This window comes from Lepidothrix coronata, unplaced genomic scaffold (assembly GCF_001604755.1).
Source record: "Lepidothrix coronata isolate B3197 unplaced genomic scaffold, Lepidothrix_coronata-1.0 Scaffold16, whole genome shotgun sequence".
NCBI classification, from domain to species: domain Eukaryota; kingdom Metazoa; phylum Chordata; class Aves; order Passeriformes; family Pipridae; genus Lepidothrix; species Lepidothrix coronata.
Window position 1 is genome coordinate 6,825,481 of NW_016690196.1, and position 71,425 is coordinate 6,896,905.

The window sequence follows — 71,425 nt, forward strand, 5'->3', positions numbered from 1 at the left end:
TTGTCATGCATTCTGATACCTGAAACACAGCTCTCTTCCTCTGGCTTAAAGGGATTTTGTTTTCTTCCTCCCTAACTGCTATTCAGTACCTTTGTCATCACTGCAAGTGGAAAGAATTTTATCTTTTAGCAGTATCTTTGCACTGAGAGGTTTTCACCTGTAACACACCAAAAAAGAGTAGTTCTACAGTCCTTTCAAAACTAGTGTGTTCCATCATGACAACTTCTAAAAAAACCCCCCAAAACCTAAAGCAGCTACAAGTCCCCAGACACTTTGCAAGAATTTTCTCTGGCAGCTAAAATCAGTCTCTTTTCATTCTGTGACCAAGAGATCCCTGACAGGCTCAACCTTTTTACCATCTCTCTTTTTGTAAGGTAGACCCTACTACTTCAGCTCCCCTTGTCTACCATATCTCAAACAACAACCACCAAAAAAGCATTTCAACTCCCTGCTAGGCTCACCGAAGGGAAGCTTGGACAGTCAGCACACTCTCCTCTGGACTCCCTTTGGTGGTTATATTTGGGCTAGAGTGTCTAGAAATGTCTGTGTCTCTAATGAAAGCCTAACCAATGAAACAGACAAGAAAACTACTATAAACTGAACTCCCAATCATATGACATAGTAGGATGAGAGGGAATCTCAACAGCATTCTCAAAGGTGGGTGCCAAGAGGATGGTGCCAGACTCCTTTCAGTGGTGCCTAGCGACAGGAGGACGAGCAATGGCCATAAACTGAAGCCCAAGAAGTTCTCTTTACACTGAGGGTGGCAGAAAACTGGACCAGGCTGCCCAGGGAAGTTTGGTTCTCCCTCTCTGGAGACATTCAAAACCCACCTGGCCATGTTCCTGTATAACCTGCTGTAAGTAACCCTGCCTTGGCAGGGGGATTGGACTAGATGATCTCCAGAGGTCCCTTCCAACCCTAACGATTCTGTGACATTCACCTTTAGGTTAATGGCTGATGACATAAACACTACAAGCCCCAAATCCTTTACCTGGCCTTTCTACTCTGGTTATTTTGGTCTGCTATGCATAATCTCACCCGAAAGGCTTCAGGACAGAAAGGTGACCAGTGAAGTTCAATGGTTCATCGATTCTGCCCCATCTCAGCCATTTGGGATGAGCTTTCATGCCTTTGCTGTCCCCAAAGTATCCACAACCCCCAGATTTGAACTACAGGCTCTCCAATGCCTCCTCGGAGTCACTGTTCAGCGCAGGAGCCAGAACAACATATGCTTCGGAGAGACCTTAACTAACACGACTCAGACTGTTAACACAAATGTAAACCTTCAACAAAGCTTACCAGCAGCCCTCCTGCCACTCAGCAGATTACAGAATCATGGAATCACAGAATGGGTCAGAGTGGAAGGGACCACCGTGTGTCATCTGGTCCAACCTAAGGTCATCCTAGAGCACATAGCACAGGACTGCATCCAGACAGTTCTTGAGTATCTCCGGTGAGGGAGACAAAACACCCAAGTGCAACAATAAAAAGGCATTTTTACAAGGGAGGCGTGTTATTGAAAAACAGCCTTTCCCCCTCCTCCTCGCTGTGATTTACAGGCCCCTCACATGCTGGTTCACCACCGGGCTCCTCACAAGAAGCAGGAGCTGCCCGCGTCCCGCACACGGCTGACTCCCACCGCCGCAAGGCCCACACGGCGCTGGGGTCGCAGCAGCGGGCACAGCCCCACCGCCGCTCACGGCACTGGCTCCAGGGCTCGGCGGGAGCAGGGACACCAAGCGCCATCGCTCACGGCCCGGCGGTGAGGACGAGGACGGTGCTCGGTGCTCCCGCTCCCGACCCGGCCGGGCCCCCGCCCCCCCCTCACCTCCCGGGCCACGCTCGGCCCCGCGCGCCGCCTGCCCATGGTCCGGCCCGGCCCGGCCGCGCATGCGCAGGCCTCGGTGATGGGCCGCGCTGGGCGGGGAGGGGAGCGAGCGCCATCTTGGTGAGGGCGCTGCTGCCCGGGCCCTCCATCGTAGCCGCTGGGCCTGGCCCTGGGATCCCTCTTGGCGTGGTCTGGACACAATCGGGAGCGAGTGGCAACCGGAGCGGTGCCTCCTGCGTTGTGTCGGTGCTGCCCGGAGGCTGCTGTGCCCGTTCCAGTGGTGATGGATGAGGGATGGTTGGAGGAGGACGAGCAGGCCGGAAAGCTGAGGTGGGACCTATTGGTCCTACCTCGTCCTGCCTCTCCACCCCTCAGAAACCCCTGCTCCCTCGGGCGGGGGGTCTGTAGGGTGCTATCTGTCCTGTCTGTCCCAGAGGGCAGATCCGAACTGATCATCTGGTTTTCCCCCAAAGGGAGTCAGTGCAATCCTGCTCCTGGCCTGCACTGGGCAGGACACTCCAGCCCAGCTCTTCTATTGCTGGGGGTCAGGGCTCACCTAGAAAGAAGGCAATTTTGGGAACACCAGGCAAACCCAGCACAGCTGCTTTGCTGCATGTTAGGATCACTGAGAATTTTTTTCTGGACATCAGGAGGAATTTTTTCATGGAACGGGTTGCTAAACACGGGAACGGGCTGCCCAGGGAGATGATGGAGTCACTCTCTCTGGAGGTATTTAAGGAAAGACTGAATGTGGCATTTAGTGCCAAGTTCTAGTTGACGTGGTGGTGATCAGTCACGGGTTGGACTCAATAATCTCAGAGGTCTTTTCCAACCTAAATAATTCTGTAATTCTGTGATTAAGGCTGTCCTTGGGACTTCCTACTCAAACATCAGCTTTATGTTAAAGCATCTGAGGAAAAGTGGGCTTTGTGATCTACCAGCAGACAGCACTTTGTGCATGCTAGCCAGTTCATTGCAAGATGCTTATCACAATGTTACATATGCATGGAAGCTCTTGTTCTGTCCCAAGAAAGCTTTTTATGAAACACTGCTATCTGGTATTTAAAAAAGAAACAACCAACCAACCAGAAAAAAACAACCAGCCAAGAACTACTGAAATGCATTTGTCTTCAGGGTAGGAAATGATTGCTACATGACAAAGAACAGCAGATCTATTTGCTGACCAAAAAATAGAAGGCTGGGCAGCAGCAGCATTTATTAGACACACAGACTGAATTTTCATTTTGACTAAATAGCCTCTGCTGACTGAAATTTTGCTAGGATGGCAGGAGTGCAGATGCCTGTCATAGAAAGAGTGATATTTCTGATACCTAATTAGTCTGTTTCATTTTTCTTTCAAACAACAGCCCCCTGCATTTTTACTACATGAGGTAGTATGTGTTGGTAACAGCATCAATCTCATTTTATGTCTGGAGAAAATGAGGGACAGCTGTACTGTTTTCTGCTTCCCAGTCTGGTACTTGACTCCATGATACAGAGCCTATACTGCTGAACCTAAAGGAGCCAGAACTCCCACCTCCAAGGTGAGACACAGATAACTGCTTTCCAAGCAGAAGCAGCTCAGTCAGAAGGCAGTAAAGAAGCTGAGGAGGAACCACCCAGCAGCTCCGGAAAAGCACAGCGTCAGGGGGAGGGAGAAAATGAAAAAGAATGAGAATGTTATTTTTTCCCCTCTTAGAAGACTTGCTTAGGGAGTGTAAATACAATCTAAAAATGCATACAGGTTTGAAGAAAGCCATCTGTTATGGTTTGCAATGGGCTGAAATAGCCATCAGTTCAGCAGAAAGCATTTTCTCCTTTACAAAGGTGAATATTGATTCAGGGCAGGACTGTCAATTCTCACATATACACTTCTCCTCAGAGACAAACATACACCATTTTCAGGGCAGATGACTGTGACCTTTGTTGTTACATCTTTTGGGAAGACAGAAAAGGGGAACTGGTTCCTCTCTCACCAAGAAGCCACCATTCCCACTGTTGCAAGCAGCAATTTTCAATTCTCATGTTACTCCTCCTGGCACTCCTAAATCCATCAAGCTGGTAAGTTCATTATGCCTGTTATGTGGTCTTGGGTCTCCTGGTTCTGCCCTCAGCTGACAGCTTCTCTTCATTCTTCCCTGTGTTGTATCTTAATTTCCTTTGTAATGTCATTCAGGTCATCTGCATGCTAATGCAAGAAAGAACAACTGTTCTTTTTCCTCAGCAAATTTGTAATATTTTCCTTCTTGAAACCTGAGGAAAAGAGATGGAACTTTTTCACATGCAATGTCATCAGCTTCTGTATTTTAGAATAACCACAGACATGAGTATGAATTTGAAGTACTCCATATCAAGCTGACTTGATGGCTGCTGACTGGCCAAGCACATATCTAAGCTGGAAATCAGAAGTTTCTAGCTGTGAGAGCAATCATATTATGGAACACATCTCCTGCCAGAGGGGTAAGAGGAAAAGAGTGGAATAGTTTTTAGTAATCTCTTGAATGGGATAGTCTAACAGAAAGCCTGTAAGAGGAAGGTGTAGGATGTGATGACATACAGGTGAACACCAAATAACATATCCAGTACTGAGATTGGATTAAAGTCCTGGTAAGATTGCTCAGGGTCTCTGATTAGGCTGTCCCTGCACTGGGGGTCACATCCCTGCAGCCAAAATGGGTGATGAAGTGATGTTAGAAACTAAAAATACACAAGTGTCAGTCTGAAAGGAAAATTCAGAAGACACTCCACCTACATGCCCAGAGGCAGGATGGGGTACCCTGCTGCCACCCAAGCAGATGTTTGCTTTATTTTGTGCTTAAGGAGTGCCAGGGATGCTGCCACCTCCTACCTGCTACACTGCTCATTGACTGATGGTTAGGAAGGTTTCCCTCCTCTTTGTAACCAAACTGAGCTTGTTGCATCTTGACCTATTCTCAGCATACATGGGGAGGAATTGATCTGCATCTTCTAACAACCTTAGGTATTTGAGGTTCATCATCATATTCCCTCTTCTCTTTTCTTCCTACTCGACTAAATCCTCTCAACCCTATGTGTTTTGCACCTATTATATACCATTTGTTACCTTTCTGCAGTCCAAACCTAGACTAATCCTCTTTAACTTGGGGGTATGAAGAAAGAAAAAATTACCCCCTGTGCAAGACCGATATGTTGTTGTCTTAAACACTGTCAAAATCATAGAAAGACTTTTTGTCAAACTGCAAGGAAAAAACTGCTTGTCTGTGACCACCGAAACACCCTCCCCTCCCAACACCCCCCCCCATATGCTTCCTGACTGTAATTTAGACTGTGATGGGAACTTGAGATAAGATTATTGTCTAATTATTTCAGGTCTAAGAAGAAGTAAACAAGGCTGAGTGGAGGAGGAGAAGGGTTTTGGGCGTGTGATAACGAAATCTCTCCACACAAAACACTACTAACTCCCCCCTCCAGGAAGGCCGCATACACTCAGGACATTCACGTGAGAGGCAGCTGAGAAGGGGTCATAAAACATCAAAGACCCTCAAAGTGCCATCCAGACTCATTCCTGAGGCCTTCTACCACCAAAGGACTGCACTGTGATCCAAGTGATGCAACTAATCCAGAGTCTGTCTCAAGAGACTGTAAAGCTTGCCCAGGGGAGGTGCCTGGGCATCTCCTGAACGTGTATTAATCCACTGGACTCTATGTTTTGCGGGACCCTCACCACCAAGAAGACCAGAAGAACCAGACCGGCAAGATGCCACTGGGTTCCACAGAGTGGTGATACGTTTTCTATTTAATGTCCATCACTCTCTTTCTTCCCTCCCCCCACCCCTTTTTTCCTATTTCTTTCTGTCTCTCTCTCTGCCTCACATGTACTGTTGAATAAAATCCATACTATTGACTTCGGCATATAGTCTTGTTTGCACCTTAATTTGGGCAGAGGCATTTCTAATAATTTTAATATCTGGATCATGACACCCCCTTTGTCTTATAGGCAGTGTGCCCTAGTAATACAGCCAAGAAGGAAATTTGCCTTTTAATGCAATACCTTCTCAATGGCAATTCATAATCAGTTCATGGTCCTGTAACTCCTCAATGCATTTCCTCAGTGCTGAGGTCTAGGCACTTTTTTTCTTTACTGGTGCATTTAATTTCTTCCCCTTCTCAGTTCAGTATTTTCACCAGTTTTATGAAATTTTAGATTGCTGATTGTGAGCTATTTCTCCAATTTGTCAAGATAATTTTTTTTTTTCCTGTCGTGCCTTCAGTCTTGCCTGCTCTTCTAGACTTGGGGCCAACTATGCATTTTATAAACACACTTTATTTCATCATCTGAGTCATTGGGGAAGCTAGTTGATAGATCTGGCCAGGCAGCCCTGGGACTGATCTCTGTAAGTCCTCTTGGTCTGATAGCAAACTACTGATAAGTAGTTGCAGAGCGCATATCCATGACAAATATCATACAGGATTGTTTCAGAAAGCCTTACTACACATCAGGATAGCCTTCACTGCTGGGCTTACTCTCTCCGCTATTCCAGTTACTGTGGCAAAGAAAGTTAGACAGTTTTACATGATTTGTTCTTGGCTTTCTTTCTGCTGGCTTTTTCTTATCGCCTGATTATCTTTAAGTGATAACAAATTGATTATTTAATAATTTGTTCCACATTCACTGAGGAGATGGAAAGATAATCACTGAGGACTAAAGAATCAAAGTTTTCAGGAAGATTTAGGGACACTTGCTGATTTTTATCAGGGCAGTACTGACTTTGAGGGTAATTTAATAGAACAGACATTAAGTCTTCACTAGTAATTAAGTCTTTACTAGTAAATTAAAAAACATCAGGAAACGTTCCTAGAATACAAACTCAATCGTCAGAAGTAAGTGTCAGCACACCCCTGGCATGGTTTGACTTGGTCCCACTAGGACTGTCCCAGAAAATTTCCAGGCATGATTTGGGAGCTGTAAGCACAGGACCATTCCCAATAGGCTTTTTCGTAAGGTCACTGTTTCAGAGGTGAAGAAAGTTTAGTAATAGCGGTGTGAGGCGTTTGGTGCTAGTTTACAAGGTGTGTCTTGGAGAATGTTCCTGGGCACTCCTGATTTACTACCTTCCTACCTCTTTTTGCCTTCTCCATCTGTAAGATTCACTGTGCTTTGTAAGCACAAATGAATCAGTCCACTGACAAGTCTGAGAGGAAGCTGAGGCCAGACATCTCACTTTATAGATGTTAGGCAGTATCTGACCCTGTCCGGGCTAGCACTGAATCAGGGACCTGACCTCTTATCCTTGGCTATACCATGGGAAGCAGCCCTTCATCTCCCAAGCATGTCGTCCTCCAGCTTGTCAGACAATGTGTCATGGACCATAAGCCAGGAGGGACCTTCCAGGGACCTTCTGAGAACAGGTTTCCCCAGCATAGAGGATGTCCACCTGTATCCCAATGCCATGTCTCCTCTCTTCTCCCGGCTCTGCTGTACCACATGCAGCTGGTCATAGGGATCACAGAAGGAAGGAAGTCACTGCATCATGTCAATGTCTGCAGGGGAAAGCGGAGGTGAAAGACTGTATACTTGCACCTGTGAAGAGATGGAGGGAAGCATCTTACTGCTGAGGGCAGCCAAAGATGAGCATTTCCTGGGACAGGACAACTCCCAGCATAAAGGAATAAGCAGAAAATGCTACCACTGTAGAGGCTGTGTGTTGACCTCCTGGAGAAAAAAAACCCCTGAGTGCAAGGGAGGCAGACAACAAGCTGAGAGGTGCCCTGAGCTAGAACTGTGGAATGGAGCGTTATTATCCCACCACTTTTCTCCTGGAGGACCAGGAGGGATATAAATTCCCTCTTTTCTCCCCAGGCACTATAAGCAGGGATGAAATTGCGTCTTGCGATGATGACCAGGGGACACAATTCCAGTGCAGACATGTCTGCCCCTAGGGGGGACAACTGCAGAATTAAATGCCACCAGGGAGCAGAAAAGCAGCAGAAAGCATTGTCAGATTTCAGTCGTCTGAAAGGTGCTCCTGTAGGGTGGGGTGTTTTTTTATTTCTGGGAAGATTGAGAAGCCAGTGGACTGTGTCTTCAGTTTGCGTGCATCATGTTCTCTGCTCCTACCTTGATGGGCTTCACACAGATTCTGGGAACAGCTTGAGATGATAGAATTAATTAAATGAAATTAATCAAAACAACCTACCCGGAGATAAAACTGGCATCGGTGAAATGCAGAGTTGGGCCAAGAAGGGATTCTGTACTCAGGGCTAATGCCTGCTCTCATCAATAGATTCTGTTTGGATGAAATCCCATGTCATACACGCCTCAGTCAAAGATGAGGGGCTCTGAGGAGTTGTGTGCCTCATGCAAGATCACGTCTGTCCACGCAGTGTGGTAATTGCAGTGGGAACAGATGGAGCCCTGCTTTTCACAGAGCCAGGCACAGCGTGTAATCACAGATCTTGCTTTGATGCTGAATGAAGCTGAACTCCAAATCGTGCTGTGTTAGTGTGGAGGAAGCAGGAGAACTGGAGCAATGGCTTTTAGAGATGTAATCTAAGAGAAACCCATGGGTCTAGTGGGTGTGTCTGCAAACCTGGGAACAGAGGTACAGATTTGCCCAAATGAACTACTGAAAATTGGAGATTCCCCTCTGCTTTAGTCTCTGCCTCTTTCCCCAGCACATGTCAGCCCAAGTTTTCTTATGCCAGGTGCCAGCTTGGAGGCATTTTTTTGGGCCTGTCCCAGTCATTTATGTTCTTTGCTTTATGAAAGCATTGCTGTCCTCCCAAAACCACCTGTGTCAACTTGAGGGTCTATGAAACTCTGTGGGCATGATTTTTATCTATTGAGCAAGGATAAAAGCACGGTTACAAGAAAAAATATCTGTTCAAGAGTGGTCAGATATATTGTGGGGATGGGTCCATTATAAATATCTGAGAACAGAAAGAGAGACCCAAGCAACTTTATGAAGTGCTGTGTTATTGGGGCCACAACCCCGTGGCTGGGTTTATTCTGCAACCAGCAGAGGTACATCCATCACAGAGACGGGAAGCGTGATGCAGTACAGGGTCCCAGTGGTTGCCTGGGAAGTCACAGGGAGCTGTGTATTTCTGAATCAGGGCATGGCTGAGTGGAACAGCATGTCCTGCTTTTAACATTTGGCAAATATCAGGGGAAGGAAAACGTGGCCATCGCAGTTCCGCCAGACAAGTTCACTTATGACCTGCATGTGGGGTCTTGCAGAGTCTCTTGAGGAGACCCCCGTGGACTTCCCTGCCAGTTCAAAATTGGATGACTGGCTTTATAGCAATGTTTTGACTTGGGTGCCTCAGCTATGTTCAGAACCTGAGCCCTTTCTTGGAGATTTATCCCCTTAAATAGGCTTCAGGAAGCCAGAAAGTACTTATTTAGCAAATATGCTGCAGACATTTAGGGTGGCGAGGTTGGCCTGCTGACACAGAGCTCACACACTGCATTTGTGGTCCTATGGTGGGACAGCTGGTTTCTAGTTCAGTCGTCTGTTGACCACAGTCTCCATTCCTGCCCTGGTCACCCTGTTTTCATTTGCTCTACCTCCTTGCCTGGCTGTTAGGAGATAATGGGCTGGTGCCCAATTCTCTTCTGTTTCCATTTTGACTTTTCCACTCAATTTCTGTGTGGCCTTCCCCCATCTCCTTGTTGCAGGGGCATTAAGATCTCCAGTTTCAGTTGACTGTGCTGTAAAGACATGAGGAAGCTGAACCACATCTGCTGTTTGTCAAAAGGACCATGTACTCTCCTCTATGCAGATCCCATGGGGAACTTGTCCTACAAGGTTCCAGGTGCTGTTAGAGTAGCTGAAGTGCTCAAGGATTCTGTAGCCTTGCTGACAAAGGCAGGAGAAGCCAAATCTGTGTCTCCTCCCACATCGTCTCTACTGCAGGCCTGTCATGTGGCGGACAGGCTGCTGAGTGCCGTGGCTTATCCAAACAGAGCTGTCACTTGTTATGAGAGAGGACAGCCATGTAAATGTATTCCCTGGCTCATACACCTTGCTGTGCAGTCAGGCTGAGTCCATCCCCATCTGCAGGGACAGTGAGGGACTTGCCCTCTAATGTGTCCTGTGGTTTTTTGTATGGTTAGATGCTCCTTGAAAAGAAAGTGCCTAGTATTTATGCTAAGCACTGTTCTTCCCAGTCACCCTCCTGCTTCAAAGCCCCTCTTGTTTATGTAAGTGTTCGTACTTGTGGGCAGGCCCCAGTGCTCCTGGGATGATATGGTTGACCCTTTGCTTCTTATTTTCCCCAGGGTAATGAGGACAGAGGGTACTTGGGGCTCCCTGAGGAAGGAAAAGAAAGGAGTTTGCTCCTACACAAAGATGTCTGCAAATGGGAGATGACAGCCCTGTGCATCCCTGCATGCTCTTGTCTTGTTTAGGTAGAAAGAGAGTGATTAGATCCTTCCAGGTCTCTGCTGAGCTCCAAGGGAACGTGCGGCTCACTGCCTCTGATCAAGAGGCTAGTAGGGAGTCTGAAAATAGCATTATTTCTCCTGCTATCATTTCTGCTTTCTCAAATGACTTACTGGGTGATTGGTGGAGACAAATGCTCCAGAAATGGGAACCTGGCAAGGAATCTGAATGCCCCCAAGTCTGAGATGACCAAAGAGCTGAAATCAGACAGACAGACACATGCGCACATCATTAGCCGCTAGCCTGCATGTGAAATGAATTGAGATTTCCTGAGCTGGGATCCAGCTGGCGCCCTAATGAAGACTTCCCCTTGTTCTTGCAAGCAGACAGTAAAAACCAACTCAGATACACACCCATCTTCCCCAGCCATTTCTGTTATATAAGTAGTCCGGGTCTTGATCAGTGTTTCTTTGATTATCTCTGTGTGCCCACATAAATATACTGTGTGTGTGTTCACACAAAATCCATCTATTTATCCACCCCACAAACCGTTTCACTGGGAGACAGCATGGTCCCCTGCATTTTTTATGGCTCTGCTTAGGTTGGAAACAATCCAAAGGTCAAACACTGTACTGTATCTCCAGTCACCTTGCCAGTCAGCACAGAGCATGGGTCTCTGATACTTTCTGAATCTCCGGATTGCCCACAGGGCACTAAATTACAGCTATTACACTGCAATTCGCTGTACAATTTTATTCTTTGATACACTACCTGCCTTTGTCTGTCTGCATAGCAGCGAGAACAGTATGCATTATTTACCAGGCTAAGTACACTGCTGCTGCTAGTGTTGGGAGAAAAAAAAAAAAGATAAGAGAACAAGAACAGGCTTGAAATATAAAAAGATGGCACAAATACAGCTTCCTGGGAAATGGTTTCACAGTTATGTAAAACTTTCTGAGATTTTGCAGTCCCTGCAGAGAGGTGTGTCCATGGCCTCCTAAAACTCTTCAGGAAGAACAGAGGTACTGGGGTAGATGGGAAGTCCAGTCTGGTCAGTGCCCTGGCTTCAGGAGGACCCCATGGCAAGCATTGTGCCTATTGGGAAAGGGGAATGAAAAGCAAATGATGAGGAGAGCAGGATGCCATTCCCCTCCACATGGGATACTCCAGGGCCTTAAATTGGTCTGTATTCCTTCTGTTTTGGCCAGAAATCCTTGTGGACACCAGAAAGACATTCCTTTATTACTTCAGTTCATATATACCATCCTTTCCCCAGCCTAACCATGATTTGTGTTCCTTCTAGGTTGTCCCTTTGAACCTGGAACCTACTGAGGCAGGGATCTGGGAATCAAATCAGTTCCAGAAGATTTCCATTTAGTGCAGAGATCATCAAAAAGATCACAGTCCTCTACTTTGGCAGCCTGAGAAAGACAGGTGGTAGCTGGGTTTTGTTGCCCTCTGTTGACTGCTGTGTCCTTTGGGCTTCCTTCCAGAGCAAGAGTCTGGCTGTAAGGCAGCTTTTGGAACGTGCCTGAGTGGAGCTGGCTGGGTGATGCTGTCCCTGGCTGATGTGCTGAGAGACAGCTCCAGACTTCTCTGCAACGTAAACAGCTGGTGGAGGTGACAAGGCAGAGACAGACAAACCCTGGCAGGGGGGCAGAAGTGAGTGGCAAAATCAAGGCCAGCCCAGAGAGGGAGAGTTTGGGAGAAGTAGGCTTGCTGTTTCCATCTGGTGAGAAGAGGTGGGATGTGCATGGTGACTCACTTGTTGCTTTCCTTCCCAAATGCCCTGCAGATGTTCCTTTCATTTCCCCCTCGTCAGCTGGCAGCAATAGCCTGACCACCTTGCTGTGGCTCTGGTTTAGGCATTACACAGAGCAATGGTAAGACAGCGCTTTATCCATCAGGTTGTGTGTACACTGGGTGCTAATCTTGCAGGGAGAGTGAAAGCAGCTGTGCGCAAGCTTCCTGAAGGCAGAGCTGACTGGAGTCATGCACTCAGACCAGCTCCTAGTCTTTTATTTGTTGAGATAAGCTACGGACAAAGTGGTTTTAAATCTAGTCTGTGGTCAGGGAAATGTTTGCTCACTGGCTGAATGTCATGAGGCAAATGGAGAGAGGAGAGAGAGTTGGGGCTCTGATTATTGCAGTGCTGGTTGAAGCAACATTGGCCTGTATTGCAGCAGTCAGAGCTCTGATTGTTTCCACTCTCCCCAGTGACTGGGGTCTTATTCACTTTCTCTCCATCTCCTTTCCATCTGACATGGCTTCATTACTGCTCAGCAATACAAAGTAGATTGCAGGTTGCTTTCTCTGTTTGGCCCCAAAAGCAGTCCTTACAGGAGATGGATTTCTGATTGAAATCCTCCATGTCAATTGATTCTGAGATACTTTCTACATAGCGTGAAGACACCTGTGTAATTGCTAGCAAGAGAGGGCTGTGGTTGCATGAAGCTCAGGCTCCCACTCCCTTCCTTTCTCTGGCACTGTAACACTGTCCCCATTTCAGAGATGCTTTGCACCCCCTTAGGGTTTTGCAGGCTCCTGAAGTGGGAGCATCAGAGCAGCACATGGAGGAGTGTCCCTAATCCTCTCCCTTCAACAAGCAAGACTACTAGCTGTGCCTCCCTGGATAGACATCTTCCTGACATCAGTGCTGAGAAGTTTTTCCCTGTTTCCTGCTGAGGTGAACCAGTTCTGGGTGAATCCCAAAGACTGTTTTTCTGAAACACAAGGCTTCAATTGTCTTCCTGTCCCTTGTAGGGAGCTGGGCTCAGGCTGTGGGCTGCACTGGGCAATATTGCCCTTCCTTGGGTCTGAGCAGTGCTGACTGTGGGAATAGGAATTGAACCCATGCTTGGATGAGATACTTACAGCTCCCTTTCCGAGAGCCCATTCTAGCCAGCCTCTCAGCATTTCTTCAAGGTTGACAGTATATTTTTTTAGCTCAGTCAAAATATGTTCAAATATGGGAACCCTTAGGAGACCAGGTGAACCTATGCATACAGGTTAAATAAAATCTAAAGATTGGACAGGGTTCTATTTACAAGCTGTGCTGGAGGAGTCCAGGAGCATCCTTTTTGTTGCTGGTTCTGGAGGCTGTTCTGGCAGAGCAATGTGGATATAGTCCAAGAGACTTTTTAGCTCAGCGGAGGGGCAGTTCAGGTGCAGTTTGATGTGCTCCTGCCTTGTTTCAAGGGCAGCGTGTCAACCATCAGGATGCCGGTGTGACAGGGGACTTCCCTTTGCTGTGACATTTTCCTTCTGGGTGCAGCAGGGGCTGTGGCTGTGCAAAGCAGGCAAATAACCTTATTACCTTCTCCTCTCAGAGTGTCTGTCTGATGAATGTAAAGAAGTTAAACATCAGCACCCTTTTCTCTATTCTGTCCTTCATCTGATGCTTTTGCTTGTGTCTCAGACCTGAGGAAAGATTTAAGTGTCCAAAAGCTCATCTGTCTTATCCAGTTAGAGTAATTGGAAAAATTATTCTCCTGCCTTACATATTAGGGATAAAGCAGCTGTCCTGGTTGGGCTCATTCCTCTCCCAGGAAAAATATTATGCCTCTATGCTCTTCTGATGATACAGCTGTCTGTGCTGCCCAGGTTGTGTCTCACAGCCATTGCCTTGGCTGTGAATGCGGTGTTGGCAGGCAGAAGGGAGACCAGGGCGTGGAAGGAAGAAGTGAGGGAAAGAGGCTGCGGCACAAGGCATGCATTTTCTTTTCTGATTTGGGATTCGAGCTGTGTGTGGCACATGCAAGTGTGCTTTGAATGCTTTTTGATAACTTTACAAAAGAACTTCACTGTTTCCAGATTTCACAACCTGGAAAGAGAAAGAAATTAGCCAAATTACTTAGCTCCAATCTCCAATGGCCAGTCCTTGAAATGATATCAAGCATGTTGCTTTAGAAGTGCTGGCAGGGTTTGGAAGAGGATGGAGAAGTGCCATGAAACAGGGGAAGAAATCTATAGGGGAAAAGAGACAGACAGAACCATTTTGTGTACCAGCTGCTGCTAAGACTGACAAACATGGCTTAGCCATATTTTGCTCTCAGGTGGAGAGTACTCCGGTATTTTCCACACATGTTCATCTCTGCAGTTTAACTCAGAGGAGAGTGCTTTGTCTTGGCTGACATGTAGCCAGCAAACACCATGCCCTCACTCGCACTGGCAGATGCTCTTTTGAAGGCTTTATGGATAAACTGACATGTATCTTACTAAAACATGTTGAGACCTTTGCCCTGAGCACCAGTCTCTAATGTATTAAGGCTGCTGTAAATTCTTTTAAAGAAAGACCCAAGCTGGGACTGGAGATGTTGAAAGTGTGAGGTCCCAGAGCACTCCTGCCACTTTGATCCTGTGAGACGGGTTGCTTCCCATGTGGGGAATTTTGAAAATGGAGGTCAGATGGTTTCTTCCCTGAAAAAACATGCTGTTCCTATGCTTCACTTTTTAGACTCTGGAGGTCTTTGCCAGCAGCAGAGCTTTTAGTGGATTAGAGACAAGGAGCCCAGGAAGGGATCCCAGTTCTCCTGGGATTTCCCACATGCATTTTCCATACTTCCCATAGGAGTGCACTGAAGGCAGCACTTTCCTGTGTGGGCTGTCCTGACTTTGGGCAGCCTGGCAGCTGACAGTTTTGTCCAAGTCCTCTGCATCCAGTGGTAACCCAGTGTGTGGGCAAGAAAGAGACGGTGTGATGGAGAATACAGCTTTTGGCAACCCTAACTCTGTGTTGAGCCTGCCTGCTTTTTTTTTTGGCAGCGCTGAGGGACTATGGGAAGTAGTGGAGCATGTGAGTGAACTGATGTCAAGGTGAAAAAGAGGGACAGGGAGAGCAGTGGCTGTGAAGTCCTTGGCTCTGTCCTTCCCCACCACGGGGGCAGAGGGTCCCCTGTGGAAAAGAGGGTGCTGCAGAGCCTAGCTGCAGGAGTCCTCAACAGCCAGGCCCAGGTGCCTTTCCCTGGAGGAGCCTGGGGCATGGCTTGGGCATACTGTGTCCTTGTCTCTGCTGAGGAAAACGCTTTTTTCCCAGCTGGCATATGTTTGGCATATGAAGGCAGCAGGTACGCCAGCTGAGGTAAGACCCACTCCAAGAACGGTGTTGAGGCAATGCTCCTTCCAACTTCAAACATGTTCAACAGGAGACCTGACTTTAAAATTAGCAAGAATGGGTCTTTTTTATGGCTTCACTCTCAGTCTCTGAGTGGCTGCCAGCCCTGAAAGCAGCAGGGACCCAAGGCTGTCATTTGAAAGCCCTGACAATGGGAGACTGGCAACAGAAACACTCTGGATGAGTTGCTTGGAGAAGCCCTCAGAGCAATCCATTTCAGAGACTGATATTATCTAATTTCTACCTCCCTTTGTCATTTATTATTAGGAACCTGGAAGCAATCACCTCACCCCTCTGAACTGTCTCCTGACTCTCCCTCTCTAGTCTTTATCTCCTATCACTAGCATCCTGAGGAACCTCCAGGGTAATGAAAGCAAAAGCTGTGCAAGGCACATCCACAGGCCTTGGCAAGAGAGCAGACACCAGGAGCTGGTAGCAGTTTGGTTCAGAGGATAATATTCCAAATGGTAGCGCTCCAGGAACACAGATGTGGTCAATACCTCCTATGAAAGCAAAATTCACTCAGCAGGATGGTAGTTGCAGTTCACAAGGAGGCAACACCTCATTAAGTTTCTGCTGTGTGTAAAATAAAGCTGTTAATGATATTTAGTCCTTCTTTTGCACCTTCCCTTTGAGGAGCTTGAAAGCATTTTGCAGACACTAATTGGTAATGGGTTGCAACTCCTTGGGAAAACACAACAAAAACTTAATCTATACCTAGGGAAACCAAGGAAGAAGGACAAGGCATTTCCTACATGATGCCAGGAGAGCAGAAATCATCAGGTGAATAGGTTGGAGGCACTGGGCTGAGGGGGTGCCGTGAAACAACCAGCCCTGTTTGCTCAGAGCAGGGCAGTGCGGGAACACAGACAGCACAGACGCTGTGCAGCCAGTGCCTGAGACAACAGTCCCAGAGTTTGTAGGAGCAGCTTGCAGGACTGTAGGAAATCCTAACCCTTGCTGTCTGCCTCTCTCGGCTCGAACTGTGGAAGCTCTGGCTGCCCTGCTCTGTCAGAAAGCTGGAAGCAGAGATGAGTAAAACTGTTTTGTCTGCTGAAAGACAGGCTGAACTGAGTACCTATCAGAATGCTTTTCAAGCTTCTCTGCTGAGGGTCAAGGTAGAAAAGAGGAATGAGGAAGAGAAGATACCTCCCTGCCACTGGGTAGCTGGTGCCTCTCTAGAATTACTTTGTGCAAGCTTTTCTCTTCTCATTGCAAGCTTATGACTTACCACCATGCCTCTATTTGCTGGGCTACAAACCCAGCACACTCAACAGCAGACAACCAACAGTCAAATCCCCCTTGTCCTACCCAGCAAAGACACCAAATGGAGTGCTTTTAATTGGAAGAGTTTTGGGAGCAGAGCTTTGCTCTCCAGGTGACCAGGCACTAGTTTTTAGGCGAGGCTGGGTGTACTTGAGGTTAGTTTGACTCTCTGCCTTTGCTTCAGCCTGGCTATGAGAGGGACTCATGGATGGGATGCAGACAATGACTCTTTTGTGGCCACACTGCAGTTTGGTCTTTCTGAGCTGTGCAGGCACAGCCAGTGATTTGTAGGCCAAGCAAACCAGTAGCTCATCCCACCTGCATAAAATAGGCAATAGGACTTCATGCTGGTCCCTTGTATTGTGTCCAGCTGTGGAAACAGTCACACACATTAGCCACTGAAGTCCACCCCCCTGATCCTCTCCACTCTCACTGGGCTCTGTTCCTCACTGCCAGCTGGGAGGATTTGTTTCTCTTGCAGAAATATTTCCAGCATTTTAGTCTTGGCTTTCTTGCCTCTGCAGTGAAAGGCTCAGTGTTTCCCACCAGCCTTTTTACTGAGCAGTGCTTCTGCAGGACCTGTTCTCCAGGTGTTCTGCTTGGGTAGCCACTCTAAGACCTAGCATAAGCTCTGCTGTGAAGGATAGTGGATTTTGGACACAAGGAGAGAGATGAGAAGTAATTTATTTTACTTTTTTTTTCAGTCTTATCTAAGCTCAGTAAAGGAGACCTTTCATGCAAGTGAAAGGATAGCTGTCCTCTATTCAGGTGAGAAGAGATTCTCTTGGAAGAGTCTATTTTCTATTTAGAAAAGTATTTTTCATTTAATGTTGTTAAGGCCTGGTGAATGCATGGCAGCTTTTGTGTGAAATGAGTTTGGCAAGCTCATTTCACATCCTAGACTGTAGGTATAGGTGTCAGAAACCAGGAGCTGTCTCTTACCTGGCTGTGGTCACTGAAGAATCCAACAGCCTTTGGGATCTGGGACCTTAAGAACTTGGGGGCCAGATCAATTGTAAGACAAGGCAGAGGAAGAGAAGCAGACAGGATTCTTTCTCGGCTTCTCTGGAGACAAATCACAGACCTTCTGAAGGTTTCAGCTGGACACTTTTGTCTGGGGCTACATGAGAAAGACAAGAACAGGCATTTCAAGGTTTGGCAGGCTCAATCTGTAGTCAATGCAGCGACACCATCCTTTGCTACCCATTTTTAGAAAGGTTGACTGACTAAGGGTTAATTGCTGCTGAAAAGCCTCCCTCAGGCAGCTCTTACCCTAATGTAGCAACAGCATGGCTGCAGTATCCTCTGATCCATTAGAGCCTTATCTGGAGTTCCTTATTCATCTTTCTAAAATCCCTTTAATTCATGTCTTCCCAGAAGACGATCAACCATATTCTGACTTCATCCTACTTAGCCGTGTATATAATCACTTAAAGTAATCCACAAAAACAGTCCTGATACCTTGCCGTATGGGTTATAAAAAAACCTAAACCTTTATCCTCTGTGGGAAGAGCATTTTTATCTCTTTCTTCCTTTTTCTTTAGGCAGGTTAATAATTTCCTGGTTTTATCACAACCCCCATGGATGCTGGAGTATTCCCCATGGCTGGTATATACTGTACTGCTAAATTCAGCGTCGCTTCCAATATTTTAATAGCACTTCATCACAAACAGCTGGGTTTTATTTCCTATGCATTCTGCTCTCAGTTTCTTCCTATTTTTTCCTTTCTGGTATCACGTGGGTTTGATTTATTCCCTGTGGTCCTGTGATGTGACTTGGTGTATCCCTTGACAGTACTGGGAGCAAGAGCTACTGAGTGCAGTTGTGCTTGGTGCATGAGAGCGAGAAAGCATCTGCCACTCACCTGGACCTGCAAGGACACATTGACTGATATTTCACCTAGAAGCACCTGGACCCACAGAGCCCAGGATTAGGCACCTTGGTTTTCTGATAGGGAGAGAGAAGGTCACAGCTAACCCAACTTTCCTCTGGGACTCATGTGTCCACTTCAGCCTCTGCAATCCTCCCTTGAAAGCAAGAAACGCTACCTAAACCACAGCCTCTCCTCACAACAGCTGTCTGCTTCGTACTTGTCCAATGCAAGATTCAGGAGCTCATCAAGCTGTGCTGACAGCTAGGAGGTTCAAAAGAGGAACCACCCATTCTTCACACATCATGTAGCTAAGCGGTAGAAGTCCTTGCCACAGGGTGTTGTGTGTGCTTAAACTTTACTTATGTTCAAGAGGAAATTGGATAGGTTCATGGAGAGAGAGCACTCTGAACAGACCTAGCAGAGGGAAGGAGGCAGGTGGAGGGTCGCCTGCTTGATGTATTGCAGTGCTCTTAGCTGCTCATGGAGCATTAATTGTGGCTTATAGGCCCTGCAGGGATGTTTTAAGGATCTGCATTTTGTGTTCACACATGCTGCTTAATTCACATGTTAATTTTTCAGGTCTAAATGGAGATGTTGCACTGCCTAGGTAATATTAATGAAATCTTTTGCATTCCTGGAATGGAATATGGTACACCGAGGCAAGACCTGACATATGATCATTCCTGGGCAGGGAAAGTTGGCCTTAGCAGGAAGGCCCAGGAGATCTGTTACAAATTTTCTCTTTGGGACAGATAGTGAACCACATTCCTCTGCCACACTTGCTCCTTCTGGAAAGAAATAATAATACAACGTCTCATGTGGAACCATCAACGCTGATCTCAGTGAGGAGCAGTAAACAAGACTGAGCTTTTCTGTGCGAGGATAAATATTAAATGCAAAATGGCACAGAAACAAGGCCAGTCTCCTCTGTCAATCCCTTAAAGAACCATTAGCACCCAAGTATTTACTCTCTGACTTCAGATAAATGTACTTGTTTTATAACTTAGGCCTTTTTATGAAAATGCTGAAGTTATGGGCAATGTCAAGATGGCTAGCTGAAAACCAGCCAACTTTTCTGCCAAGGAGGGATATTTTGGTCAGATTTGCAAGGGATAAATAACAGTCTCATCTGGCAGAAAGCATGCTGAATTCTCCTTTCCTCCAGAGGCATTAAGGTTCTTCTTTGGCCTTGGGAACTGACAGATGGCTGAACAATGCAGAGATGAAAATGAAAAGCAATTAAAATCCCTTCTACCAGACCACTGGAATTACCATACGAGAGCATCTCTGCTGTCCCTCAGCCTGGTATCTGTAATCTTTTTCTTCCCAGCACTGAGAGTTGCAGAGAAGGTGGCAGCCACCATGGTGGACATCCACAGTCTAGAACAGAGCATGTGCCCAGGAGACATCTCCTCTCTCTGTCCTAGTAAAGCAGCAGAGGTCCTACACTGGACCTGGAGGAGTTAAAATCCCTTCCAGAGAGATTTTATTCTGTCAAGTGTGACGGTGGATATTTTCATTATTCATATCAGTGGCTTTTTCTCTTCTGAATGCTTCTAAGCCTCTGTTCTCACTAAAATCACATGGCAGTGAACTTTACAGGTTAAGTATTCATTGTCTAAAAATAGTCTTTCTTTTTATCAGTTCAAAATTCATCACCTTTCACTCTAATTGCATGTCCTCTGTTCTGGTATTATTGCCAGTCTCTATGAGGGAATGATTTACTTCTGCCTGTCCAGAGGTTATTTTGTACCTATTTTTCCCATCCCTTGTATTCATCTTCCTTCTATATTACCCTACTTCAATCTCCCTATCTCTCCTCATTCAGAAGGCTCTACTGGCTTTTAATTGTTTTTGCTACGCTCTCTATTTCTGCTGTGTCATTTTGCAGAACTGCCATAGGCAAAGCCAGAAGATGGGACTCACTTCTCTGTGTCCCAGGCTTCAATCCCCCAGAGTCAAATAGGGCTGCACTTGGGGGACACAGTGATAAAGCAGGGACAGGCCATTATCAGATTTTCATTCTTTATATCTCATTCTTTATGCACACAAATGCTGTGTTGACACTGGCAACACATAGCCCAGACAGCATTTGCCTTGTGGACACCTTTTGGGGTGCCACATCTGGCAAGAAAAGGTGCATCTGTCAGCATTGCTTGCTGTGCCCCACTTGTGTCTGTCATTGGAGTCCTGCATCATGTCAACTGTGGCCCCCAACACATGGCAAGGCAACAGGCAACTCCAAAATTAAGTTGGCTTCAAAGTCATGTGGCTGTAAAGACTTTTTTTTTTTTCCTAATTGAGTTTCCCTTTATCTGGGCTTTTAAAATGCTTAGCAAATGCAATATTCAGCTTCCTTTACCACAATCATGTGATTTGAAAACTTATAGGGACAAGAAAAACTGAGATTTTCAGGAAATTGCATGCCGCCAGGAAGCGAGGATTTCGGATTCCCCCTTTTCCTATCCATTGAAGATTTATGGAAGAAAGCTGAAGACTGATAACACAGGCTCAACTGGCTTTCGAAGGTCTCCTCCAGGACTGGTGAACACAGACAGTCTTGTGTGTAATCGGAAGAGGTGGCAGAAGTGCTCTTGTAATAGAGCTGCATAAAGGAGGAGGAGAATGCTAAAGACTCCTTGCCGCTGTGATCACTTGTTAATTCTATTGCCCATACAGGTGCTGCTACATCTGAAATCACTCACCAGATTGACCACTTTTGTGTTTTAGAAGTTCTTTGAACCTGTTTTTGATCTTCAATAGCTGCTTACATCTTCCTTTTGACTGCTTTGCTTTCAAATGGTGCCAGTCAGCACAAGGAACATAGATGGAGGCTTTTTGAAAGTCCAAATAAACCGGCTCACTTTTCCTTTATCTGCTGTTTTGCTGACATGCACAGTGCATCCTAGAAACTATGTGAGACATGAATACTTTTGCTGAAGCAGTGTTGGTTTGTTCCTGTTATATCACCACTGTCATCTAGATGTTTTATTCTTTGAGCTTTAATTATCTATTCAGCTAATTTGCCTAGTTCAGAGTAAGGCTCATTGGTCTGTAATTCCCAGGATCACCACTAATGCCAATTTTAAAGATAGGTTTGCTTTTACTGCCCTCTAATCCTCCTTCAATACAGTAGCTTATTTTAACGAAATATAAGCATTAGAAGACCTGCATTGAGGCTCTGTGCCTTCCTGATCTCTGGATGCATTAGGTTGTTCTGGCACCTACTCTCTGAGCCTCTCAGTCCTTTGCAATCCCTTTCTCATTTTACTCAAAAAGGGTGATCTTGGTCTAGCCTCATCCTCTTATTACCCTGTCTCCAAAATACGTGCTGAGAGGGATGCTGAGGAGAGATCACCAGCTTTCCCTGCAGTGTCTTTGCTCACTCTAGCAGTCCCTTTCAGTTCCTCGTAGTTGACTCTTGGCCATGCTTCCTGCTCCTGGCAGTGCCTTGAACAGAGATTTCCCAGCCATTTTGATCCATGGACTGACAGTTGTGGTGCCCCAGTTGTGGTACAGACCAGTACCCACCAGATGTATGGCCTCAGGTGGCCAGCGTGTGCTCCTTGCTCCTCTTCACATCCTCAAGGAGAGCACAAAGGCTGTGGGAGAGAATGGCCTTGTTGCAAATCTCATTTCTTCAAGGCTGAGTCTCTGCTATCACTTTTGTGGTTCTCTGCAAGGCTTTTGGGGCCAGTATTTCCCTATGTCAGCTCTCCCAGGGCAGCAGAACTGCTGCAGGCTGGTGCCAAGGCAGGACCTGCATTTCATACAGTGGAAGCAAAGAGAGGAATAACTGCTTTAAATCATTTTCTGGGTCTTCAGGCTGCTGCAGTCTTGTTTACTGCTTCCTTCAGTAGTGCTGAGTTCTCATGAGGTGAGATGATGGGCCCCAGAGAAGAAAAGGCCTTCAGGATTTTAAGATTGCAATGTTTGGTGCCTGACTTGTGAAGGGCTGAAGGGCTTTCTGGGGGTCTAAGCCAGAGGAAAGGCTGGGCTGTGAATGCTCGTGGGGTAAGACAGAAGCCTTTCCTCCCGGAGGCTCCAGGGGGTCCATGGTACCTCTAAGCCCAGGTGCAGGAGGCTGAAGAAGCTTTGCATGGGCCACATCAGGATCTCGCAGAGTCTGTTGTTGTCCAGCTACTCTCAGTGCCACAAAGAGATGACACGCATGCTGAGGACATTAAAAATGACTTTACAGATGAATAAAGCCTGGAGCAGATTTCTTAGTAAAACTGGATCCTTTATGAGGCATAAAGGGAGGCAGGTACATTGCTTTTTCTTTCACCTCTCCCATGCTGAACTGTTCTTTTCAACTAAGATTGATTTATCTACATAAGAATGACATTTAAGGGCAATCTGTTCTCATTTGGTACATAGCAATTTATAATCCATATCTGCACCTTGTTTAATGCTGCTGCTCTAAAGCAAGTCTCTTTATCATCAGCTGGAAGGCTCAGTAAGTGAAATGATACATCTTTGCTCATTAAAAACACAACTCCCTTTCTCCATGATGAGTATGTAGCATAAAACATTTTAGCATCCCATTTGCCTTTCATTTTCTCATACTTGCTATCTGTCAAATGGGTCTTTTGCCTCTTAATATACTGATTTTGTGTGTATGCATCTGCCTTTCAACAGCTTTCTCCATTCCTGTAGGCTGCTATATCAGAAATCGCAGATCTGATGGTGGTTTATAAACAGTGACTCAGATGAACTCTGGATGAATTTTCTCCTAGCTTTTCCTGATATTGTCATACCTAGGGTCTTTAATGTATGTGTCTGAGACCTGAGTGTGAGTGTGTGTCTGAGTATGACATCTAAACATAAACTCAGTCTTGCTGGCACAGTGTAAGCTGTGGAGGCTAATAGCACCTGTCACACCATGATCATCAGCAGTGTCAAACCTCTGTGTCCAAAACTGTCTGGAGATGGGGCAAATATGGTTTAATACTATCATTTGCTGTGTTCCCCAGGAGGCAACCTGCTGATCTAGCTTGAATTGTCTAATGATTAGGGGTGGGATGGAGAAGACACCAAATTTTCAGTGCTGAGCAGGGGTTCCCTGCTCCCATTTCAATTAGAAGAGATGGAGTAAAGGCAGCCAGCACAGTCTGGAGGGAAATGCCACACAGTGAACTATGCATCTCTGCAGGCTGTATTGACAAAGGTGGGATTCAGTTGCTGAAATACGGATGCCTTGTGCTCTTTGAGACACCTTGGGGCATCCAGGGTGTTCCCACTGGACCCAGAGCCCCATGAGGAGCAGCCCTGGGAGGCTGGGAGTCCACAGAATCATCGTACTAGAGTAGTGAATGGCTTAACTATGTGAGAAATATGTTACCTTGAACTCTTACACTGGGTTCAGGCTGATTTTGAGATGGCAAAATGATTATTAATATCAAATAGTAAGTGGTCATAGGCATTGATATAATGATAGAAGGCATTCATAGAATCTCAGGGTATAAACTCAGACAATGGTATCTGAACATCTTCACCCTCCTGCATTGTGTCAAATTGGTTTGGATATGAAGAGGAAAAGATTAAAAAAAAATACATGTTAGAGAGTTCTCAAACTTAAAAAAGAGAATACTTATGAATGTGAATAGAAATGCCCATTTTTGTAGGCACTGAACAAGCATCAGAATCTGCTTCTTTACTCAACAGGATTCTAATATAGATGGGGGGAATGAAAACCATAAAATAAAGTCATGTGCTGATATCCTCAGCAAAGTGCCACATACTTCTTTTATACCCATCCACCTAATGCCTGCACACAGTCAGGATCCTGAGGACATGTACTGATCACACAGCTTCTGGAGAGATGGATTATTGCACAGATACTTTATGGACTTTCTTTCTGTGTGTGCATAGAAAATAATCTGGCAGCAACATGTAAGAAACCTGCCTGGGTAGCCAAGGGACAAATGAGGACAGTGTGTTTAATTTTAACAGTTGATGCTACATGCTGTCCTCATTTGTTCCTCAGCCAAGCTGCTAGCATGTTTTTCTCTTAATTTGATCTACTACTCCTAACCTACTTTATTTCTAGCACAACCTTTCACCACAACAGTTATCCATCTGCCAGCTGCACAGCTTTTCTTAATGCAGGGAATAAAATAAAACATCTCCTTCTGTGCTGGAGTTCCTGAAAGCCCAAACCTGTGGATGATGCCTGTAGGGAAAGCAGCTCTGGTGCCACCTGGAAGAGGCTCTGAGCTTCTTGCATCCTCTGGGAACAAGCCACTGAGGGCTGCTGCCATCTCATTCCCACTCTAGCCCTTCTTAATTTGATTTTCAGCTAGAGGCAGCTGTATTGTAGCATCAGCATGTTCTCCCTTTTTAGATGGCCAGCTGAGAGGGCATCAGGTACCAGACAGTCAGAGTGATCACATCAGGGTGGAAGCAGACTTCAAATGCTGGATGTGGTCAGTTGGGTAATTTACATTTCCAGACTCTGTAAGACTTGCATGCAAATGACATGCATCTGGCATGGAGCTTTGATGCATCCTTTAAACTGTGAATAACACCCGACTGAAGATTAGCAAAGGTAGTATCTCTAGTTAATAAGGGTGATAAATGTGCTCTGGGCATGTACATGGTCATGTCTGACCTCAGCAATGTTTAAAGCTTTTGAACAACTTGTGAGCGATGGACAAATTAGCAGAGGTAAATGGAAAAGGTCATACAATAAAACATGAGTTTTACCCTTGGCAGATCATGACAGAGCAGTCTGATATCTTTCTTTGAGAAGGCAGCTGTTTTTCTAGACAAAAGGTGTGTGGGAGATCTATTTATGCTTAAATACAATTTCTACAGGATGCCACTGAGAAACCAGTGGAACTGAAGTACATGGGGATCAGTAGAGCTGCCAATTAGAGCAAAAAACTGACTCAAGAGAAGATGACAGCAGAGCCTGTATCTTAAGAGTGTACTGACTAGGCTTAAGGGTCTAGAACTGTTTCTTAGGGATGAATATTAGGACTGATTTAATGTTTTTATGAACAGAAGAATAGAGGTCCTCTGGTAGAATTTTATACTCACAGAAAGATAGCAGACATCAGCAGGACAGAAGAGGATCAGAATATCATGCAGCAGAAATTGGGTTACTTTCAAGGCTAGAGCAGTGTAAGGTCTGCTACTACTAATTGCAGTGCCAGAAAGTCTGAGAAACTGCTTGTGAAAACCTCAGCTGTGAGCTGGGGGTCTATGTCTTTGAAAGAGTCATGAAGACAGAGATGCTGGGGGTGCTTCTGCATCACATTGGCTGGCAAAAATGATGGTTGGTTTTTCATCAGTGTGTACATGTACCTGAAGGGTAGGTGCAAAGAAAGCAGAGCCAGGCTCATTTCAGTGGTGTTAAGTGGCAGGTCAAGAGGAAATGGGCACAAACTGAAACACAGGAGGTTCTTGAATGTCTGGAAACAATTTTTCACTGTGAGGGTGACCAAGAAGTGGCACAGGATGCCAGAGATGTGGTGGAGTCTCCATTCTTGCAGATATTCAGAAGCTGTCTGGGCACAGTTCAGGGACACCCTTCCAACCTCAACCTTTCTGTGAGCCTGTGTGAAAATGATACAGCCAGAAGAAAGGCAAATGTCAGTCCTCTGAAACAAAGTATTTCCTGCAAAGCGTGGGAATTACTGCTGCCATCAGAAAGGCCACTTACAAATAAAAATAGGCTGGAAAAATGCTTTGTGAGCATCAGAAAGCAGTTCTGCTATGGTTTCTCAGCAGATGCAATGGGGAGGAAAAGCTCCAGTGGGATCTAGGAAGGATTTTGTCAACATGTAAGAGGAGTATGGGGATTTGCTTGCCAGGGGGGCCAGAGGATTGGGCTCAGATACTGCAATAGCAAGCCTGTATTTTTAAACTGTCAAGAAGGATGAATCCACCATTTAGGGTATTTCTCCAAATCTGAAGCTTCAGAGAGGGTCCCTTGGTAACAGCAGGCCAGTTTTATATATTCTTTCAATTTACAGATCACAATTTTTAAGCCCTTGCTGAAAGATCACCTCTTCTTGTTGGCTTCCTAAATTAGGAAGAAGTACAAGCAGACTTAAAATACAATCCTCTGTGCTTTTCTAGGTTGTTGTAAGTCTAGGTTTTGGGAAATCAGATGTGTCACTATAATTAGCCTGGGCTGCCTCCCTGATGCTCCCTGCTCCCTGCTGGAGATTTGTGCAGTATTTCCTGTTATTGAAGGATTAACTTTAACAATAATATTCCAAATATATTTAATGGTGCTCTCTGAGAAAATTACTCCATTCAATAGTTTCCCATTTCTGGGACACTTTGAGGACATGAGCAGTGAGCCCCTCATTCTGCACATTGCAGTATTTCCACTTTGAATTTTCCTTCTCAGTCATGGTGTCTCACACCCTTTGTGGATTGCTCTGCATCCACCTTTGCTCTCCTGGAGTTGTCACTAGTCTGCCGGGGGCGGAGGCTGGTGGGGAGAGAGGTGGAGATGTGCAGGTCCCGTGTCACTTGGAGGTGACAAGAGCTGGGGGAGAGGAGAGTCAGGTCTCTTTTTGAGCTGACTCCCAGATAACAGGCTCTGTTGTCCCTCCCTCTGTTTGCTGTGCTTCTGAAAACGCCTGGCATGAACGTTGGTGTTTGCCTTGCAGTGCAGAGCCTCCTGAGCACCAGCCAGCCTGCTGCAGTACTCAGACTATTAGGGAGAAAAGGTTTTGAAGAGAGAAGCTTATTCCAGGAAGGTTTGCACATATCCACCCCAACCTCTGCAATGAACCCTAGGCCAGTCACTGCAGACTGCTAGAAGTTTATAAACACAGGAAGAAAAGAGATGAAATTCAGGTACCTTCATCCAGGCAAGGATGTGATGAGTGTGCCCTAGTACCCAGCCTTATCGGGTGCTGGTCAGTGATACATCGTATTTTGGGCTAATGGAGATACTGTGGCACAGACTTAACTGCAAGCCAAACACTGATGTATCTGTCAGTGGAGAAGGATAATTCCTTTTTCTTTTTTTCCTTTGGTACAGAGATGTTTTTTTTACTGACAGCTTCAGCTGTAAAAGAACAGAAGGATGTTTGTGCTAAAAGACCATAATCTGTGACATGCTGGGGATCTGCACCACTCTGCTCTCTGCATCGTAGATAACAGTAATGTCACAGTGCATCTCCCCAGCCGAACAGAAACACCACCACAGCAGCAGCCCAGATGCTGCAGCTCAGAGTAATGATGCCATTGCACTCAGGACTATAACTCAGAGATATTCTCCTTTCTATGAATATGCTGTGTGCATTCTGGCTTTCCCAGCTGTGGTACAGCTGGTGAGGCAGGCTTAGAGAGGCTCAGATGCTGGCTTTTGGTTTAGCTTTGTGTTCGCTAGGAACACACAAAAGCTGAAAAATGAGAAAGGATCTGGCTTGCATTGCTCCTGACACTAATGACATTTTTGACTATGGTCAAAGTTCCACCTGGCCAGGCTCACATTGGGTGAGCCTACAGCACCAGGGAGTGATGCCTGCAGCACTCCCTGCAGCACCAGGGAGTCCCCTTTGTAACCAGTGCTCAGAGCTTTCTCCAGCCTTGCCTTGCTCTGGGAACCCTGTCATATCTGGGGGTTGAAGCAGAGGAGACTGAGAGCTGCCATCCTTTCCTGTGCACCACAGGAGTGAAGAGGGTGCAATTCATGAGCCTGAAAAAAGGTGGAGCTTTTGAGGTCTTTTGTTCCTGGGCTAACTTCTTTTTCCCGAGCAAGGACTGACAGCCACATTTGTTGTGCCAGTCCCCCACTCAGTAAAAAGAGCATAATGAGTCCAGTAGCATAAATACTTTATTCACCTCTTGTTTCCCCCCGCTGTTTCCAGTTTGCAGAGCTCACTCCTGCCTATGTTGATGGCTGACTTGTTCAAAGTGCTGTCCTAATGCCAGCAAGTGACAGTGACAGGTCATCTGGTATATCCACCCAGTAATCTGTAGATTCCTCCTCAGTGGACTTGCCCACTACCTGCATTATAAACTCCAGCCTGGGCTGGGAGACTGCCCCAGCATAGGCAACAGGCTGCTATTATGTGCTGGATAAATTGAGCCCATACTGGGTCGAGCCTGGGTAGGAGGGATGTCCCAGGCTTGCTACTTCCCACAGTCATTGTAGGTGTTTTAAGCCTGAACTACCAGCAGCACCATGAGCAAAAACACATGAATCAGAGCCCAAAGGGCTCATGACCCTCACAAATCTCTTATTGCTTTTCTCACAGCATGTAATACAGGCTGACTGGAGTGGGAGAAACTTCCCCAGGGACAGGTGATACCTTCAGATTTCTTTCTGTTTCCCTTGGAAGAGTCCAGCACCAACCAGTGCCAAGAACTGGTCACACTGAGCCCATCAGCAACTCTTTTCTCACGGAAGCAGGCTAAGCTGCTGCTTCTTAAGATTCAGGAGACTGTAGAGAATATTTCAAGACTCATTGCACCAAAGCCTCCCTCGCTTCAGAGCTTTGATACGCAAAATATGGAAACAAACTCAAGCTTCGCCTTTTCTAATTACTGCTCAGTGCTTGAGATGTGTCTCTCACATTTCTGGCTGCCATGGGAAGGTGGTGATGTGGAAAGCTGATGTATATTAAAAGAGTGACGGTTTGGCTCCCTGTTGCTGCTGGCTCTGCTTCTCCGAGAGCCTGCAATACACCCTGAATATCTGTAGATGTTGCTGCATGCCTGCGGTCTTCCCACAAAGCTTTCCACAGAGGGAAGCCCACAAGTGCAGAGCATCTGGAGGGAGCTGCACTTTCAGAGGGGCAACTCTTTCCTCCCTGGGCTCCAGAAAGTGAAGATACAGGTGTGGAGGCTGATCTCTACTGTCTGACAGCAAGTCTTGAGGAACCAGCTAATTAGGATGGATTGGGATGCGTGCCGAAAGGTCACTGTGGAGTTAAAGGTTTACTGCAAATCATTGCTGATCTGTGTTGCGTTGCCTGTGCCACTGGGTTCCTCAGCACTGGCCCCACACTGGAGGGTAGGGCCTGGTCTGGAAACACAGCTGTTCCTAATGTCATCCTCCCATCCTGGGGAATCAAAGGGTTTGCAGGTATCATACTCCCCAATGTGTCCCAGAGCATCTCACAAGTCTGAGTCTGGCCTTCCTCTGCACTTCATGTACCCACCCTCTTGGGTTATGGGAACCCCCTAGCTCCAAAATACAAGGTCTGGGAGCAGAGGGGATCCCTTTTGTGCCCTTAGACTGCTGTGGCCTCTGCAAAGTGATGTGCAGAGCTGCCAGTTGAAACTCACGGTGTGCAAGCCCACGCACTCCCTGCTGCCTTGGGGATATTAGCTGAAACCAGGTTAGAGATTGATGTGACTGCTCTTGATTGAGGGTGGCTAGCAGGAATCAGCTAGGTCCTAGGAACCTGCAGTAAATTCCAGCAGATGGGAAATGCTCCTCTGTGACAGATGCAAGACCTTAGAAGCAAGGAAACTTCAAAAATGATTACCCTGAGATGTGATCTGTGCCAGGCACACACAGAGTGACTGGAAAGAGTCTTGCATCAGTGCCCTCAATGCCATGTATCATGGGGCTCCTTAGCCCCATGGGATGGACACAGTGGGTTGGGAGAAGTGAAGAGGGAGTGGGGTAGCAGGCTTGCAGCTAGGGAGGGAGTTAGGCTGCTGCACAGCTCTTCTCCCCTCCTACCACCTGCAGCAAGCAATGCATGGGGTAATGGAGGTGGCAGAGCTCTGCCTCCCTCTTTTTCTATGCCCCTCTCGAATAAGTCCACCTTGTCGTATTAATGCAAGTCTCTAATTTGCAAACGCAGGAGAAATTTCTCATGGGGGAAATTACTTACTCTGGTTTAAGAAAGCAAAAAGAAAGAATTTCTTAAGAAAGAAATATAGCGATGGGTTTAAAGAGACAGCCCTGACCCAGGCAGAGCTGGAATAGAGAACTGAGATATTCACATCAAACCTGACCAGGATCTGCTGGGGCTGATCTACAGTATATTATAGGCTTGGAATGAGTGTTTGGCATGTTTGTTTGTAGGTTTTGCTTCTTTTCAATATTTATGTCCTGAAATGAAAGGTATGATATTTTCGGGAAGCTGGCAAGCCACTGATTGTCACTGTCCTGAAGTGGGGATAGAGCTGTAAGCCCTGAGCTGAGGCTGGTGGTACTCAGAATAATCAGAGGCAAGTGCAGTGGGGATGCTGTTATAAAACTATGGCCATGTCCAAAAATTATAGTAGACAAAGGTGTTAGTATTAAGTGAACTATCTGGCAAAGGTTGGGATGGAGGGGTTAGTTACCTCCATGTGTCAAAGCAGCCAACCCTGACTGCCCGAGGAGGAGTATCAATATGTTGAAGGGAGTGCAAATGGTTGCAAGACCCGAGGAGTTGGCAGTGCCACCTGTAGTAAGCAGGGGATGGAAGAAATGCACCCCTCTGCCCTCCTCCATGTAGCTGTCTCAGTCCTTTGCTCCCTGCCAGTGGAGTAAATCATGGATGTCCTGACAAATACAGCAGAGACCATGGGGCTGTCAGACTGGGCTGCCCAAGACAGAACTTGGCTTGTTTGATAAACTTGCCACTTGTTGTGGTTTGACCCTATCTGGCAACTAAAGGCCACACAGTTGCTTGCTCACTCCCAGCCCCTCAGTAGGATGGGGAGAGAATTGGAAAAAAAAGTGAAATTTATGCATTGAGGTAAAAGCTTTTTAATAGGACAGAAAAGGAAGGGGGAAAAATAATGATAAAGTAATTAGAAAGACAAAACAAGTGATGCACAATGCAATTGCATCACTCACTGACTGATGGCAAGCCAGTACCCAAGCAGTGGCCCCCAGAGAGCTTTCCTCATAGTTTATATGCTGAGTTTATATGATGTCATAAGGTATGGAATATCCTTTTGGACATTTAGGGTCAGCTGTCCTGGCTTCTTGTGCCCCACCAACTTCCTTACTGGTGGGGTGGGCTGAGATGCTGAAAAGTCCTTGACTCTGTATACACACTGCTTAGCAACACCTAAAACATCAGTGTGTTAACAATATTATTTTCATCCCAACTCCAAAGCACAGCACTGTACCAGCAACTAGGAAGAAAATTATCTCTATCCCAGCTGAAACAAGAACACACTTCTGCATCAAATCAATTCCTGGAGAATTTGTTTGTCCTGCCTGCCCCAGGCTTGCGAGGATGTGGGGCTCCCATGGAGACTGAAATGCAGGAGCAACCAGCAGAGCAGAGCTGATGGCTGCTGTGGAGGAGGCACAACAGGGTGTTCATGCCCTGCATATGTTCATATCCCATGCAGGTGTGCAGGATCCAGACAAATACCTGTCCAGCTCAGCATCTCAGCAGCTGGTTGTGTGTGCTTGGGATAAATGTCAGAAAAAGACAAATGAGCAGTGCAGCCTCTCCAAAATATACCCTCATCTCCCATAGATCTGCAGTTCAGGGACCAAAGCTGCTTGTTTAAGACATCAACAGGATTGTCCTCCGTGACTTTGGTCTGCTGCGTTTTGCATCCATGTTGATATTGAGCATCCCCACCACCCCATGGCAAGAAGTCCCACAGCTTAACAAAGCATTGCATGAAGAACTACCATTTCTTGTTTGCTTCAGACCAGCCACTTCCTGCATTCATTTGATGCTCCCCAGCCTATTTCTGGTATAAGAAGAGACAGCAAATATCTCTGCCTTTGGCAAATGCACTGAAATCTGCTTGGCTAAACCCAGACCCTGGCAAGTTTACGGGCATGCTTAGACTACGTTCAGCTTACAGGCCGTAGACTGCCCATCACTTTTAGGATTTTCACATTAGCTGGACTCAGATGTCACCCTACAGCTTATCTTTAGCAAGAGGAAGGAGACATCACTGGATACATCTGCTCTCATGATATGCCAGTCGAGGCACAGGCTGCTCAAGAGATCTTTGCTCTGCAGGCAGAGCTTGAAGCAGGGCAGGGCGAGATCGCAGCTGTGATGAAATCTTGGTATTGCAGCCCCCGTGCTCCTGAAGGCTCCCTGTCTGACTGGCACCTGGTGAGCAGATAGGATCCCTGCCTGGCTATGCCACTCATAGAGCTTGAATACCTCATCTCAGACAGAGTATGAAGCAGAGATTAGCCCATTCTCATTGGCATCTGCATCAGGGGAGAGATAAGGCAGTCAGCTGATGGGAGTCAGCCACTTTCTGTAGGGCTGCGGGTGGTTGGGAAGCATCCTTGTCCTGCTCACTGAGCAGCAGCAGCAGCAGCTCATCTCTCCCAGGGTCTCCTGTCCTTTCAGCATTAGCCCTGCACATAAAGGGAGGCTGCTTTGCACACCAGCAGGAGCAAGCCTGCGCTTTGAGCAGCACAATTGCCCCTTTCACTGCTCTCAGCTGCCTTGCTCCACTCTGCACTCCCATGCCTGGGGACTCACTCAGTCTTGGGAGCCCAGGGATGGGGAGCCCTTGGCCAGGAGATCTGCTCCCCTGGTTATTTGAAAAGAGTGCTCAGCTCCTTTCAAATAGGCAGTTCTTTCTACCAAGAGCTCCAGCACTGAAATGATGACACAGCTATTGTAGCAGCTTGGGGAGAAATCTTGGCCCCATGCAAGGACATGGTTTTCAGGTGGGTCATTACCTGTCCTCACCTGCACATCCCTGTGCTGGCACCCAGAGGAGCTACAGCTGCTCAGCAGCCCTGTCAAGCCTGATGCTTTGACCTGACTATCCCCTTATCTGTTTGGGTGCCAAGATCTGGCGCTCCTTTTTGGGTCCAGTGCACTTGGATCACCATCCCCTATCCCTTCACTCTTCAGGGACAGGGAATGGTGATCCAAGTCCTCTCCTTGGCCAGTCTGTGAGGTGACAGCTCAGCTGAGAAGCATTGATGCTCAGGAAAACAGGCCAGTCATCCTTTCTTTCCTTTTCTCTGCCATGTATTTCAGGGCCTCCAGTCATTAATTCTCTCCAGTCACTCATCTCCCTCCAACATGTTTTAGGGGTTTGCCTGTCTTCTGGATAGTCCTTCAGAATACCCTTGCTTCAGAGAGGTGCACTGGGGAGTGAGGGAGGCAGGGGAGCACTTGGTACCAGCATCAGTCAGGCTGCAGGGCAGGCAGGTCTTGGCAGAGAAAAGTGGTAGAATATATATACATATTTTATATCTATATAGCTATATCTATAATTTTTTTAAAGAATACTTTAGGATCTCTAAATACTATTCGAAAATCTGCTTTGTCAAAGGCTAGCCCTACTTCCCAGAGTCTGCTCCTTTCAGTTCTTTGTGCTTCTGAGCAATCTGCTCCTACACATGTTAAGAAGCACTTAGCAAGTGACTAAAAGCCTCAGAAAAGGAATAACCTAAGGATTTAATAAACTGCAAACAAAATTATATAAAAAATTTCCCAGGCAGTTGAGTTTTCAGTGATTAAGAAAATACAATTTCCTGTAATTAAATCTTAACAAGAAATGTTATTAAAAACACTCTGTCCCGGCTTTTGTAATAATTGCCCATTCCCCCAGAACAGTAAACAGAATTAGAGTCTGCAACACACACTGTAATCCATGTGTCATTTTGATCAAATTTACCTTAATAACTTTATCTGAAGAGAAAAGTTGAATTACAGTATCTGAAATGGAAACCCCTGCATGACAAATGTGAGTTGGGGCTGCTTCTGGGGCTGGAGCAGGGGCCAGCCAGGGTTGGTGATGCTGCCAGGGTGGTCCTGCCCTTGCATAGGCTCCCTCCATAGCTGCTGCAGCACCCTGAACCCCAGGGATAAATGGGCTTGGTGCTCCTCTCCAGGTCATGGGACATATACCTTCCTCATGGCTCTAACCCTCAGCACCTCCATCCCAAACTTCCTTGGTGTCCCAGAACCCCGCAGTGGAGTCTCAAACCTCCCTCTTGGGAAGGTCTGCTCTGAAAGGTGATTTGTTCCCATCTGTGGTTTCAGCTCCTTCCCACAATGTGTCTTGTGCCTGGTGATGCCCTCCTGGTGCTTCCTTTCACACACGACGCCACTGCCATCTGCATTTTAGAGCTGATGTGGGGCTTTGTGCTAACTTGTCCCTGTCCCCTTCTTCCTGGGTCTGACTACCAGGGGGTCTGGCTGTGCAGCTGCTGCAGCCTTGCCCATGCTTCTTGATTCCCCTTCCCTCTCTTTGCCTATGGCATGCCTGCTGGACCATTTCTGCCCTCTTACAGCACTAGCTCCCTTCTTCCAGCCCTCAGCTATTCTCCTGCTTTCCGTCTCCCCAGGACTCTCCCAGCACTGTCTGGCCCTGGCTGCAGGCAGAAGAGAGGTTTTTATCCCTGCCTAGTGGCTCTCTCTAGCATGGCTGACAAGGCATCATGCATTTCCCCTATGATCCCCTCCCAGACACCAGGGCTGGGAATGAAAGTCGAGCAGAGTACAGTGTGAGGAGTGCTGGCACATCCTTCCGGGGCAGCAGAGACTAACCAGGGGCTGTGTCAGCTGGCTGACAATTTCCAGCCTAACCTGAAATCAGTCTGACAGCAGCTGGGCAACCCACTCACCTGGGGGGTAATTTTTAAAGCCGGTAATTGGCTGTCATTGCTGTTGTGTCAGGCTATGCCACTCGCCCTCCAGCGAAGCCTGGGAAATAGATGAGGAACCTGCCTGCACAGAGGCAAAGGTTTCTCATGTGTGCCAGGTGGCCCCAGGTAGAGATGGGGAAGTGGCTGCATGTGCTGGGCAGGACTGTCCTGGATGCTCCAGCTCTGCATCTGGCAGTGGTGGGGAAAAATACAGCCCCTGCTATGATAAAGAGCTGTTTGCAGCCAATATGAAAGGGACCTTGTGAGCAGCTTGCCACAGAGGACTGCTAGCACATTTTTTTAGGAAGGGCAGAAAGAGCTGGAAAGTGATGGTCTAGTACCAAATGGAGGGGTGTGGGCTTGAATTCAGACTGGTCTTGCTTCAGATACTGTTCCTAGCCACAGGAAGAGGCTGGTTTCTCTTGGAAATGTTGTCCAGATGTGCTACAGAGCTGAAGAGTCTCTGCCAGCAGTGGCAGAGCATAGCGCCGTGCAAAACCTGGATCCAATATCTGCAGGGACTTCTAACATTTCAGTAGTTGCTTGCATCACTAGGTGGAGGTGAGTGTAGAAACTGGGAAGGGTTGAGGGGAGCAGAGGTTTTGAAATACTATGCCAATTTTTGTCAAAAGGCAAACACCTGACCATGCTGTACAGTTTTGTTCAGAAGGACATTGCATTTTTCCACCCAGCTTCATTGCCCCTTTGAGATGTACTTTAAGAACCTGCTGTCTTCGTTCTCCTCTAGTGATCCAGCTTCCCAGCTAGATGTACCCCAGCCCTTGTGCCTCATATGAGACCCTGTAAACACATGCAGGCTCTCCTTGTGTACATTGTAGGAGATGTGGGCCAAACCATGCAGGGAGAACTCAGCTTCTTAAGGAGAATCTGAAGCCTGAACTATGAACCCTGCAATGGTCTCTACTTACAAGGAAGCACGGGTTCAAGCCAGAAAGACCAGTTGCGCTCTGTCTCCTGGCCCTGTCAGTAGGTACCTGGCTGTGAGGAGACGACAGATCCTCCCAAAGTGTTGCTGGCCAGCCAGCATGGCAAAAAGGCAGAACATAACTGGTGGAATGCCTCTTTCTGTCTTTTTATCTAGCTACTTACCTACCTAGTTTTCACTCCAACTTTCCTTCTTCTACAGTTAACACCAATCCATCCATCTCTCTCTAACAGAGAAATGCCCCATTACACTGTTTGATGGTAGCATCTCCCTCTCTGATACTGTTTCTGTAGGGGCAATCATTACAGTATCATGGCATTACCTATGTACAAAAGAAAAGGCTCAGAAAAGGCTCTGCACCTGTGAAATATGGTTTTCTAGCTCTGGAAACCTCCAGACAAACATACAGCAGGTGCCGTCTCTCTAAACAAAGGCTTCTTGCAGAAACTAAGTTATTTGCTGTACAGGATCCAGCAGTCCTGCTAGCCTGAAAAGACGCACACTCCCACTGGACTGAGTCCTGCACTATTTCAGGGAGGTGGCAGAGCAGATTCCACAGTCCACATACTCCATCAATGCATTTTGCTGGCCAATTTCTTATCTGTCAGGGTCTAAAATGCCTGCTGCTCTCAGAGTGTTTGAACAAACTGCCAAATCCTCGCTCTGTGTCACACTGCTGGCATCTGTTGCTTGTTCTGGCGATAAACCAGTTTATACTGTCACGATCTAACCCAACGGTTCTCCTGAGTCAGTGCAGGATGGCTCAGAAAGGCAGTTTCCTTTTCACAAGGTTTTTATTAAAAACAACACTGGAGAGTGGAGTTTCTGTGCTGAGATGGTGGAAGCAGCTGGGGGATTGTTTTTTTCCAGCACATCATGCAGCTGGTATTTTATATGCAGCCTTTCTGCAGGGGATGGCCTTGATTCTTCTCTTTCTTCTACAGGTGTAAATGAGGAGTCTTTTTCGTGGAGTTACCCTGCTGTGAAGCAGGTGTAAGCAAGAGGAAAATCAAGCCCATCTGAAAAGAATTGGCGAAGTTAAAGTCTTTGGAAGCATGTTGGAGATTGCTGCTTCAGTAGGTACTTGAGGAATATTCTCTGTCAACCCAGACAGTGGGGCCATTGGCAATAGAAACCGAGTTTAAATAAAAACTTCCTCAGCTATTCAGTGGAAAGCAAGGCTATGGCAGGGCTAGGCTTAAAATACAGGGACAGTCCCTGTGGGAATCCACTTACTTCTCAGGGAAGGGCTCTGTGCAACCAAGCAGCTCTGATGAGAAACCGGGGGATCGTGAGGCTGGTTTGAGCACCAAGTAGCATTTGAAAACAGGCAGCTCTGAACCTTCCAGCATAGGAGAAATTATTTCAAAAGAACCAGTGTCATGAGTGAATCAGACACACTGCTTTGAAACAGAGCTTCTTGTGGGATCTCAGCACCTTAAGTCTGTTGGGAGTTGAGTTGTTTCATGCTTGATATGTCCATAGTAGTCTTTAGCTGTGAGCCCTCAGGGATACAGAGGGATGTGGCAGACTCTTGTCTGGGAGTTGGGCTTGAAGGGACAGGGAGAAGTTTTTTCAGATCAAAGTCAATTTGGAGTTCTCTCCTATATTAGGAGAGAATTGCTTGAATTCCAGCTCAGAGGGATGAGATACTCCTGGTATTTCACCTTGTGCCCTCGTCTTTTGGAAGTCTGGCCTCTTGCCCGCTGGGAGGAGAAGTGATTGGAAGCCTATCTAGCTCCAGCCACTGGAATATGGGGGTTTATCTCTAGCAAAAGAAGGAGAAGACATACAGCTGGGCCACAGGCAGTGTTCCACAAAAGCCCTGGATGGGTTATGAAAGCTGAAAGGTTAACACTGAGACCTCAGGTAGCACTTATGAGGAAGGCAGCTACTATACCTTATGCACACTGTACCTTTGTAGGAGAAGCCTAATGCTTGCCAGCTGCCCTGGGCTACAACCCCCAGCACCCCTGCCATTATTAAACAGGACAGTGACCATCTAAATTCTTGCTCATCTAGAGAACCCACTCTTGCAGACCCAGCGCTGGCAGATGTAGTCAGACCAGACTTGTGCTGATACAAAGCTCTAACATCAGAGATGTTTATCTATCCGGAGACTGTCACACTGATTTTAGCACTGAGGGTGTTTAACACCACTGCTGTGGTCCTGCCCAGCAGTGCACAAGCTTCCTGCCTCAAGTCTTTCCCCTGGCCCTGCAAATAACTGGTGCCCGAGCTCATTTGGCTTATGTCCAAACTTCAGCATGCATTGCTCCTCCTTATTTTAAGCAACAGTCTCCTCTTGCCTCCACCTCCTCTAGGGAGGGAGCAGCATTGCATGACTAAAAGCAGAAGGCTGTAAGGAAAGGTGGCTTTCCTGTAATAGTAGATACAAACAAGAAAACCTACAGATGTAGCGAGTCAATAAATTAACACAATCCCAGTTTGGAGGCAGAAACTGGAATACTTTATTGGACTCACAACTTCATATATGAACGGGTTTAGGGTTTACATATTTAACGGGGGGTTTACATATTCGTTGGGGGGTTGCATATTCATTCTATTACAATTGAGGACTTTACAGAGATGAGGTAAAGGGAAAATCCTAAATTACAAACTTTTGGGTCTTAGAACTTACATCCTAGGGGAAACCCCACTTTATCTGGGCGGATTTCACAGTGGGGAACGGGTAACACACAAAGGGAGAGAAAACACAAAAGGTTTTCTGCACAGGTTTGATGAGATCAGGGCATGGTTTCTCCAGGCTTAGGCAGGACATTCCAAACCCATGACATCAACAGATCCTTGTCTGGACTCTAGATGGAGGTTTTTCCCAGTCTCTGTCAGCCCAAGGCATTTGTTTAAACTTAGCAGTTTTTCTTTATCTCATATCCAAAATTTGTGTGCTTGGCTCAGTTTCATTAAGATTTTGAGCTTTTGGCTGATGACAGGTGTTGAGTTAAATCACCCAGGCCATGTTTTATAGTCATTAAAAAAAGCCCCAAAGATAAAAAAGTGAGAGATCGTAAGCCATTTTCAGGATTTCCTCTCCCTTTGTGTCACTGCAAAATTTTAATTATCTTTCTCTGCACTTTGCACTGATCTTTGGATGTTAAGACTGAGACCTTAAGCTAGGGATCATGCTCTAATTTGGCATCACTGTTGCATAGTAATATAGCTCCCTTGGCACTTTTTGCAAACACTGAATTCTTCTAAATGCTGCACTGGCTGTCGAAGCTCTCTGCTTCGGCTGTGGCTCTTTTGAACACCATCCCTGGATCCCTCCCTGCCCTAGGAGACCATGTAATCAAAGTGACATTCTTCAAAGTCAACCTGCCCTGCAGATGTACGCATGCAATTAGTAACCTTCTTACTCACCTGCATTTTTGGTATCAACCCTTCCTTCCCTTTGAAAACACCTCAGGATTGATCCCTCTCTGATCTTTATCATCTGTCAGTGGCCCAGAGATCCATAAAGTCAGAAGGAATGTGAAAATAATCTGTCTTTCTCTAAGTGGACTCAATGCAGTGAAGATCTGTGGGGCTTTGAAGATGGGGAATTTCTCACCAGAGGATGTTAAGCTGCTGAAGTGTATATGGGTCCAAAAGACACTGGACCCAGAGGCAGCTCCCAATGAGTACCTGTGCTCCTCCTTGGCCCTAACACCCCTTCTTTATGGCAGATGGTTGAGCTGGGCTGATGTCCACCTTGCACACAGAACTGCTGCATGCACCCATGTCCTGTGTCTCCATCCATCTGAGGGGCCAGTATATTGCTGTAGAAGGGTGAGGAGAGCAGGGAGGTACATGAATATTTAAACTTGATGCAGGTCAATGTTACAGTTCTTGCTTTCTGGAAGCCACAGACAGACTTTAAAGCACAAATGTGCCTGTCTGCTTCTATTAATTTGAATTTTGCCTGGTTGTTTTTTGAAGGCTTTGAAAGGGCTGTAAGTTTGTACTGTGTTATGCATGTTCAATAATGCATTTCCTGCTCACAATGTTTAAATGGTTATCTTCATTGTTATTTATTAAAACATCTCCAAGAATGTCTGGACATTCATGGCTCTGCATCTCAAATGATTCATTAAAACATCCACTTTCCCTGTCAGAAACTCCACTCTTGTATTATGTTCTGATCTCCACCACTGAGTGGGTGAGAGGCCTATGTCAGGTGGGGTAAAATCTTTATCCCACTGCACATACACAGAACAGAGGTGTCTGCACAGTGTCTTGCAGATGGAGATGAGCATAGACTTTCAGCTCTCCTCTCTTGGTTACAGTGAGTCAACCCTCCCCTACTGTTAACCCATGCTAGCAGGGGGTGCTGAGCTGCATCTGTCTCGCCCCTCTCTCCTCAGAGTGGCTTAGGAATTTAAGTGTCACACCTTGATAAACTGGCTACCTGGCTTCTGGATCAGAGCTGGCTGGTGCTGGGATCAGAAGACAGGTAGGCAAAGCTGGCTGACACAGTTTGCACTGATACCTGCAATAATCATGGAAAGCTCATGTGACTGCAAAGATAGGATTTGCAAGCCCAGGGAAAGCACATATTGTCTTCAGTCAGCAGTTCCTTCTGTTTGGCGCTTGTGAGATTGCATCTGGAGCACTGGGTCTGGTTTGGGGCTCCCTGGGAAGACATAGCAACAGTCTGGAAAGAGCCAAGAAGAGGGACACTGAGATGCTGGGGGCTGGAGCACCTGGCATGTGAGAAAGAGTCTGGAGATTTGGGGAGCTCTTTATTGTCTTCAGCTGTCAAAAGAGCTGTCGCAAATAGGATGGAGCCAAGTTGTTCTCAGAGATGCATAGCAAAGGACGAGGGACACAAACAGACAGCTTCCATGGAAATTTTGATCAGACATAAATGGAAACATAAATCTTCCCTGTGAAAGTGGTCATGCACTGGAAGAGGTGCCTGGAGAGTATGGGATGTCTGTCCTGGAGATACTCCCAGAAGGCTGGACTGGGTGACTTCAGAGGTCTCCACCCTGCATTCTTACCTGGTTACAGCTGTCTTGACTCTGCCACTTATTGGTGGCAACATTTCACGACCAGCTCTTCTCATAGCAGTCCTCTCTTGATCTCCAGACAGAGCTTGCTTCTCAAGGTATACCTTTTGCCTCCTGCTACCCTTACACAAAACACAAGCAGTCAAGAAAGACATTTCTTCCTTCCTAGTGCCCAGACTTGCTGGTAGGCTTCCCTGCCAAAGTTTTGGTTTCCCAGGTGCAGATTTCACCTTGCCCTGTTGCAGGTAAGTGGACTCAATGAAGTGAAGATCTGTGGGGCTTTGAAGATGGGGAATTTCTCACCAGAGGATGTTAAGCTGCTGAAGTGTATATGGGTCCAAAAGACACTGGACCCAGAGGCAGCTCCCAATGAGTACCTGTGCTCCTCCTTGGCCCTAACACCCCTTTATGGCAGATGGTTGAGCTGGGCTGATGTCCACCTTGCACACAGAACTGCTGCATGCACCCATGTCCTGTGTCTCCATCCATCTGAAGGGCCAGATGTCCCAGAGTGTCCGAGAAGGACTCCCTCACCACAGCCAGGTGTCCCAGAAGGAGCTTTGCAGGTCTGGGAATCAGATCACAGAGTTTCCAAAAATCTCTGGAGGAACAATAACACCACCAAATTTTGGCTTGTTCCCTGTAGCCTCCAAGAGCAAGCAGCATCAAATAAAGCTAGTGGGAGCTGGGCTTGAAAGAAGCAAAGAGAAGCATCTCTTCCCAAAAGAGATAATTACTGCCTGAGTCTTTGCTGCAGGATGTTATGCTAAAGTTTCCATTAAGTCCAAAAGAGGAAAACCCAGAACTCGTTACTGAGCATAATTAAACTGTCTCTGTTTTAGCAAGCCTCTGTGTTGAACCTGTTCACTTCTGTTGAAGGAAAGGGATTAAGAGCAAGTTTTGTATATGCTTGACCTAGTCTGCCCTGGTCCCTGACAGGACGCTGGGATCCCATGGGATACTGTACAGATGTTCTTATGAAGGGGACGACATTTTCCTCACCACAAACCTCACTCCATTGCAAAATGGCAAATAAAAACCTGCTGTCTTTTGTCAAGCAATTAGCTAAGATAATGAGAAGCCTGGGCTTCTGTGTTTCTTGGGAGAGTGTGCCACTTGCACCTGCAGCTGTGCAGTTCCTGGCTCTTAACCTGGTCAGCTGAGATTTTTGAGGGACATGACATTTGACTAGAGCTGTGCAAATAAGCACTGCTTTAGTTTGCTATGGGAAAAACAGCAACAACAAAAAAAAAACCACCACAAAACAAGCCCACAACTGGGGGTCATTGGGAAATTCATTATTTTTCAGTTTCCTGCTGTAATGAAAAGCAGAAAAATCATCTTGTGTTGAGTAAATTACTCAGTTTGAAAGCAAATGTTCTGCTAAGGGATCTTAAAAAAAGGTCTAATAGCCTATTAGAAATCTGTAAAAATAAATGGCTATTTCAAGAAGCTAAACCAGCTAATTCAGAAAATGTTGAATTGGAGCCTTTGAACTTGTCAGTTTTCTTCTCCTCAGTTGAAATAATTCGCTGATTTTTGCAGTGATGTGTGACCTAGCTTGGTCAACCCAAAGAAGAATCTTTCAGTGGGAAAGTGTGACCCTGAAAATTGGCTCCTTCTCCTGCTCAGGACCACCCCTAAATATACTCCTGCTTCTGCCATGCTGATTTTCAATTGCTGCAGCTGCACTGGTGTCCTTGCCACTAATTGTCTCTCTGGCACATCCCTGAGACACCTCTTCCCTGGTGAAAGTCTTCTAATAAATAAGCTGCTGCAGGGTTGTCTACCTCATTTCAGCCTTTTCCTCCTCAAGGGTCTTTATAATTTTTTTCTGAAGTGACCGGGTGGCTTTAGATATGCTTTCAGCTGAACAGTACACAACACTTGTCATGGTCACTGCTTTTCTATCTGGCATGGGAAGTGCAAAAAAAGCAAGAGCAGCAAGGGTTGCAAAAGCTTTTTGGAGACCTGTGTTGTTTAGGAGGAATGATGGTGTGTACTTCATCTGGCTGGAGGTCCTAGGATCCTGTGGTGCTTATGCAGACCTCCAGGATAGCTCCACACAGATGGGTTCAGCTGCTTTAAGAGAGGACAGTGTGGATGCTGAGCAGTGCTGGGTGGATATGGAGCAGTGGGGTGCTGTGGATTTGGAGGTTCACTCAGCAGCGGAACATTTCAAGCACAGGTGAGAGTCCTGGGTACATCCTTGCCATTGTGGTAGCTCAAGGCTTAACTCTGCATGCCAACCCAAACTCCTTGGTTGCACCTTATCCTTGAAGCCTGCCCACAGACAGTGTGGACACAGCCAGCTGCAGCCCATGATGACGTGAGGGGGGCCCCATTTGGCGGGTGTGGGGAGGTGACCCAGGGCAGAATGAGACTTTGCATGCTCTGCTGCAGATGGATTATATGTCCTTGGGAAAGTGATTTCCTCAGAGTCTCTTGTTTCCCTGGGGGCTGTGAGGCTGGATTTGTTAGTGTCCACAAGGAGCACAGCGGTGGGATTGGAGAAGGCTCTTAGGAGGGCATGGTAGTGATTGGTCACTTGTAAATGCCCCATGTTCACAAGGATCCACGTGCTCACTAAACCACATTCCAGGCAAGCATTCCCTTCTCACAGTTGCTCTTCTTCTCAGCCCTGTTTTACTTCCCAGAACTGAATGCAAAATTAACACATTTATCATGCATAGTCTGAAAAAGAGAGAGAGACCAATTTAGAACAGGTTGTATTTGCAAACATTTGAGCCCAAAATAACGCAAACAAGGAGTTGCATGACAATTCCATGGTTGCTTTTCTTCTGAAGCCGTTCACTGGAACATGCCCCTTGCCTTGCTTTTAACCATCCTCTGCCAGGTGATGCAACACATTTCCACACTCAAATCTCCAGCTAATCCGGCAAAAGCTTTTTAGGGGGCAACAAATCATATCTCAGCCAATGACCCATGGCCACCACTTGCCTGCTGCAGGCTGCTTCCCAGGGTGGTTTTCTCTGCACGGTGTGGCCGGGGTGTCCTTGTTTCTCTGATCCTCAGGAGAAGACAATTTCATACACAGTGGACTCCCACTTCTGAACAGCTGGAAGAAGCTAAGGGTGGCTGCATTTCCAGGCTGGAAAACACACTTTCTCTTCTGTAGTAAAAGGCAGAACCTTATTTTACCTACATTTCCCATGAACAACCAGAAAATGTGATGGCCCTGGAGGCAAATGCCCCACCTCTGAAGACATACAGTGCAAGAGGAACAAACTCTTCTTCCAATATGGCACTGCCAGTGCATCTAGCCATACCCGCCAGAGGTCCTGGTGGAGATGAGGAGCAACCTAAGCTGCCATGGCACTCAGAGCTCCCAGCTGATGCTCTCAAGGGGGTCTGCTTCCCAACATATGTTGTGTTGGGGTTTGTTTTGCCATGGTGTGGGTCTGCCCTGTGGAGCTGAGGCTGATATGTGCAGTGGAAGAGACTCTCTGTATGGAGATCTTGGAGGTTCTGTATGAGGAAAGGCAATGCCTTAGGAGAGGCAGGTTTGTGAGGTGACTTGGACGGTCTGTTAGACCCCATTCCCAGCTGTCACTGACCCACACAGAGACCTGACACTGGAAGTGTCACTCTCAGGGGGTTATTTGTACAGACAGGAGTAGATGGAAGTGCAGAGACACATGGGAAGACCTGTTTATTTTTAACCTATGCCAAACCTTCAAAGTGAACTCCCTTCAGGATGCTTCTTTCTCAGTTTTCCCTTCATCCCACCCTCCCTCTTGTCACTGTTACAGGCTCACAAGGGTGATGGATGAAAGGCCTTAAAAGCAGCTGGTTTCACACTTCATCACTGTCACATAACTTGCTCTCCTCTTTGTCTGAAACTGCTCCTGCTGCCAGAAATGCCCTTGGCATCCCAAGGTGCATTCTTCCCTCACCAGCGCCCAGCAAGGGATGGCCTGCTGGAGTCACATGTCTCAGTAGTTTTGCAGCACCCCTGGACATCTTGAGAGGAAGGATTCATCACAACCTTCTGCTTCTGATGGCTGGAAGCAACAGCATTGGCTTTCACCATGGGAAGAAGGGATGATCTGAGCATGGCAGGGATGTCCGTGCAGAGGTGACAGAATGGCTCTCATGAGAGAGGGGAGGCAGCCGTGATGGGAAACCCTGGTGGCCAAGGGATGTGTGGGAGTGCCTTTGGGGCTCTGTGCTGGTGCAGCTCAGTCTCCTGCTACCTGTATGCTGGGTATCTGTGCTCTGCTTGCAGGGAGGGGTGGCAGCTGTTCTTCGGGGGCAGCGGGCAGGAAGGCAACTTCTTTGAGGGTTGGCACTGGGTGTCTGGGGTCCCTGGTGGCACCAAGGAGGGTTTCTGTCATGGGCAGAAACACCTTTGATGTGAGGGGGAGAGGAAAGCAAGTTCCTACAAGGACTGCAGTACTTGCACCCCCAATGCCCATGGATAACCACATCACATCTCCCTGTCACCTCTGTGTGCCTGGGCATGGCCAGATCTTACCCTACATTCCCCCAGGCTGGCAAGCTCATACCTCTCAGACAAGCCCTGATCCTCAGAATGGATCTGGGCAGGGACTAGTTAGAAAATATTTCTACTGTTGCATCTCAAGTTTCCTCTGTTTGCAGAACAAACAGATGAAAAGCTGGGTTGCAACCCCCCTTGCAGGCAGCTGTGATTGAATGCCTAAGAAGGGGAGGGGAGGGAGAGGAGGAGCAGAAAAGAAATGATTGAATAAAAAAACCCCTAAAGTAAAATAAGAATCAGTGTGAAGCAAGAGAAGATATTGTAAATCAAATCCTGCAAAAGGAGGCAGAGTGCAAACGCTTTAGCCAGGTCTAAGCCACCACCAGTTATTTATTCAGATATTATTGGTGAGGAGAGACACTCACATCTGATATATATCTCCCAGTCCTGGAGAAATATGAAAAGGCAGCTGGCTCTGCTCCTATCAGAACCACTCCAGATGTTTTCAGCTGGTGTCAGACGTGCTGCTTGGCATGACAAAGCAAAGGGGGAAAAAAGCAGAGAGAAAGAAGGGAAAAGAAATGTCATCATCTTTTTTTTTTTTTTTTAAACACAAAAGGAAAAAGAAATCATGGCTTCCCATATTAAATGTTTCCCCTGGCAGCTCGTGGTATAGTTGTCATTAATAGCTGAAACAGCAAGGGAGATAGCAGAGCACAAGGCTCCTATTTACCATTGTTAATCAAGCACTAATTGGTAGTTTAGACATTCTAAAATTATTGTGGGGAACATATCAAAAGTGTCAAGAGCCCAAGATCCATTCTCAGGAGTGTCTCCCAAAACTGATTTCCATGTCTGAGTCATTTAGATGCTTTTGAAAATTTTTACCTGAACAGTCACAGCTGAGACTGGAGCATAAATTTTGGTGCCGGGAGCTGCAGCACGGAGCAGTGGCTGTGCCCCAAAGATTTTGATGAACGTGTAGGTGTAGGAGGAGGCTTTCTCACCATGTTTGATATCTGAGGGATTAAGTTATGCAGGGATTAAGGGTTACACCTATATTGCTTTATTAGGTGGCTCTGGAAACAACCCGGGCTTCTGTGCATCTCCAAGCTAGCTGTGAGCATGCTGCCCCACCAGCCCTTGCAGTGAGCCTCTCCTGTGGTGCTTCCTGATGCCTGCTGGCACCTCCAGCCTCCTGCTGGGCTTCAGACACTCATTTTGTGCTCTGGTGATTAACCATCTCTGCTGTGAGCCCATGGGAACTTGCAGTTGATGAACAGGGAAGGTGTTGAGTGAGGTAGTGCCTTACCTGTGGAGATTTGCTTGTCTGTGGGAAAGGAGGCTGGGAGCTGTTGCAAGACGGTGCTTTCTGCCTTTGTCATGAGAAAGAAGGAGTAAACTGCGAATGGAGCATCGAAGATAAACACAAGCACTATTGAGGAGAGGGAAACAAGGAGCTGGGATGCAGCCGGAGACAGTTACCATAGTTACTCCCCATTCCTGCAAGGAGGGAGGCTCAGGCAGCTGCCTACTGCTTTGGCACACAGAGCAGAGGTATGTTCCAGAGCCCAAGGGTGCTTCTGGCAGTGGGAGTCAGCTGGGGGGGGACATCAGTCTGCTTGTCCTGGGCTTAACCCCTTACTTGTTCTGACCTGGCAAGGAAAATTTCCCTGCTACCCTAAAGCTAGCAGCTTGAGGGTGGTGGGGTGCAGTCAGGCATGCAGGACCAGGGCAGGGGTTTGCTAAAGCATAAGCAAAGCTGCAAGAGTGCAAAGAGCATCCAGAGGTTGGTTGCAGACTTAGCTGGGCTGTTTATGGTGTAGATATGGGCCTGGGAGGCTGAGGGGAAAAGAGGGCCCTGGTTTGGGATCAGGTCAGGATTTGCAAGATAATAGACATGTCCTAGTCCAGTTGGGGAATTGAGCTTAGATCTCTTTAGGCCCACTGGAAGAGATGCATGGAGGATGACTATGTAGATTGATGATTGAGATGCATGGAGATGATTATGCAGCCCCAATTCAGGCTATGCTTTGGAAAATCAGTGGAATGACACAGAGCACACTTTACCTGCAATTAGTATGAGCCTGAGCCCCTAAAAAGCCAGTTAGAAACTTGAACCATGCTGGATGGCTATAGAGAAAGAGCAGTAATTTTTCCCCATCAAGAAATAGCCTTCAGATCACATCAGCTGATGTGCAGTGACACCTCCTTGGCCCCTGGCTGGCTTTTCCTCTTAGAAAGAGTAAGCAGAGAGACATGTATGTGGAAGCTAGTGATAAGCAGCCACAAGGCCCTGGAAGGTTCCTGTTCAGCTCCAGTCTACCGATGGCCATCCACAGCGAGTTGGCTTGGGACTTGTCTCCTGATGAGCAGCCCCGGCATCAGCCAGACCCACTTGTACTGGCTATCAGCAGTACCACTGCTGCTTCCCTTGGGTGCAGGGCTCACCTCAGAGTGGGATGTGTGGAGTGCCTTGGTGCAACAGGGCTGTGTTGAGCTCAAAGCCAGAAAGTCTGCATGTACAGAGATCCAATGCAGAGGTGGCAAGAGAAGTTGTCAGCTGGGGATGGTGCCAGGCTGACCTGTCCTTTGGGAAGAGGTCAGCATGTCACACAGGCTCCCAAGGCTCAGCACCTTCTGGAGGATGTAGCTGAGAGCTGGGTATCGGCTGGCTGGGACCGTAACCATGGCAGCAGCAGCTTCTGCATAGCAACATGGCTTGGGGACACAAAAAAAAAAAAAGGAAAAAAGGGAAATAAAAGGAAAAAAAAAGAGAAAGAAAAAAAAAGAAAACCAATTACATTCTAATAATTACATAAGCTTGATGGCAGATCAGGTTTGCTGAATGCCTTTCACCTAGGCAGGGCCCACCCCTGGGCACCAGGTGAAGATGTGATTTCTAGAGGAAGCCAAGCATGTGCTCTGGGAAATCACGTTGAGAGTGTTCGGCTGGAGCTGGGGAAGGGGCTCCGCCTGCTTCTGTGCTCCTGAAAGCTCTTGTTACACTAACAGGGAGCATGGGGGGGGAGAGCCATGGGTGCTGGCACCCTTGCTGTGCACTTAATAAAGTGCCTGAAACTCCTGTACGTATTTTTATTAAAAAAGTGTCAGTGCCTCAGCAGAAGGTGGGAGGGAATGACTAAATTGCTGTTAAGTGACATGTTCAGACATGAAATCAAGTGGAGCACTACATTTTTAAATTAGTTTTTGACAGTCCTTTCCCCAGCATCTCATCAGGCTGCAGCTCCTGGGAAGATGTGTCCTCTCCCTCTCCTGTCCCCATGGCAGCCCCCTCGGCTGGTATCTGCAGTGCCAGTTTCTCCTGTTGTGGAGATGGGATGACCACACTGCCTGATAGACCTTATGCTCCTGGAGGCTTAAGGTACCTGGTGAGAGGCGGGAAATGCCCATTGGGTACATCAACATGTGTGGAGGTTCCTCTGGGCTTCACTTGCTCATGTGGGTTCACGGGCTGCTGTGTGAGTGGCCTTCACACCATCATGCAGCTCATGCCAGGGTGATGGGCTCTCTCTGGGACTGTCTCTCCTGGGGGCTCTCTCTGGTGACCATGACAGACTCCTGCTTGACCTGAGTGAGTGGCTCAGTTATGATCCCAAGTTTCATGGCTCTCCAGTATGTGGCTGTTCCCACTGCCAAGTTCAACTCTTGGTCCATGCTTACAGTCCAGACTCACCCAGCTGCCCATCCCCTGTCCCATTCACATTTAGCTATGTCCCTGCTCTCCTGTACGGCAGCAGAGGCTCCGATGAGGGATAAGGTGTTGCTGGGTGGGGATATAGGTGTGTGAGGCTCTCAGTGGTGCTGTAAGTAGAGTGAACTGTATGTGTGGAGAGGCAGACTTGTTCATGTTGCTCAGCACTGCAGGACATGCAGAGGAGTGAGGGATTCAGCCCAAAATCCGTGATCTCAGTTTGCTTCAGCTTGTCTGGGATTTTCATGTGGGGGGTTTAGTGTGCAAAAAATGGCTTTGCAAGTCAAGAGTCAGGGTTAGGAGCCTAGATAGCTAAAGACTATCCTAGAGAAGACAGCAATGATAGAACAAGGAAGGGTGAAGGAAAGTTCAGAGAGAAGCTGTGAACCTGTGCAAAGCACTGGATGTCTTCAGGGTAACTCTGTGCCTCCCTTCCCAGCCCGGATGCTGCAGGGACTCTGCCGATGTCTGTGAAGAGCAGGAGCTGTGAGCTCGGGCTGTGTCACTCTAACGTATGCATGCAAGGTAATGTGCTGGTGGATACCAAGGAACAGCTGATGCAAATTCAGGGATATGCGTGTACATGCCCAGCTAGGAGCCAACAGGCACATCCCTGGCTCTGGTATATCAGCATATGCATGGCTACAGTACCTCTTCTGCAGTGAGACAATGAGGCAAGGGGCCCAAGCAAGCTTTGTGGCACACACACCTTCACCCTTCAAGACAGACCAAGCAGTCTTTGAGCTTAAACTTCCTGAAAACATCATAAGATTTTCTCAGAGCTCTTGGGCTGCATTTCTCGGTGCAGAGAGCTCATATATAAAACTTAAAAAACCCATCTGCAGTGCCTCCCTTGAAAGCTTCTTGGGTCAGAGATGTGAAGACAGTCCAGGAAGGGAAGGGAGGGGGCAGGCTGTCATCTCCGATGAGGAGAGTGCTGTGAAGAAAGGAAGAGTTTCCTGTCTGATGCCCACTTGTTTCTCCATCGCTTCTGTTATGGACTATTAAAAATTAACTGAATCATGTTCATCATTAACATGCGTGGTCTTTGTTCTCCAGGCTCCTAGTACCCATTTGTAGGGCTTTTGTTATGTATTTTTCAGCACTTTGTCTCTTTAATTGCTCGCTTCTCTCTGATGTGCTGGGCTGTGGTTTGCAAGTCAGTTGGAGGGAACAGAGGGGCATTTTTGTTGCTCCAGACTGGATGTCAGTTGAAGGAAAGGCTCAGCAAGTCCCAGCCATAGCAGTTAAAGCAACCCCTTCAGTCTCTGGTGCCTGTGCACCAGATGTTCCTTGCCTACTGGTGGGCAGACAGCTCTGGAGTCTTTAATCCATTGTGGAGGAGAGGGAGGGAGGCTTTCCTGAAGCTTAGGTTGCCTTTGCTCCTTTTCACCTCTTTCCTCCCACACACAGTCCTGCTGCTTTTCTCACTCTCTGCTCTCAAATGATGTAGCTGTTTTTGGCACCCCAAAGTGCAGTGTGGGTCTCACTGCAGTGCTGTGGTGCTGGATGCCCTGGGCTCCACTGCTGGCTGCACTGCACAGGCTTGCATGGCTGTGGGGACACCTCCAGCCACGACCAGGCTGGAGATATCCCCACAGCCCTTTCCTGATATTAGTCCCTTCTTCTGAACCTAAGTGCTGCCTTCACTTGAATTTAGTTGGTCCAGGAGGGCCTCCTAACAGTTTGTATAGTCTGATTCCCTATAAGAAATGGATGCAGCGTAGTAATCCTGGCAGCTGGGCTGGGACTGAGCAAATGCAGGAGGTGTGAGCAGCTGCCCCACTCTTGAGGCTGTGGTGTAGGCATCATTGTTGCTAAAGGGAGGTGACCATGCAAGACCATGGTGATCACAGCTCCTGAGATGTCTCCTCCTGCTGAATGCGCTGGGGAGATGGAGTGAAACTAGAGAGGGGCCTCAGTAGGAGGTACATAGGCTGCTTCTGCTGCCAGGAGAGATTTCCCTTTTGCCAACCATGGAGGAAGACAGGGAAAGAGATTGTAGAATAGGGTACTATCACTGAGTCTCCTGGGGCAGCCCATCACTTAGAGCTACGAGTCATCCTGGCAGTCAGCTGGAGAGCAGGAAGAGGTGGGTCAGCTGTTACAGTGCTCATGCGGAGTGAGTCAGACCTCTGCCCACAGCTCCCCAGTGGGATGCTGAGCAGACCTGACAGGCAAAAGTGAAACATCTGCTTCAAACCGTTGTTCTTTTCAAGCTTGGCAAGTCACAAGGCAAGAGCTCACCTCTTGAAACAAAAGTGCCGAGGGAGAGGTACCAGGAGTTGGGGTCTTTGGTTTGGGAGCAGGGGGCTGTTTGGCACTGAATCCTCCCTTTTAGCAACTTGGGCAGGGAAGAAAGACTTAGTTTCCCTTTGTGTATGGACAATTAGAACTAAGATTGGGACTCACCTCTTTGATCAACAAAAAAAGCCTAGACAGCGCATTTCTGGACTTAATTCAAGGCTCGCTGACTGCAGTTTGACAAACTATGCTGTTAGGAAGGGCAAAGATAATCATAAGTTTCTAGTGCTCTGAACCTCTGTGAAATATCCTGATGGAAGAGGATCTTTGGTCTCAACTACCTTAGTTAGGGTCCTAATGTTTCTTATCAGAAAGGTTGTAGATCCTCAAAGCACTGATGCCCTGAGAGCACATCAGTCTTTGGGAAGGACTCAAGTTCCTCTGAAGATGACGTAAATCTTTTCCTTGATTTCATCAGTCTGTGAATCAGGGCTGGACTCATTGCATTTTCTGCATGGTGAAGTGAAGTGCCACTGTGATTAAAACAGTCAGCTGCAGAGGTGATGGCAGGAAGTTTTAGAAAGGGAAAGGCTGGTGTCAGCATTTCCTCTAAGAGCTCTAATGCCCAACATGTTGAAATTTAATAATTAAGGAGGTGCTTTCACTTTTTTCTTTTTTTCTTCCTTTCTTTCTTTTTTTTTTAATAGTCTAACAGCATGAACTAAGCCATTCAATAATTAATTGACAAAGTCGAACTGCACATGCCAGCACCGAAGCTGAGGGTGTGGGCTCAGCCTTTGCAGACAAATGAAGTGAGAAGTAATTGCTTGATGAAGAAAAGGAAGATATTAACATAAGATTTGTCAGGTCCCTCATAGGAATTCATCATAGTGGGTCTGAGGCTTCAAATGGGATTTGTGCTGCTAATTAATCACTAATTAACACTCTAAATTGGCCCAGGCATGAGAGGAGGGAGAAAGCTGGGGTGATTCTAGGCTTCAACAAGAGCAAGTGGAAGGAGAGAGAGAAAAATCTTTATTTGTAAGAGGTGATTCAGAGGGAATAAGGAGGAAACAAAAATGGACTGCTCATGCTGGTCAACATCTGCATGTGTGTTTGTTGTTGGGAAGGGTCTAGCAACACTGACATCCACATGGAGGATCCTAATGTGCTTCAGTTCCAGTGAAGGGAGCCCCAGTTCTGCTCCTGGCTGACTCCAGTCTCCATCCTTCTCATCATTCTCAGGATGTCTCTGCTGTTGCAGATGTTACATATGGTCTGGCTGGGTTCAACCTGACTCTGCTGGTCCTCTACTGCCCGAGCCTTGCTCCATGTACAGTCTGTAGAAAGAACCAAGTACCACAACGAGGGTAGGCACCTCTCCTATGCTGGCTGAATGTGGCTCTGAAGAGCTGCTGTAATACATTAAATAACAAATCCACCCAGCTGCCACCTAACATGTGGTAGCTCTATCTACTATAAGATGTGGCACCTCAAAGTTGCCTCAATAATTTAAGTCTGTCTCACCAGGTTATTTGTATCCCTGTCTCTGTATGTGTGTTACGTGACTTGGATATCTCCTACTTGTTACTATGTGGATCAGCTCCACTTGGAGAGACAGTGAAAGCTCAGTCAGCGTGCCCTAAGATGGCAGCTGGATACTAACTAAACTTGGGATGCACTGTTCCCCTACACATTCTTTGATTCCCCAGCTATTAGAGAAGTGCCACCTTTCCTGTGTTTTTTTCGTTTTTTTTGTTTTTTTTTTTAATAAGAAATTTCAAAAGCATGATAAAGACACTAAAACTTTGAAGAATGTTCCTAAAAGGGCAACTTCTTCCCAGCTCCAAGTTTATTCCCAGGACAATAGATTAGTAGCATTTAGGGCTGGAAAGGATCACTAGTTTAATCAATAGACTAAAAAAGATCACAGTCATTAGTGCCAGGCTTTGATTTTTACACTGCCACTACGTGGCTGCCTCCCCTTCTGTGGCATTTTATAGCACTCAGGATACCTCTGTCTTACCCCAGCCCAATTCATGCTCTAATCTTATCCAATTCATCTATTGCTTTGCTATCTCTTATCTCTCAGATGTTCCTGGATCCATGTCCTGTGATGTTTCCATCATTCACAGGCCGTACCAGGTGGGAAGCAGTCCCACAAGATGCTGGCAGTGTTTGTGTGACAACTCCAAGGCAACGCAAGGGCAGTCTATGTGCTGTCTGCTTATTACTTTAGGATCAGCACCTCCTAATTTTGGGCTCGAGACTGACCAGGGATAGATGATTTGTCTCCCCAGACACTACAGCAGCATTCAACTCAGAGTCCTGAGCTAAGCCTCTCCACCTTGAAGGTGATGATATGGGCAAAGTCCTGGCCAGGCTCGGAGCGCTTGAGCAGGCTGCCAGAGTCTTTCTAGATGGGACTGCTGGGAATGCGGTAATTTCTGGTGAAGAAAAGGTGTTTCTCTGCTCTCCCCCTTCCACTGTCTTACAGCAGCTGAGCTACTTCTCTCTCCCCACCCAACACAGTTTTGATCTTTGGCTTGCCTGATGGTGACAACTCTGAAGCACTCTTAGGAAGGACAAAGTCACAGACCTCAGGTGAAACATGCTGCTGTCAGCTGCTGCTGCAGAAAGGGCAGTGGCCAGAAGTGCCTCTGCGTCTCGTTTGCAAAGAAAAATAAATGGGTATAAAAAGAAACTTGTTTTCTCAGAAAGTCAGCTCTGAAGGTCCCCTGAACTTGTGTAATCTTTTCGCAGCCTGAATGTGACTAGATATGTGAGTGGATGGATTGGGGATGCTGCAGCAGGATAGGCTACAGACAGAAATGAAGGCGGTGACAAATTACAGTGTTTCTTTGGTGTAGTTTATTCCAGAGACCTTGCCGCAGCTTCTAGGGAAGGAGTTACCCTTGAGGGAATGCAGGAAGTTTTTTAAAGTCTCAGTAGATAAAACCTCTCATAAAAATGCTATTGGCTTCCAGTCAGAACCCTTCTAAAGAGCATCTCAGTATGCTTTGGGTTGTCTGTGGATTGTATGCACAAACATACTCCTTCCTTGTGTTGCATGCACTAAAAAGGAAAATTTAGGTGTCAGCTGTTTTTATGACTTCTGGAATTTTTGAGAGATAGAAAAACACAGGCAACTTTGTTGAAGAGAGCCACAAATCCATTCTCTGGCTTCCTGATACAAGTCCCTGGATGAGTTTTCTCTGGTTCTGCTATGGATGGATGGCAGTTTCTGTCCCAGCCTTAAATTAATTGGCATTGAGGATCTTTACTCTGTTATGTTTCCAGATGGGAGAATGAAAAATTCCCAAATGAGGTCTCTAGCTCCATATTTCCATCTCCTGGAGAATCAGTCTTCATGAGGTCCCCTTGGGCATTGCTGATCTAGTAGAAAGCCTCCACAAGACTTTGTTTTCTGCTGATCAACAAAGCTTCTTCCAGTCAGATTTTCTCTTGGTGTTTCAGGGGGAGTTGGGAATCTTAATAGGATCTGAGCATCATCGGTAAGCCTAGAGCAGCTATGTCATCTGATAAATAACTTCTTGTTAGTCTTCTGTCTTAGCTATAGAATGATTTTTGCATTGACTTGTGTTTGCTCTTGTAGTGATGCAAGTTATACCCTGTTTCCCATGCATGAATAATCAGACATTGATTAGAGGGGAGTCCCTACAAACATTGAAGTTTTTGTGACAATCCTCAGGACTCCGTGAGGCCAACACCTCACCTGTAGCTTGATGAGGACACTGAAGCCCTTCTTCCAGAAAGTACCAGGAGATCCTGGATGATTATCAGCTATCAGTGACATAACTTCAGCAAAAGTTTTCTCTCTTTGAAGCTGATCTGGGATGCACAAATCAGTACTGATCCAGAGGGGAACCTCGTGGCAGACTAGAAATACCTGTTACTGGCTCCCCGATGCTACCTGTGGCTTCTGGGTTCTCCTGGCACATTCCAGAGCCAACTGAGGATTCAACTGAGGATGTGAGCATTGCCTCAGTGTGTACACATGGTCTAGAGAATAGTGCGAGCTTCCTTCTTCAGTGAGAACAGCAGGTATTTGCAACCCTGGAGAAAAAAAAACAACTCCAGCTACTTCCACAGTGGGATTTTTAAGACAGCTGAACCAAAGAATAGGGTCTGCTCTGTGGAAATTCTTTGGAATTGTGTCTTGCCACAGTAATGAGGGTAGGTGCAATCTGTGAAGAAATACCTGGATAAAATATCTCTGGTTTTGGTGTGTGCTGGGTATATGGCAACTGGTGGGGAAAGAGTATCATGACTGTGGACATTCCTGCCTCTTTGGGTGGGATTTCCGCTGTTTGCCAAATGCTGTGTCCTGCAGCATTTGAGCAAGATGTATGAGGGTGAAGATCTCTGATGCCTGGAGGTAGAAGTCTTCTGATGAATACTAGGACCAAACAGGATTCAGCCAAACTGAGTCCCATTGCACTAGAAGAGAATCCAGATTAGGTGGTGGGATTCTGCTGGCTGACAGGGATGCAGTTCCCATGTCTTTCACACCACAGAAATGCTTTCCCGGTTTCACAGACAAGAGCCCCAAGACATATCTCAAAGTGCTCTAAGTGCCTAACCTTTTCCATTTTAAATGGTACAAATCAGATTCCCACTTTCCTAGCAACATGGAAGCTGGAGAGTCCTGATTTTATTATTGCTTCACTGTTCCAAGAACTCTGCATCAAACCTATTATTTTTACTGTCCCGCTTTCTGAATAAGGGATGTGGGTAACAATACAGCGTACCTGGAAAACATCTGCAATGTTAGTTTAGGCTTGTGGCTCTCTGGAAAGATCCAGTGAACTGCAAGCAAAAGCAATACATCAGAGCACTGCCAGAAAAAGCAATAAATTAGCTCTGTACAAGCGATAGTTTCCCAGCAATAGCCAACTCAAGCGGCTCTAATAGGTTTCTACTGACTTTCTGCTGAAAGAATGACACTCGGCTCGAAAAACAGAGATGTATCTGTGGGCAGGGGAGGTTCTCTTGCACCAGAGGCTGCTGTGAGCTCTGTGAGGGACACTTCAACACTTCCAAACTGGAAAATCTGCAATCAAAACGACCCTGAAACAACCACTTCAGTGACATTGAAAAGAAACCTTACAACTTCATAAATCAAACTGTGGTGAGGAAAGGAAGCAGAGGTTCTGCAGTCTGAAACTGGAGGGTATACCCAATGGGAAGAGCACCTTGGGCTCAGAGTCAGTTTTATCAAACTTTTAGGAGTAAACAATGTTGTTCTGGCTGTGTCTGATAGTAAGAGGATGGATGGCCTAGCACAGTCTGGGACAGGCAGATCTACAGCTGAGCAAATGGAACTGAACATGTAATATATATCAGGCAACCCAGCCTCTTTTCCTCCTGAGGGTAATGCCAGCCATCTGCCATTTCACTGAATCCAAAATAATGGGAGAGACTTGCAGAGTGGGGGAAATAATAAAATGTTTTGTAAGTGAGAGCAAAAGGATCAACTGACAGGGTCTGATCTGCCATGGCTTGTGGCAAGGCTCTGGCATTACCACCCAGACTTCTCCTGCCATACCCATGGGAACATTGTGTGTGGCACTGGAGGGACCGTCCCTTAGACACATGTAGTATCTGCTTTTCTTCTGTCAGCTGCTTAGAAAATTGCCTGCCACAGGTCACCTGTCCATCTGTCTCCTTGGGACTGGCGCCTTCTCCTTCTTTCCAGAATCAGGGATGGAGCAGAGGGTGGGGGTGCTGCTGGTACCTCACAGAACCATGGGGACATGTCAGCAAGAGGTGGAGGAACATCCCACAGGGGCCACTACAGAGCTGGCACCAGTGGGCAGAGCTATCAGAGTAAGACCATCCAGAGAGCAGAAAGGTGTCACCTGGTGTTCTCTGGTCCCATCCACAGCCCTGGTTGATTCAGCCTGGGAGCCACCAGTGTTGCGTAAGGCACAAAGGGCAGAAGCCACCCAAACCTCCTTGATCCATCCCCTCTTTTCCCTCAGCAAATCATGCCCTATCCAAGAGGAGCCAAGGTGGAGTGGGATAGAGATGTGATGCGGGGTAGAGGTGACCCCACTCTCAGCCATCAGTGAAGTGTGCTGCCCGTGGCAGCAGGGCTGTAAATCTCCCCCTTGTAAACACTCAGTGGTTCCTAAGTTCAGACAGATGTAAAAGGAAATCCAATGCGCATTTACAAACTCCCAGCCCATTACCAAACGGGTTCATAAAGCAGCAAACAAAGGCTAATCAATATGCTGAGTGCAGGGAAGAGGGAGCCTGAAAGCATTCACTAATCGGGGGATGCTGCCGGCTTTATAAATAAGGTGGGTCTCTGATGGGGAGTGGGCCCAGGGAGCAATTCGGCACCTTTCATCTCCAGCCACTCCTAAATGTCTCTCTCCAGTAATGAGCTTGCAGCTCTCCTTCCTCCACAGCACAGAGAAGAGTGAGAAGGAAGAGGCAGGCGGAGCAGCCACTAATGGTGACTTGCCACAGGGATCAATAGATAGGAAGCAAATTAACTAGGATCCCGTGGGAAGGGATTTGTTGATATGCGGGGTGGCAGGGAGTGACATCAGATTGGACGGCTGTGCAGTTTCGGAAATACCAACCTGTAATGAACCCCCGAGGGAGCAGGAGGGAGGAGACCCTACTGTCTGTCTGGGATGCTGTCTTTTCTCACCTCATCCTTCCATTAGCATATACACCGCTTTGATTTTTCTTCCTAATAAGTTCTCTCACTGTCTCTCTTGCTCTCTGAAGTGCTGTTCTCTCCAGCAAAACTTCTCCCATAGATCCCTCTAGAGAAGGGGAAGGGTCCTCAAAGTCCAGGGCTCCTTGTGGAGGGTGGACTAGGGGGCTTGGCATTAGGACATACCTGAAGCCTTTTCTAAGAGTCTTGTAGCCTTCCTGCCCTGGAAATGTGGGATGTGCTTGAAAGAAAAGCCCTGGTCTACTTAGTTCGCCTCATGACCATCATGGCACTGTGCTGTGAGGTGGGGAGGTGGTGAGGGAGGGCTCAGCCAGCTGTTGCTCACTCACCCCTACCTTCTCTGGACCTGGGAATGGAGGGACTGCTTCTCCAGGCAATGAAGCTGGGAAAGCATGCTCCTTACCCTGCTTAGCCTGGCGACTTGGTCAGTCTTTGATTTCTGTGTCAGCATTCCCAGAGATGGAGATGTCCTCAGTCCCCACTGCCAGCAGCCAGTACAGGAGGCTGGAGAAAGAGACTGCTCCCAGCCAGCTGCTACACAGAGCAACCTCATGGATGTGGGGCTGTCATGAGGCTGGGTTATGGAGCAAGTGTCTTCAGCAGAAACTGGTGCAGCCTGTCCAGACTGTTAGAATCATAGAATCATTTAGGTTGGAAAAGACTTTTAAGATCATAAAGTCCAACCATTAACCCAGCACTGCCAAGTACAGCACTAAACCCATGTCCATAAGTACTCCAGCTACAAAATTAGACAGCCCTAATTGTAAAGGGCTTCTCCTGCCTTCATTCTTTACCTGCACATGGGGAGCCTGGCACTGCAGGTGTTAGTCCTGGTGTTCTGCACCTCAGCAAGAGCCAGCAGACCTGGCAGGAGGAAGGTAAGAATCGACTGCCTGCTAGACCTAGCCTGGCTGGGAAAGGGCAGGAGCTACAAGTTGTGGTACCTGCTGGAGGTGGTTCAAATAGGAAATTTGTGCACAAGTAGTGCTTTTAAGAACCAGAAGAGATTTCATTATCTTCATGCTCACATTAGGCAGCCCTGGCAGGAGGGTGGGTGGATAGGAAGGACAGTAGCAGGGGAAAACAGTGGGCTAAGAAAAGCAAGTCCTGAGAACACACAGAGAGCAGGACGACCCTGCTGGAGTGTGAGTCATGTCTGCAGAGCAGATCCATATTTAGTACCTCTCCTTCATTGCAGATTTCAGGGCACAGCATAACAAGGCATCAGTTGGCTGCTGAGACAGCCAGGGATGGATTTCCTAGGGCAGACAGCCAAGAGGATGGAGTCTCAGACTCCTGGAAGCCACCACCAGCATCTTTGCAAGGTAGATCTTGTTTCTGGACAATACTGAATGTTCCTCATGGAGCTGACCAAGGAGACCCTCATGCTCCTGAAGCTGGCTCAAAGCAGAATTCATGAGAGGAGTCTGAGTCCAGTGAGTTTTGTGAGGGACACCAAAGTTCCCTTGGAAGGCTGGGGAGCAGGTGAACTGGTGTGGGCTGGAGATGCATCTCTGGGCATGCAGAGGTGCATGTCCCATGCCTCTTGCTCTCAACACAGGTGGAGGAGGAAGCAGGACAGAGACCACCAGCTTCTGCAGCAGGCAGCCCAGGCAGCCTTCTGGCAGCTGGTGATCTGAAGGAGTGGGGGTGATCTTCTGGCCGTGCTGCTTGTGCTGCTCTGGCAGGGAAAGTTCTTACTGTGCTGGCAGCCCCTCCTCAACTGCCTGACAGCTTATGCCCTGAGGGGCTCATTTGGTGCAGATCCAGCAACGAGTTCAAATCTCATTTAATTTTGCATGCACGCATAAAAGAGAAAATCCTGTTGTTTCTACAGCTAGCTGCTTGACTGCCTGCCCAAACAAAGAGGCAAGATAAAGTGACCCTGGGCATCTCTGCTAAGCCACAGCCAAGGCTCGATTGAGCAAATGAACTTGCAGACAGAAAACAGAAAAGTTCATGGATTTGCTCTGCCTTGGTTTTCCTCTCTCCAAACACTACTGGCACCCAAAGGAGCGGGGTCCCCTAGGCCCCTTTCTTGCTGGGAAGGCAGGAACAGGACCAGCTTTCCAGTAGGGGGAGGAGTGAAGAGAGTCCACATGGGGGAAACCAGAGCACTGAGTGATTGGGATCTCACAGGAAAAAGAACAGCATCTCTTTGGGAGGCACCCTTTGTCCTGCTGCTGGCACTACAGCCAGCTTGCCTGTCCCACTTTTCTGCTTTCCTCTCTACTCATGGTCAAAGACCCCAGTATCTCTGGGCAGGATTAGGAAGGTATGCTCTGGACTAGGCTGTTAACAACTTGAAAATAAACCTTCCAACCCTCCTTCTGTCTCCCCCTCACTGCCTTCTCATACTTCCATCTCTCCTTCCTGATCTCCACCTGCCCTCTTCATCCTCCCTCCTGTCTCTCCCTCCTGTTTGATCTCATCCTCCCTCTGCAGTGGAACTGTGCCTTTCAAGCAGCCTATTAAAGGGACTTGCTGAAGGAGCCATTAGTTGGAAGCAAAGTGGAGGCCTGTGGTGTTGAAAACAAAAAGCACAGTGGTGGAGAGCAGGGAGGGAAGAGCCAGTCGATAAAATACAGCTCTTCTCCACTACCAAGTTCAGTGTGATCCCCCTCGCCACACATCACAGTCAGCCATGCGGTGACAGCCATTTGTGAAGAGTTCAAGCATTCCCATCTGCATTTCCTAATGAAGACAGTGACTCACAGAGCCCCAGCTGAATCACACCTCCTCCCTTCAGCCCCAGTATGTGAAGCATGAGCATCTGCTGGGGTTTCTGCTCATCTAGAGGAGAGCAGCTCTCACCAGGAAGCAAGAGGAAAATATGTAAGCATGAGAAGGGACCTAAGAGAAATCTAAAGGTGACAGTAGAGGTTGGCAAGCTCCTGGCTCTTTCAGGCTGTTAGGAAACAGGTGAGAATGAGTGTATTGTCTCAACAAAAACACACTGCCTTGTTGACATAACAGGGCTGTGTGTGAGGCTATCTCGCTCTTGCTCACTGTTAGCGGTGAGGAAAAAAGGTCCGTGTATAAGAACAGAAAATAAGATTGGATTGGACACCCTACCTCTCTGTGCCAAAGCCCTTTGAGGTTAGAATGATGTCTGGATTTGAAGACAACATCTGTTGGGACTGCTTGGCAGGATCTTCTGGATATTATTGTTCTTCCTCCTGTATCAGTGAAGCCTGGCTTCTTCCCCAGCACCATCCAAGCAATTGCCCTGCACAGAGCTCTGCCCTAGCAAAGAGCCACTGTGTGCCTGTAGATCTGTTTGCTCTTTCTGTGGTATCCGTGACCATAGAGTGCCTTTGCTTGGGCAGAGAGAAAGTGCCTGCAGGATGGCTGGAGTTCTGTATTCAGGGCCTATGTACTGCAGTTAGTAAAATACTGGGATGCTATAGATATAAGGTCATAGAAGCAAATGCTCAAGATTCCAAAAAGGCAGCATTGTATCACTCTTCACCTGTCTTCACCTGCTTCACCGGTCTTCACCTGCTTTGAGATCACTGAATGCAATATTTGATATAAATGCAAAATAATTATTATTTTGAAAAAAATTATTAATTTCCAATTTCCTCCCATTATACTCACATGCACCAAGGAGTACATTCCCATTGCCAAGCATTTGTGCATAATCTCTGGAGAGTGGCTTGTCTGATGTGTTTATTCAGTGTAAATAAGTTAAATGCTGGGGAATGAATGATTCTACTAATTGAATTTATTCTTGTAAATTTAATATGCCATTCTAGCCAAATGTGCCATCAAAAATGTGCATTATTTTGTTCGTCTGCATGGTCATCATTGAAATTCAGAGAACACATCTGAAATTCTAGTGCATGGCTGGAGGAAATGGTCTTTCCAGCAACCCATGGGAATACAGTGTGGAATTTCAATATTTGTATATCTAGAATGACTGGATCCAGTGACGGCAATTGTAATGCTGAAATATGCCCACTGTGAGAGAAAGTACAGTTTCTTTGCTTTACTAACTTCTCAGATATTGATTCCTTTGAGGCTTAGAGTCCCTCCTGTGCTTATTCTCTGCCCAAAGAGGATTTTAACGTACAGAGGAAGGGGACAAGGAAAATCCGTAGGTCTTTCTATAACTGTGCTTTGTGTACATTGTAAGAATTATATCTGGGTGTAACTTGGCACTGGTCAGGTATCTTTTGCTCTAATTCACCTGTTTTATAGCTCTTATGGAGAACTGACAGCAATGAATGAGCTGTTTGTGAGGACACAATTGATTTGGAAGACCCGAGTGCAGGAGTTTCTTTTTATATCTGCGTGCCAGGAGGGTCTGTTAAATTTCTTTAAGCTCTTCATCCATATCTCACACCACAGAGGGCCATGTATCTGCTGCAAACCCAATGTGATACTTTTGAGCCTGTTACATGGCAGTTCAGTGAGATGGTTTGGAGGTGGAGAAAGCTCCTGCTAAACCAGCCATAGGAAAGAAAATAAAGCAAAGCAGAGAATATCATTTTGACATTGCCCGTGTGCCAAGTAGGGCATACAGCTCAGCTTCTCCAACTCAAATGCCTTTTATATAGCAGAGGAACAGAGCAGCAAGGATGACCAAAGTGGGGAATGACTTGGGTGTGAAAAATTATTAACTGGGCTAGGATTCTCCTGTCTCAAAAAGATAAGTGAGTAGCTATGAAATTGTGAATACTATGGAGAAGGAGAACAAAGAGCAATTGTTCTGTCCCAGCATCAAGACTAGAGAGGTCAGAAGGAACTGGCAGGTGGCTGTTTCACAAGACAGTAGAGGAAGTGCCACCATAGCAGGGGCATTGATGAGCTGTGAAACACCTGGGCAGTGGGCATCTGGAGCATTCCAAATGTGAGTGGGCAACTCTGTGAAGGAAAAGTCCACTGTGAAGTATTAAAGGCAGGAATGCTGCATGTGATTTAGGATGTCTGGAAGCCAAAGTTGGCTGGGAGAGTAATCAATGGCACGCTTGCCCTGCGTTCATCTGCTGCTGGTTGGAGACAGGGTGTTGAGTGAGATTGGTCTCTGTTTTTACCTGATATGACCATTATTGAACTTTCATGTCCGTTGCTCAAAAAAGACCCTATGGTAGTCAGCTCAGCTCTAAGAGCACTAAACTTCAGAAAGTTATGTAACTATTCACTGCTTTATCTTCATGCCATTAGGCATCATTAGGTCCCTACTATGGATTAAGCAGAACACTGACTAGCCAAGAGGGAGAAATAATTGCGGTCCATATGCCTGAAATCATCCATCCCACTAAGGACTGCAATTCAGCTCATGAGCAGTAATCACATCAATTAACCTTTGTTCCATTTAACATTAGGAGGGCCATAGAATTACAGCTTTTGTAATTAACCTCCTAAATAGGGATGTATTCAAAACAAAGCGAAATCCCTATGTCTCTCAGGCCTGTGCAAAGGCAGGGAGAGGGAGACATGAGGGTTACTGAACAAAAGGAAAGAGGGACTAATGCCCACTGAGCTTTGTTTTTGCCTTGCAAAGGGAAGAGCTGCTCTGAGCCCTCGGGGCTTGTGAGCCTCCCTGATGGGTGGCAGTTCTGCACTAAGGGCCTTGAATCCAAGGCCAGGGAAAGGAGGGATGCAGGATCGGGAATGGGGGAAACAGAAAACTCCCAGGGCCTAAGTAAGGGTGAATAAAGGAAGCTCCCACCCCGGAGGGGCAGCCTGTGTGGTATCTCAGCCCCTCTGGGATCAAGTGCCGAGCTGAAGACCCATGGGGTGCTTAAGACCTGTTCTCTGCTGCTGTGTCAGAGGGTCAGACAGCAGAACTGGCCTCAGGGAAGGAAAAAACACAGAGCTGCCGTTTAAAGGGAAAAATGGAGAAGATTCACTGAACAGTAATGGGAAAGTAATTGAGCTAAACTGAAATGTAATTGGAAAATAATCGTGGTGAGCAGCAGTTTAACACATCTTATTGTAATCTGAACAGAAGGTGCTTTATGAGTTTGTGTTCCACCCCATCTTGGGGCTTGTGTATGTCTATAGTGTAGATGGAAGACTTTTTCTGTGGCTCAGGACTGAAACCAGAAACAGACTCTTCTCCCTCATCCTCACTGCCACTCCTGTCTCTGTATGCAGTGCCAGAGCAGAGCAGAAGGAGGAACCTGGTTTCTCAGCAGTGTGGGAGAAGGATAGCGATACCACTCACAGCAGAAGGTGACAGCTGCTGGCCACTGGGGACGATGCTGGAAGACCCCACTTGCTTACTCCATGTTAGTCAAGAGTATATTCTGTCCATTCTTTCTGTGTGCTGTTCTGCTCCAAAGCTGTTTATGCAAAGCGTTCGATAAATACCCCCTGAAATGTGGAGGAGATGAACAAGGTAATGTGAAGAATAATGAAATGTCCCTCAGCCTCTAGGGAAGCAATATTGACCAGCCACGGAGAGAGCTCATAATGAGGCCCACTCTACTCAGAGAGAACAATAATAGCCTTTCCTTCCGCAGCCCCCCCTTTGCTATCCCTGTAAATTGTGTTTGCTCAAGAAAATGATTTGTGCAGGAAAGGAGCCAGGCAGTGAGTGCAGTCTGGAGGGGATGATGTGGAGGGAAGGGGAAAGGTTGCAGGGAGAGTCATGGCTCAGATGTGGCTCCGCACAGTCAGTTACTATTGCAGGCAGGGTCTGCTGTCTAAAATGTTCCTCTGGCCCCTGCTGGCCCAGAATCCTGGGGGAAGAAGACTTGGGAGTGTGGGAGCCAGAGCTGGCAGCAGGGAGTGGATTCTGTGCTCGGTGAGTGTAACCCTTGCTCCAGTCATGGTTTTCCCTTGCCTCACCCATGTCTCTCTGTCCAAACTTTTGTTCTTTGTGCACATGATGTGATCTCTGCACTAGTCCCACTCTGTCCTGACAGTCTTCCCAGGCTTTTTGGCCCACCCTTGCTCTGCTGCATCCCTCTGGATGGATTCAGTGAACTCGCATGCTGGATTCAGTGGCCACTCTCCTCTGCCCCATTACCCACCGCTGTCTGCTGTAGAGTACTTCTGAGCTGAGGCTGAGAATCCGGTAGAGGCTGCGTGTCTGGGCAAATGACCAGCCCAACAGGGCTGTAACCCAGGTAACCTGAGTGCCCAGTGACAGAGCTGCAGTTTCCCACCCAAGCACAGCGGCTCTTGTTTTCTAGCCTATGACCTGGGGCCCCTGACAGCCTTTACAGCTCTACAGTGTCTCTTGTTTCAGCAGTTGGAGATTTCTAGAGCACACCAGCTGTTCACCTGGTTTTAACTATGCTATCTGTTCAACACAGCATTCAGTCTACATTAACCTTTACCGCCTTATCCCTTCCATTCCTCATTTCCATTCCTTGCCCCCTTGTTATCTGGGGAGGCACCAGGTCTGTCACTTTGCCTTGCTGTTCTTCCTATTAATTTCTCTGCCTTTTACTGTCAGAGCTTCCTTTGCCCGCTCCCTCCTTGAGCAGCATGCCAGTTGGGACCAGCATCTCATTAGACTGCAATTCTCTTTGCCTTGGTCCGGTGTACAAAGTGCCAGAACCTCTCAAATTGAGCTGGGACTGTTGCCTCACAGACAGCAAGGTCACTGCAATCCAAGGTGCTCCTAAGCCTCTGTGTGTATGAGGCAGCCCACGTTCACACAGAGCAAAAGGCAGCTCTGCAAACTTCAGAGCTATCTGAGTCCTCAAGCTGGTGCATTCAGGCACCCACACACTGCATCATTTCTTTGGCAGATGAAGGAGGAATAAGGGTTTGTTTTTATTATCACTGTTATTGTATCATTTATTTCCTCAGTAATGTCCAGAGGAGAGACTCCTTCCTGCCTCCATGACAGGTGAGAAAAGGGTGCAGAGGAATGCACCAGGCAGTGGAGAGCTGAGATGAGGCATGAACCTGATAAGGCTGATTGGGTGATAAAAGACTTGAGTGTGTGGTGGATCACAGTTTCTGGTGAGCTTCTTCCCTGCTGTGCTCTAATGTGGCCCATTGTATGGCCAAACCTGACTGGGTTTTCCAACACTTTGTGGTGTCCTCCATGGGTCCCCCCAGGCATTTGGGACAAGGGGTTTCTCCCACTGAGCTGTGGACAGTCCCACACTGGCACCCTCAGGGGATGTCCGTCTTTCTCCTCCAGTCAGGGAACAGAGGGGTTAGGCTTCACTGTGCCCTGGGGAAAAGTCACTGGAAGCTACAGCCTAAAGCAAATTAGAAGAGCCCCCTCTACTGTGTTTAGTCTGTTGATTAAAGCAGCAGCTGATCTTATTGTCATTCCTAGCAGATCAGCCTGAGTTTTCCAAGGCTGCTGCTGAGCCCATTGTTATCTTGGCTAGTTGTAGTGATCTGAATTTATCCTAAGGGTTTTTGTGTTTTCTTCTTATGGTTTTGACTCTGCTCAGAAAATAAATTCTTTCTCATTTTGTGTTCATTGGGGTTTCATGTTGTGGAACCTGCCAACCTGCAAAACCCCTTTGGTTGTGAGTTGCTGAGGGATGCTGAAGCAAATCAAACCAAACCAAACTCTGTGAAATCCAAAAAAGCTAAGCTATGGCCAAAACAGACCAGATTCAAACAGACCCCATCAGTTCAGCCTCAGCCAAACCAAACCAGAGACCTACCTTGACTTGACCAGATCTAATTGAATTAATATTTGAGTTAAGGGGAATAGAAAAGCCCTTGGACACTGGAAAGGAAAAGTATTTTCTTTCCTGCTTCCACTGACTTCAGGAAGAGCTCTGCTCAGCGTTCCCTGACAAGTGGGCCTTCTGCTCAGGTGCAGAGCTTCTTCAGGTGAGAGTGTTGCTTGGAGAACTTGTCACAATGCCACATCATTTCAGAGAGGACCTCTGTTCTATTCATAGTAAAAGTCAAATGAAAGCAGAGAATCATCCTTACCTTTGACATGCTGCCTTAGGAAACAACATGGGAAATAGTATCCATTGTTATCACAGCACTGACTGTTCTATGGTTGACACCAGATGCTAACCTGGATTTCCTCCTGCCTGGAGGTGACACACAGTTCTGACCTAAATGAAGGGATTAGGAAGCACAGTGCCTGTGCCATATGATCAAGGTCAGCAGCACCAACTCATGGCCTTGCTGCTGTCCACTCAACAAGCTATCCACTGGCAATCCCAATCGGGAACAGTAAGTGTGAAATGGAACAGCTCTTTGGAGATCGGGTATTTACCAGACTGTCATTATCCATTTAAGTCCTTATGATTGTTTTCCCATAAAAACAAGAAAACAAGCAAACAACCCAGCAGAAATAATTTTCTACAGTCTCAACAGTTAGAATAAAATCTTTGTTTTAAACCATCTCTTCTTCCCCGTGCTTCAGGTTGAGCTTCTTACTTTTCTCAGCTAATTAGCATGCAGCCTGCAAGTTCCACAGCATCAGCTAAATATAAGCTATCCTTTTATTTTTCCTTTTGTTTGAGGGCTGTTGACAGAGCTTTTTGTTCACTTGAAAGGTAGAGGATTAGCCATGTGAGGTTCATTCCACATGTCTGTCTCCTGTCATCTCATTAACCAGGCACACATCCAAGGCAATGCATTGGGCAAGGTGTCAGACAGGACAATGTCACAGTCAGACTCAAGGGAGTGAGTGCCTGGGCACTTAGTCTAGTGCTGAGGACAGGAGCTCAGCTCTTGTCAGTCCTGGCTTTTTTTCCCTGCCTCTTGGCTGTTACAGAGAAGTTACCTTCCTTCAGTGTGCTTTGTGTTCTCCACATTGTGTTTCTGGAATAATCCTGCTTGGGAGAAAGAATGGCTGATGCCTATGAATAGAAAGGTTGCAGGGTGATTGATCCCAGTCATCAATCTTTTGGTTTAACCAGCTGCTACCTGTAAAATTCTATGAGATTTGCTAAGAAATTAGCCTCTAGCATACATGGGGCAGTGATATGTGTCCTCTCCATGTGCTTTCATGCTTCTACTAGCAAAGCTGGCCCCTGCATCTGTCTTGTCTGCCAGTTTGTACTGTTTGAGTGGTGACATTCCAGAGCAAGGAAGGATGAATACAACCTCTGATGTTAATTGTTCATCATTTGGTGCCCCCTGTGTCCATTTTATACCCATTAGGAAGACAGGGTGACATTAAGGGAGCCACAGACTGCATCTCAAAGCCTAAGGTATCCCATCTTGGCTGAACTGTAGCTGACATTTCACTCACCCTGGGCTTTAATGTGCAGCAAAGACCCTCTGGGCATGATACACAACCGCTTTATAGAGCACTGAAACAGCATTCTCCGGCTGGGATAATAAAGGATGGGATTTTTTTTTTCCAATGGCTCCTGTTGGAACACATTATGAAATCCTTTTTGAGAGGCTTTAAAAAGTACCTTTAAAATTAATTCAAATGGAGTGAGACTTGGCAGAATTTGGAGTGGAAATAGAATGTGGGGGATGGAGAACCTCCAAGCCAAGGGAAATCACTCTGGGAGCATGGAGAAAGCTGTCTGCAGGATTAGATCTCTTTCCTCCTCCCAAATGATGAAGTGGGTGGCAAGACTCAGATTTCCCTCCCTGAAGTTGACACACAGTTGGCCAGTTTATCATTCAGTCACTGGCTTGGTCTGGTTGGTCCCACACTTGCTACCCTACAACCACAAACAGCTTGGTGTGGACACTCAGGGTGACCAGGTGATTTGGCTATGGTGTGATCCCAGATGAATGTCCCTTTGGACTTACACCACCTCTGCAGCGAAAGGGTTTCCACTTGAATCCATCCCACTCTACTTGCAAGGCTCCTACTTATTTCTTTGCTTCCTATGGGAGGTGGAATCACTGCCACCCCTTATAACACATCCTTCTCTCTAGAGCTGCGTCTGTGACTTCTCTCCTTCTCTACAGTTTCACTTATCTACTGCCCATGTTCATCATGACCAGTGATTTCATAATGGAGAAGAAAGTTATAAAATGGAAAAGACCTCCCACTTCTCAACACACATTGTTTTGTAGGAATTTATAAACCCAGGGATTCTTAATCTATCAGTTCAAGAGGAAAGACCTTTGACTTGTTGAGCTGGTACCTCACCATATCTGAGTCCTGCTTGCTTGATGCTTCATCCCAACAAGCCCAGAAAGCTGGGCAGTCCACCTGGCATCTCACTCCCCTACTGCTGATAAAGGGCTGTGCTGCCCTCGTGTAAGGACATCAAGGGATAAGGAACAAGCCATCTGCTGAGGGGACAACATCACCAGTATGCAGAAGACAGGGACTTCTGTCCCAGATATTTGTCTGACTGGAAGCCAGGGCTGTTGGATGTCTGGAAATGTTGGTCAATGCTCCAAGTGTTAAGACTGGTAGAGCCAGGGCTGATGTGTTAGAGGCTTTCTGGGCCCTTGCAGTTCTGCTGGGGAGCCTGGTGAAAGAGAAAGCAGGTGCTTTCTAATAAAGACTTGTTTTCTGAGTCAGATTAAAGGAGTGAGAGATGAAATTTGAATATAGGGATGAGTATAGCAGTCTGTATGGTAAGGTCTCTCCTATGTGTTGAAGTCTTCTTCAGAGGAAAGAAATAAAAATTAGCCCATAGCTGAAACACAAGAGATCTGGGGCTTGCTTTGGCCTTGGGAGAGGGAGGGAGGAAGAAAATAGTGTTTGGGGACCTTCATGCTCTTCCAGTGAAGCCTTCTGGTGCAGTACAGGTCTTGTGTCGTCTCTGGGATTTCAAACAGCAGCACGATGGCACATCTGTGGTACTCAACACAAGAAGAGAAGCTAGAAATCCTGTGACTTGATCACTAGCCTGACTCTGCTACATTTCCTTAAATCCAGCCTCATTGCTACACTAGAGCCACTAGTTTCAAAACCTCAATTCCTCTGTGCCTGCTCCAAAGTTGATCCGTATGTTAACTGTGCAAGCTGGGGTTTTCAAAGCTGAAAATATGCCTTGGGCTGTTTTAATGTTTCATCTAAAGTGGGTCATTCATTTCCAAAGAGAAGATTAGGGAAAAAACAAACACCACTGCTTTGACCACACTGAACAAAATTCTGACAGATGGGTAGTTGGAAAGTGCAAGCTTATATGTTGGAGATGGGAATCAAAGTTTGTAAAATTCCACTCAGCCTGACTAGAGCTGCCCCAGTGAAAAGCCATGCATTTCCGAAAACTCCCTGGTCCATCTATTTTCTGTAGAGACTGGGCTGCTCTGTTCTCAGAAGCACCTGTGTATGCTGAGTGAGCTTGCTCTGCCTTCCTGTGGCTCCTACAGCCCAGTTTGACTTCCAGCATCTACAGGGTGATTTTTTTGGTGCAACTGTTTCTCTGTTGTATCATGGTAGACTTTTCAGCCCACAAAGCATGCTACGGCACTACTGATGAAGGCTGTGTCCCCATCTTCCTGTGCTCCAAAGGAGTATTCCCCAGGATGTGGGTGGGTGAGGTAGGGAAGGAGGAGGCTGTCTCTCCAGGTGCTGCTCTAGCTGCTGCACATGGCAAATATTAGGAAGGACTAAATTAGGAAAATGCAAAAAGCAGGAAGATGATCTCATGCATCCCAAGGGACTGGATTGTTTTCTTCCTCTGTCACTGTGCTTCTTGCTGTCAGGGAAAGGTGGCATAAGGTAAGATATTCATTGAGAGCAACTCATTCCTCCTTTCCCAAATAATGAGCCTGATTTGTGCTGGCTGTTATTATAACCAGATGGATTCATGCTTCAAACACATAAAATCCTGTGTAAACCCTGAAAAATCAGACTGTAAGATCTTTGCAAATCTAGCATACCAAATTATGATAATTTTGTATGAATTTGGCTTTGTTTCTGTCCTTCAGTTCATCAGGTATGAAGATAATAAAGCCACCTGATTCAACAGGAGAAGTCTGATGAATAATTCATTAATACCCGTGGCACTCAAACACTATCACGAGCAGAACTCAGGCTTTGAGGCAGGTCTTGAGTCCTGCTGAAGGCTGTGAATGAGCAGGAGCCAGAGAGGCTGAGGAAAAACTAGGGGATTGGAGCAATGGGAGTCACCATGAGCAGAGTAAAATGACTATCTGTAATTGTGGTCCCTCAGTCTGGAAACCTTCTCCCTGGTTCCTCTGAGGAGAGAAGACATGGAGGTACTTGTCTTGGGGTGCTTGGGGGTAGGACTGGAAAGATGCTGAGGAACAACCATGCCCTGGTACTCAGCAATGGACCATGTGGGATAAATGGGCCACCTGCATCCCAGCGTCCCATCATGTAATTTCCTCCTAGAAAGGAGCACTAGGCTGAAGGGAAGAGACAAATGGCCCTCCTGGAGGGAATGTGGTATTTAAAAGAGAACTCCCCTGAGCCTTGGCTCCACCCTGTGTTCCAAGCTGCAAGGCAGGACCATGTCAGCTCACTCACCCATTGCCATGCCGCTCATCTCCATCACTCCTGCTCCTTGTCCACCCC

At 47.0% G+C, this 71,425-nt stretch overlaps 1 protein-coding gene and 1 long non-coding RNA gene across 3 annotated transcripts in view; both read right to left on the reverse strand.

Moving 5' to 3' along the window:
- CCDC167 (coiled-coil domain containing 167) overlaps window positions 1-1,896 on the reverse strand; it is a 12,970-nt gene extending 11,074 nt beyond the window's left edge. Inside the window, exon 1 of one of the 2 annotated variants that reach the window (XM_017806728.1) lies at window positions 1,832-1,896. In XM_017806728.1, the coding sequence (XP_017662217.1) occupies window positions 1,832-1,870 (39 nt within the window). In that variant the 5' untranslated portion in view covers window positions 1,871-1,896. The remainder of the gene's footprint in view (window positions 1-1,831) is intronic. The other variant, XM_017806727.1, reaches the window with a different exon arrangement.
- A 50,756-nt stretch (window positions 1,897-52,652) lies between these two features.
- On the reverse strand, window positions 52,653-57,079 carry LOC108493327. The gene is made up of 3 exons (XR_001873437.1): window positions 57,021-57,079; window positions 56,120-56,177; window positions 52,653-52,687 (listed from the first exon to the last, which is right to left on the reverse strand). It is a non-coding gene; the product is annotated as an uncharacterized LOC108493327 (long non-coding RNA).
- Between the last annotated feature and the right edge of the window lie 14,346 nt (window positions 57,080-71,425).